At 43.0% G+C, this 67,925-nt stretch overlaps 2 protein-coding genes across 2 annotated transcripts; both read left to right on the top strand.

The window, feature by feature from the left end:
• The first annotated feature begins 29,751 nt into the window (after positions 1-29,751).
• On the top strand, positions 29,752-36,594 carry tor2a (torsin family 2, member A). The gene is made up of 5 exons (XM_060066049.1): positions 29,752-29,927; positions 30,155-30,420; positions 32,710-32,885; positions 33,015-33,142; positions 35,163-36,594. Exons 1-5 carry the CDS (start codon positions 29,807-29,809, stop codon positions 35,405-35,407), a joined length of 936 nt encoding a protein of 311 aa, XP_059922032.1. The 5' UTR covers positions 29,752-29,806; the 3' UTR covers positions 35,408-36,594.
• An 11,786-nt stretch (positions 36,595-48,380) lies between these two features.
• Positions 48,381-50,630, top strand: LOC132467575 (coiled-coil domain-containing protein 106-like). The gene is made up of 3 exons (XM_060064934.1): positions 48,381-49,006; positions 49,371-49,628; positions 49,949-50,630. The coding sequence occupies exons 1-3, from the start codon at positions 48,763-48,765 to the stop codon at positions 50,263-50,265; spliced, it is 819 nt and encodes a 272-aa protein (XP_059920917.1). The 5' UTR covers positions 48,381-48,762; the 3' UTR covers positions 50,266-50,630.
• The last annotated feature ends 17,295 nt before the right edge of the window (positions 50,631-67,925 follow it).

The raw sequence follows: 67,925 nt of genomic DNA, 5'->3' as shown, positions 1-67,925 counted from the left end.
TTCACGGGGCACGCGGGAGACGCGGGAGTGCCGTGGCCCGGGCCGCGGTGCCCACGGTTCCCGGGCCATTCATTCATTCGTTCGCGGGGCACGGCGGGAGTCGGGGGAGACGCTAGCTACGCTCTAGCTGACAGCCTACCATGGTTAACAAATCACAATAATTTAATAACAATTTATTTCCCTTAGCACCTCACCATGGGGCAGGACCGCAATAACCGTTGCCAAATCAACTCCCTGCATTTAACATGTGGAGAGTTACTCAAAAGCTGTGTTCGAAATCGTTCCCTATCATGGATGTAGTGCACTAAATAGGGTGCACGCCATTTTGTAGGGTGTTCGAATTCTCAGTGGTCCACTATATAGTGGACTTAAAATAGGGTACATACGATGTACCCTACATGTTACTCCCGTATACCACAATGCAATGCGGTCGTGTTTTTCCGGAGGAGAAGAAGAAGCTGAATAACGGCGAAAACGAATACATTTAATGATGGAGTCTCCGGCTTTCGTATAGAAATGTCAACAATTTATTTGGGATTTAACATAGAAAATATAACATTCAAAATTAGTTAAAAAAAACTTGAACAAGGAAATGTAACATTCAACATTATACAACCTCCAGCTTTCCTCGTGAGTGCCCGGTTTGTTTACATGATGTGGGCGCATCTGTCTGCGTCACACAAATACCCGGCGCATTTACTGACGCAAATGACGTTTAGAAATGTTCAGCGTAGTGTCCGAATTCTCGTTCCCTATTCCCTATATAGTGCACTATATCATGTACACTATATAGGGAATAGGGAACGAGTGTATAGGGAACGATTTCGAACACAGCTAAGGTAAGGACTGAACTCTGAAATATTAGTGAATAGAACGGTCCCATGTGTATTATCAGTCATGATTAACAGATGACTGATTTAATACAATTCTTTCCCCCTCTCACACACCGCATGCCATCCTCCACTATGGGCCAGGAACGGCAGTCCCTCCTCATCTCCCTCCACCCCCGACTGAACCTGCGGCCAACAGAGGAGCCTTCTTCAAGCCCCGCCATCAGACCAACATGACGAGGGGGAAGAATTACTGAGTCCATTCCCTGCTCTGGTAAGCAATTACTGACAAATACTGGGGGGTCATTCTATGCTACAGATTTTGGAAGAAATTACGACAACTCGCTTACAAAGCCAGATTTGCTTTGTAAGCCAGAGGTTATCGGATCGAGTCCATCGTTTGTCAGATTCTCACGCTTTTATGATCGCAATGCTTTTTAGTCAGCAAGCCAGACCTCCTGCGTAACAAGTTTCAAATTCGGTGTCAAATCAGTTCAGCACAGATCAAAGGCTCCATGGCTATAATAATTTAAATATAATTAACTTATAAAGCGTGTAACAAGACACCGAGAGGATCTGGCTGGCTGACTAAAAAGGCACTGAATTTGGAAGTTATAAGACAGGAGGTCTGGCTTGCTGACTAAAAAGCATTGCGATCATAAAAGCCGGACCATTTGACAAAAGCGCCAATCTGAAATAAATGGCTTCGATCTGACAACCAACTCTGGCCTACAGTGCAAACTTCCACATCAACCTTTAGTAGACTGAACCGCACGCTGCCTGCCGCTGGCTGCCCGCTGCCGGGCGATGGTGCCTCGCGACCTGCGTGAAGTTGGCACCCCATGTGTAAAAAAAACATGTAAAACTATTTCAGATCGTTTGTGCTTCGTTTGTGCACGTTTGTACACGACAAATGAAAATTTGTGCTCATACCGTTTTTGAGATATCAAACATTACATTTTGTAAACATATGACGTCACTCAGCACCCCAATATTGTCTGAATCGGTTCAAATGTGTCTCAATCATTTGTGCATCGTTTGTGCACGTTTGTGCACGACAAATAAACATTTGTGCTCTTTTAATTTTTAAGTTATTAAGGTTTCATTTTATTCACTCAGCACCCCAATAATGTCAGAATTAGTTCAAATTGGTCTCATTCGTTTGTGCATCGTTTGTGCACGTTTGTGCACGACAAATAAACATTTGTGCTCTTTTAATTTTTAAGTTATTAAGGTTTCATTTTTTTCACTCAGCACCCCAATAATGTCAGAATTGGTTCAAATTGGTCTCATTCGTTTGTGCACGACAAATGAACATTTATGCTCATACCGTTTTTGAGATATCAAACATTACATTTTGTAAACATATGACGTCACTCAGCACCCCAATATTGTCAGAATCGGTTCAAATGTGTCTCAATCATTTGTGCATCGTTTGTGCACGTTTGTGCACGACAAATAAACATTTGTGCTCTTTTAATTTTTAAGTTATTAAGGTTTCATTTTTTTCACTCAGCACCCCAATAATGTCAGAATTGGTTCAAATTGGTCTCATTCGTTTGTGCATCGTTTGTGCACGACAAATGAACATTTATGCTCATACCGTTTTTGAGATATCAAACATTACATTTTGTAAACATATGACGTCACTCAGCACCCCAATATTGTCAGAATCGGTTCAAATGTGTCTCAATCATTTGTGCATCGTTTGTGCATCGTTTGTGCACGTTTGTGCACGACAAATAAACATTTGTGCTCTTTTAATTTTTAAGTTATTAAGGTTTCATTTTTTTCACTCAGCACCCCAATAATGTCAGAATTGGTTCAAATTGGTCTCATTCGTTTGTGCATCGTTTGTGCACGTTTGTGCACGACAAATAAACTTTTGTGCTCTTTTAATTTTTAAGTTATTAAGGTTTCATTTTTTTCACTCAGCACCCCAATAATGTCAGAATTGGTTCAAATTGGTCTCATTCGTTTGTGCATCGTTTGTGCACGTTTGTGCACGACAAATAAACATTTGTGCTCTTTTAATTTTTAAGTTATTAAGGTTTAATTTTTTTCACTCAGCACCCCAATAATGTCAGAATTGGTTCAAATTGGTCTCATTCGTTTGTGCATCGTTTGTGCACGTTTGTGCACGACAAATTAACATTTGTGCTCTTTCAAATGTCCGAATCGGTCCAAATCGGTCTCATTCCTTTGTGCTTCGTTTGTGCACGTTTATGCACGACAAATGAACGACAAATGAACATTTGTGCTCATACCACCTTTGAGATATTAAACATAACATTTTGTAAACAAATCACGTCACTCAACTTCCGAAGCTGGCGCCCCAAAGGTGAAACAAATATATAAAACTTCTTCTGATCGTTTGTGCTCGACGCATGAATATTCCTGCTTTTATTGTTTAACAAGTGACGCAGTTGGTCACGCGGCGTAGTTGTGCTGCAGAAGAGAACCGCGGGAAGATGTGAAGGCTTCGACTCAAACGTCTCCTGTGCGTGCTAACACCGGTTTTTGTCTTCTGAGAGGTGAGTAAAGTCGTAGCGTACATGTATCAAAGATGTGTCAGTTTGTTATTCCAGAGACTTATATCGCCTACGTTGTTGAAAGCAGTTGTCATAATTCAGGTAAGACACGCTGAAGCACGCTTTACTTACGTTAGGATGAAGTGAGTTGAAGGTCAAGTGCAGATGGCAACATGGCCAACGGAGGAAGATGGCAACATGGCCAACGGAGGAAGATGGCATGTCTTAGTTTGTGATTGTCATATGTTAAGAAAGTTTAAGTTAAAAAACTAACCAAATTCATTGTATTTAGTAACAAACTTGGTCAATTAAAGCAGATGCAGATTGTGGTTCTGATTATGTTAGATTTAAGAGAAGAATCAATGAAGAATGTTTAGTTGTAAGATGTCCCTCATCATCCTCATCGTCATCCGCTTATCCGGGGTCGGGTCGCGGGGGGAGCAGCTCAAGCAGGGGGCCCCAGACTTCCCTTTCCCGGGCCACATTGACCAGCTCTGACGGGGGGATCCCGAGGCGTTCCCAGGCCAGTGTTGAGATATAATCTCTCCACCTAGTCCTGGGTCTTCCCCGAGGTCTCCTCCCCACTGGACGTGCCTGAAACACCTCCCAAAGAAGGCGCCCAGTGGGCATCCTTACCAGATGCCCGAACCACCTCAGCTGACTCCTTTCTAAGTAAAGGAGCAGCGGCTCTAATCCGAGTTCCTCACGGATGGCTGAGCTTCTCACCCTATCCCTAAGGGAGACGCCAGCCACCCTTCTGAGAAAACTCATCTCGGCCGCTTGTACCCGCAATCTCGTCCTTTCGGTCATCACCCAGCCCTCATGACCATAGGTGAGGATAGGAACGAAGATCGACCGGTAGATCGAGAGCTTTGCCTTGCGGCTCAGCTCTCTTTTCGTTACAACGGTGCGGTAAAGTGAACGCAATACCGCCCCCGCTGCTCCGATTCTCCGGCCAATCTCACGCTCCATAGTACCCTCACTCGCGAACAAGACCCCGAGGTACTTGAACTCCTTCACTTGGGCTAAGGACTCATTTCCTACCCGGAGTAAGCAATCCACCGGTTTCCTGCTAAGAGTCATGGCCTCAGATTTAGCGGTGCTGATCCTCATCCCAGCCGATTCACACTCGGCCGCCAGCCGATCCAGTGAGTGCTGAAGGTCACAGGCCGATGATCCAATGAGGACCACATCATCTGCAAAAAGCAGTGACGAGATCCTCAGACCACCGAACTGCAACCCCTCCCCACCACGACTACGCCTCGACATCCTGTCCATGTATATCACAAACAGGATTGGTGACAAGGCGCAGCCCTGGCGGAGACCAGCACCCACTGAGAACGAAACTGACTGGCTGCCGAGAACACGAACACAGCTCTCGCTTTGGGAGTACAAAGATTGGATGGCCCTGAGGATAGACCCCCTTACCCCATACTCCCGCAGCACCTCCCACAGTTTCTCCCGGGGGACCCGGTCATACGCCTTCTCCAGATCCACAAAACACATGTAGACCGGATGGGCATACTCCCAGGCCCCCTCCAGGATCCTTGCGAGAGTGAAGAGCTGGTCCGTAGTTCCACGTCCGGGGCGAAAACCACATTGTTCCTCTTCAATCTGAGGTTCGACGATCGTTGTAAGATGTGTGATGGCAAAACAGAGATGAAAGAAATGAAAACCTGAACCACAGAGAAAATTGTATTTACTGAACAATGAACACATGTATGGAAGAGAACTGAACTACATATTAGGTTTTCTGAAGGAAACACAAGTTTAGGTTCTGCACACAGTATCATGTAATCATTGTTATTCAGTTGCTGGTCATGTAGAAAGTGTTTTTCATGAATATGCTTACAAGTTGGGCAATAAGAAGTTGAGTCCATTCCCTCTGTTTTTTGATAGATGCCAAGACCGTCAGCTTGGGACAAGGAGGAGAGTAATAAATGTACTCAAGGCTGCTAAACACAGTGTGGTAACTGAGCATGGCATTGCAGGTCCTACAAATACAGTGTGGAAACAGCTTAGTGACTTACTCAGAGGGGAAATGTCACCCAAAAACATGTACACATTTGTGAAGCTAAATAGGCACAACTGTTGGGAAACCCTAGAGATAAAAAATGAAGAGAGTGAAGAACCTGATTGCACTGATACTGAGCCAGAATACATCAGTGATGACCCTGATGAAAACCCACATAACACGGATTTTCAAATGACCATATCCTATGACGAGTGGGCTACTGTATGGAAAGAAGAAGTTGAATACAGTAATACAAGTGGACAAACTAGACAGTACACAATATTAAAGCGTGGAACATGGACTCATTTATTGAATCAAAAGATATGGGAGAGCACTAAATCCCCATGCACTATAACATTCAAAAGAGCCAAAGTGTACCCAAATAGTCTGTCAAAGCCCATCGATATTACTGGGTACTGCACTGAATGCAATGCAAGATTATCCATTGTGAGTGAGAGCATGCCAGAAGAGGGCAAACCAGTGCTGCTACAATGTCAAATTCAGAATGTCGATGACAATCTACACACTGGGAAAAGGAAGAGGAGATTAACTGGGGCACGGCGAGAAATTGTGTCAGAGGAGCTGTGTAAGGGCAAACAACTTCCACATGTATGGCGAGTGACAGAGGCTCACAACATTATGAATTTAGGTGATCCAGAGCCTAGCCACCTGCCAAATCTAGCTACCCTTAGAAAAGCAAAACAAGAAAAAAAGAGCACGGAGCTAGGTAACCAAGACACCATTTTGTCGCTGCAGGTGATAAAACACAGTGTGCCTCACAGTGGAAGCATCCATGATATTGGCCTTGACAAATTTTTTGGTCACTACTGGACCCCCTCTCAAATGCATGTGTACAAGGCAATGTCAAAGATACCAGGCTCCACTGTTAGTTTTGATGCCACAGGCACAGTGGTGAAAAAACTAAAACGACCCACTGGAACATCAGGACATATCTTCCTTTATCAAGGGGTTTTGTCCTCACCTGGAGTTCACATTCCAGTGGTTCAGATGCTCTCTGAACGTCATGACATCCAAGCGATACAAAACTGGTTGTCTGAATGGCGACGAGCAGGTGCCGCTGTCCCAAAAGAAGTTGTGTGCGACTTCTCCCTCGCACTCCTGGGAGGAGTTGTTAAGGCCTTCACTCTTCAACCAGACCTCAAAACTTACATTGATCAGTGTTTCGGGGTACTGATGGGCAGAGTACTCCACATTACCTCCATGCTTTGTCAGGGTGGATGTCGCTCATTGCATAAAAATAATCAGTCGATGGGACTGTCTCAGGAAGAAAGGGAACAGGGTAAGGGAGTTCTACCTGAGAGCCATGGCACAGCTCTTGCAGTCTGTCACAATGGACCAGGCAAAAGAGTTGATTGCTCCATTGTTGTTGTGGCCCTCAGCGAATCAGAAGGGAGTGATGCAAAGGGAACACCGGTCTTCTCTGAAATATGCAAGACTAACCTGAAGAAAGCCATCGCTGAACAGTGGGAACCTCTCACAGAAGATGTGCCACAGAGGACTGATGACACACTACAAGCCTGCAGAAGCGATGTCCAAAGGTGGGTTAGTGACATATGTGAGGAGAGCAGGTCTCTTGCTGCCGATGATGGTGACCGGGACAATTTGCATTTTTTACCCGAGCTCGTCCCACATCTCATTCGACTGTCCTCCTACCTTCCTCTATGGACTGGGATTATGGTAACGGCCTTCAAAAGCCAAAACATTACTGCCAGTTCTGCTCACGTTGAGGCAGAGTTTAAAAATGTGAAGAAGGGCCTCTTCAAACATGAACATTTGCCCATACGGGTGGATTGCTTTGTAGCACAACATCTTGCTATGACCGAGTGAAGTATGAAGCTGTCCGCTGCTACCATAAAGAACCACAACAAAATGGAAGACAACACAATGGAAGACAATGACGATAGAGGACAACAAAATGGACGACAAGACAATGAAACACTGTTGGACACAGACAAAAATGAGCCGATTGAAAACTGGCGAGGCCTTGGTGTGCCCCCCAAAAAGAGGAAGTCATATTTGACACCATGTCCAGAGTGGCTTCACAAAGATTCTGCCCCGCACCAAAAAATATCCATTGGATTAATGAAAAATGGCAACCACCTTGCCAGTCACCCTATAAAACTGGGGAAAATGCATGTAGCCGTAAAAAATACATGTGCATTTGACTCTTTCCTCCAGTGCCTGTGCTCTGCCTTCTGCGACAGCAACAGCTTCAGCAGGTACATCCAACAGAGCAAGAGTTCATTATTCAATTTGGTCCACTTCATCGTAACAAAAGGGGTAGACAAAGATGCGTACAAGCAAAGGGCAAAAATCCTGGTTGAAGCTTTTAGCTGTGAACCGTTGGTGTCAGGCGTAAATGAAGTCAATGCTGCATGCAATGTTGCAAACATAATAACGTCAACAATGAAGGAGGCCCCATCTGTTGTGCTCCAAGCCTTGTGCTCCTCTCCTTACTGCAGCTACAGCCTGAAACAGACAAGAGATGTTCCTCTAGTTCAAGTTCATGTGCACACACTGCATACAGAGGGAATGGGAGCACTTCAAGCGTCAGTTGAGGGGGGATTAAATCTACCCCCTTCAAAATGTTTTCGACCACTTCAGTCCCCCGGAAATTGTCCTAGCCCCCTAAAAACAGAGGACCCTTCAACTGGCATTGTTAGGTGCACAGGTGTGGTTACACACACATATAACACTGGAGCGGAACTGTACATCGAAACAGGCACAGAGAGGTTCTTTGCACTGGAGGAATTCCCCGCCAACATCACCTTACACAACGAGCCATTTACACTTCGAGGCATTGTGGCATATCTTCCAGGGCCGACCAGGATGTCTCTTGGACACTACGTGGCCTTCTGCAGGAGATCGTCTGTTCTCTGTGAGCGATGTGATGACCTCGCCAACAAAGTCACAACTTCACCTGCCAAAACAAAAATACAACCACATGTCATCATTTATACAAAGGAGTGAAAAAATAGCCCGTTTTTTCAGCCATCCATCCTCTCCAATCAATCTTAATTGACTTTTATGTTCCTGCCTCTTGGCCACCTTTCCGCCAACAACCATCACATCACATCATATAGGCTGCCCTGGGCCCTGTCCTTCTGTCAGCAGAGGCTTTTTTGAGACCGTTTTTTGTTGCACTGACAGACTTCAACTTACTGCAATTAATTTCCCACCATCAGTTTATTTTAGGGCTTACAAGCACACAGTAACATTTCTTTTTTTTTTTTCCAGTATGACACATTTTCTACATGACCAGCAACTGAATAACAATGATTACATGATACTGTGTGCAGAACCTAAACTTGTGTTTCCTTCAGAAAACCTAATATGTAGTTCAGTTCTCTTCCATACATGTGTTCATTGTTCAGTAAATACAATTTTCTCTGTGGTTCAGGTTTTCATTTCTTTCATCTGTTTTGCCATCACACATCTTACAACTAAACATTCTTCATTGATTCTTCTCTTAAATCTAACATAATCAGAACCAGTGATGTTGATAGGTTTTCAATGTAGTGAGTCCCCGGGACCCACAGGTGGCGAGTTGGGTGGGTCCCTGAGAAATTCAATGGGTCCCGACTCCCCAGTTTAAAAAATGTGTTTATTTTTTATTATTATTCTATTTCTTAAATTAAATTAATAGTGTTAGTGTTGTTTGTTATAACTAGTGCAAATGTCACAATACATGAAATTGTCATCTGAAAAGCGCAGCCATTTGTATGTGGTGAGCCACTGCTTCAGAAAAGTTCACTTTTTTTGGGAGGAACATGTAGAAGGTTGAGGCACTTCTTCTGCAGTGGGCTCATCAGGCTCAGTAGAGGGGGAAGGCAGAAGTAGGTACAGGCAATGTTGAGGTACTCTCTCTAGGCTGATCAGAGTCAGGGAGGTGTGCAGAGGTAGTGGGGACAGAAAATGTTTGCTGACCTGCAATAGGTTTCATGTCGCGATACTTTGTACAGGGGATCACGTCTGCGCCGAGTAGATGCGCAGAGGGTTGAAACAGCGCTTGTCCGGTCTGCTCACAAGAAGGTTTCTTTGGCCAGTTACTGTGATTAAACACGAGTTGTTTAATGTTCACAATGTATCGTTTTTCATGGGGAAAATGAGATGCGTCCCCGGGATGCATGGATAGTGAGTTTAGTGCTCCTTTCAGATTTTAATGCGTCAGGGACGCAGGACGCGTACCTAGCAACCCCTTCGTCTTCTCCTTGGCCGCCTACAGCGCAGGAGAAGAAGGGCAGCCCCCCTCTGTCTGGCAACAGTTATTTATTCTGTTGAAATAAAACAAACTCAATAAAATGTAAAAGAGCTTGCTCAATTAAAATAGATAACTACTGGCTGCATACATGTAAATGTGTGGCTATGTTAAGGCTATATAGATGGATAGATAGATAGATACTGTATTGGTCCCAATGGGATCAATAAAGCCATCCAGGAGCTCAATACAATAAATACACACAATAACAATTGGCCTTCAAAGGTGACTGCACTATATACTAAAAAGGCTTAATAGAAGGTCCTGCAGTTATTGAGATTGTTGATGCAGTAGATGAATAATGGCAAAATATAAAATAAATAAGAAATGACAAACGATAAAACTATAAAGTGCCCTACAAACTAATTTGATCTGATGCTTGAAAAACTACTTTCACTTTGCAGATTATACATTTTTCAAATTATTCAGCCAAAAATATGGAAAATAAATAAACTAGGCTACAATAGGCTACTCACCCATTGCGTTTTGACTCTTTGCTGCGGTTGATTGACAGGTGACTTCCTGATTTTATACTGCAGCGCGGCCGTCGCGCCGCCTCCTGTTGGTGCTAGGGGCGTGCTTTTGACGCGCGTAAAATGCGCGCCGCGCCGCTGCGGCGCCGGTGTGTGGAGGCCTTGATAGCGCTGCGGTGCGGCGTGCCGTTCCTGGGACGCTGCTGAGACGTTCCGCAGCGCACCCGGTGGAAATATTTTATAGCACTTATTTATTATCATAAAGCGTATCTTCATTAAATATCTGTCAGCAAACATGAACTTGAAAACTGAAAACTTGAAATGTGCAACTGTAAAAGGAAAAACAAAAAAACACCTCTACATACATACATGTCTGTGTTTATCATTTATATTTCAGACCATCCTATGATGGTGTGATGGTGATGATCCTATGAGGTGTGTATAGCATGGCCAGAAAGATAGGGGAGCTGTTCATTTTTTTAACAGTAAACGGTAGCGCCTCTACTTCATTTTTGCGAAGCTGTCGATCAATTGTGACTGGCTTAATTTGGAGAGTTCTCCTCGCTCAACCGACATGATGGCAAGATGATGAAGCCTATCTTGCCCCATTGTGCTCCTCAACCAAGTGTGAAGGCGTCTCAGTACGCTGAATGTCCTTTCATAACTGCAGCTGGACACAGGAATAGTCAGACATATTTTAATGACCTGTGACAGTGTAGGGAACATGACATTATCGAGTAAACCGAAAAGACATTGCATGTCAGTAATTGGCAGGCTCTCCTGCTTTCTGTCCAGGTAATGTTTCGCTACCCACACCTCCTCTTGTTTAAGGTCAACATTGTAGTGATCTGCGAGACCTCTGAGGTCCTCCTCTTTGAGAAAGGTGCTCGAGCCTGGGTTACAGGCCTGAGCACCCTTCAGAACAACGCTGTTCAGAGATGAAAAGCGTTGCTCCAGCTCCGCAATCATCCTGTCTAGGCAAGGTAGGTAGACATTTGTTCTCAATTTTTCAGCATTGCCTAGGTCACTCGCTGCCCCACAACTAGACTCGACTATGTACTCCTCCAGGCGTCTTTGCTTTTGCCTTTGTCTTGGAACACATGACTCAGGGATTTGGTGCGTTTCGCACAAGGCCTTTGCACGGTCATATACCTCCGTCGCTTTGGGGTCAGTGCGCATTTCTTTTAGAGTGGCACACACAGTGCATTTAAACTCCTCTGCTTTTGCCAGGTCCACAGTTTCACTTTGCAGGTATTTGTGAAGACTTTCTGTCACAGACAAAAAAGTCTTGAAGACCATCAACAGATAAATTGTGGTGAACCTGGCAAGGTTGGCATGCAAACCCACAGCCGTGGGGTTGCTGATGTTGGACAGGCACGTGAGAACTGCGGGGAAATTCTCTATCATAGCGTTGATTGACCTCAGCTGGCACGACCATCGGGTCTTGGACAGCTGTACCAGCTCAGAAGGCTGTAAGCCAAGCTGTTTCTGGGTCTCCTTAAACTTGTCGTGGTTAACAAGGGAGCCTGAAAAGAATGTATACACATTCTGCAGGAGGTCAAATAAATTCCTGGCCTCTGGTATGGCTTGACATGTGCAACACAGCACTAAATTCAATTGATGTGCATAGCAATGCACATAAATGGCCATGGGATGGTTCTCTCTGAACTTAGCTTGGACCCCTCCAACAGTCCCACTCATGACTGAGGCGCCATCATAAGCCTGTGCAACCACCTTCACATGATCTATGCCATTCAATCCAGAGCATGTGAGCGGAGCGGAGCGTGGAGCGGGTGGTGGAGCGGAGCGGAAGAAATAGGTTGGAGCGGGTTGGAGCGCAGAGCGGTTTTAAATACAAAGGCCGGAGCGGGGATTTCACTCCGCTCCAGTCCGCTCCGATTTGAACTGCTTCTAGCGGCTTACATGTAGGTGGTTCACGTAGAATAGAATGGGTTTCAATGGGAGCATCCAAGCAACCTGATTGGATAAAACGCGTCACGTGAGACCCTTCCACCCCCCCCCCGCAACACTGGCTCGTGTGCCCGCGAGAGTAGCAAGATGGAGTTTGGGAAGTACAAAAGTAAAAATTTGAGCGGAGCGTGGAGCGATTTCGCCGGAGCGGCAGGAAATTTAAGATGAGCGCGGAGCGGTTTTGAGCGGAGCGCCCTGGCACAACGTTGAGCGGCAGAGCGAATGAGCGGACATCCTCCTGAGCGGGGAGCGGGAATTGCGCGGCGCTCCGCTCCGCTCACATGCTCTAATTCAATCTTAGCTGATCTTCAATTGCAGTGGCAATGGACTCTGCGTCAAACCTGGTTTGCTCCATTGGCCTCCACATCCACAATATCTCCAGCACTGACCTCTCCATATCTGACCACCTGGCCATCACACTTGTCGTTGACATTCCCGCCCCCCAACTCAAACCGGTCCGCACAATAACTTTCCGCAACATTAAATCCATCTGCCCAGTCTCTCTCTCCACCTGCATATCAAACACTCTTTCAAGCCTCACCTTTCCTGCAAGTCCAACCCCCATGGACCTCGTCAACATCTACAACAGCACACTGTCTTCATCCCTCAACAAACTGGCCCCCCTAAAAACCAAAACTGTCACCTTTACTCACTCGGCTCCCTGGTTCACCCCGGAACTTCACAAATTAAAAAAACAACTGCGACAACTAGAACGACTCCACAAGAAAACCGGTCTCACAGTACACGCCCTCGCATACAAAGAGCACACAAACCTCTACAAATCAGCACTAAACAAAGCCCGTTCAGTATACTACTCTGGCATCATTCACTCTGGATCCTCCAACCCACGAACCCTGTTTTCCACCATAAATAAACTCCTCAAGCCCCCCGACAACATTTCATCCTCATTCACCCCGGAGAAATGCAACAATCTCATTTCATTTTTCAACTCCAAAATAGAAAACATCCACAACCAGCTTGCAACCTCCTCTGCCTCCACCCCGGTCCCCGAACCCACACCTCCTTCATCCTCAGACCACCGGCTCTCTACCTTCTCACCGATAACCACTGCTGACCTCTCCAAAATACTCTCCACCATGAAATCATCCACCTCCCCCCTGGACCCCATGCCCTCTCAACTCGTCAAAGCCTGTTTTACCTCTCTCGCCCCACTGATCACTGACATCATCAACTCCTCCCTTACCTCTGGCACTGTCCCCCCACCTCTTAAACTTGCTGCCATCACCCCTCTCCTTAAAAAACCTGGTCTTGACTCTGACGACCCCAAAAATTTCAGACCCATCTCCAACCTCACATTCATCTCAAAATTACTGGAAAGAGCCATCGCAACTCAACTCAAGACTTACCTCCTCTCCAATAACCTATATGAAACATTCCAATCCGGCTTTAGAACCCACCACAGCACTGAAACAGCACTAATCAAAGTCACAAACGATCTCCTACTCTCCTCTGATTCCGGCTCCCTCACCATTCTCCTCCTCCTGGACCTCAGTGCTGCCTTCGACACCGTCAACCACTCCATCCTCCTCAGCCGCCTGAAATCCTTAGGCATCACCGACTCCGCCCTCTCCTGGTTCAACTCATACCTGTCAGAAAGATTTCACTATATCGCCATAAACAACCACAAATCCCACACCACCCCTGTCTCACACGGAGTCCCCCAAGGCTCAGTGCTTGGCCCCATCATCTTCATCCTCTATATGCTCCCACTTGGCCACATCATCCGCCGCCATGGACTTCAGTTTCACTGCTATGCCGATGACACTCAACTCTTCATCACCACCAAAACCATCACTCCAGCTATTCTCTCCACCCTCACCAACTGCCTCACCGACATAAAAACCTGGATGAACCACAATTTCCTCAAACTCAACAGCAATAAAACTGAAATTATAATCTTTGGCCCAAAATCCACACTCCCCACCTCCCAGAACTACTCACTCTGCATTGATGGTCACTCTGTCACTCCCTCCGCCCTGGTCAGAAACCTTGGCATCTACATGGACCCTGCACTCTCCTTCAAGTCACACATAAACCACGTCACTAAAATATCCTTCTTCCACCTCCGGAACATAGCACGCCTTCGACCCACTCTCTCCTTCTCAGCTGCTGAAACACTAATTCATGCCTTCATCACCTCCAGACTCGACTACTGCAATAGCATCCTGTATGGTCTCCCCTCCACTGTTCTTCAAAAACTGCAATATGTTCAAAACTCCGCTGCTAGACTGCTCACCCACACTCCCTCCAGAGAACACATCACGCCCGTCCTACGTCAACTTCATTGGCTTCCAGTAAAACAACGCATACATTTCAAGATCCTCCTCACCACCTACAAAGCCCTAAACAACCTTGCCCCCTCATACCTGACAGATCTCCTCCAACGCCCCATTGACCCACACCGAACACGCTCCACTGTTGCCAACACCCTCATCCCCATCACCAGGACCAAATACCGCACCATAGGGGACAGAGCCTTTGCCATCGCCGCCCCTACCCTCTGGAACTCCATCCCCCTGGCCATCCGTAACTCTGATTCACTGCAGTCTTTCAAAAGTCAACTCAAAACACATCTCTTCAACATCACTTACAACACCTGACAATTTTTTTTCACTCTCTCTCTTTCTCATTGTCCTATCTTTCTCTGTATTGTTGTTTTGGGAATATTTGTATGTATGCATGGATGTACTGTACTGTTCATTTGTATCCTTTTTGTTTTGTGTTTTTTTTGTAAAGCGTCTTTGGGTACCGAGAAAAGCGCTATATAAAACCAATGTATTATTATTATTATTATTAAACCCTTTCAAATCTGTCATGGCTAGCAAATGCTCTTTCACACTCCCCCCAGCAACATAACGAACACACACAGCTAGCTGCTCAGTGGTGCCATCTCTCGCTTCATCTGCCATTACTGAAAACATTCCAGCCTCCTTTATTTCTTGACTGATAGCTTTTACTATCTCTTGGGCACAGCATTGAATGACCTCATTTTGGGATGAAGGTGATAAGTATGTACTGTGAGATGGTGGTGAATATGCCTGAAGAAAAGGATCAAACTCTTTCAAGAGGTTCATACACTCCAGAAAGTTTCCCTGGTTGTCGCTGGACATGCCCTCATCATGGCCACGGAATGGGATATTTTGTTTACCCAAAAACTTGGTAACAGCCACAACCCGGCTGAGGTACTCGCGTCTCTCTTTGATTTCACGCTCTCACTTGCAGAATCCAACTGCTCGACAACACTGCCATGAGCCGCACTGGCTTTATAACTACACCAAGACTCCATGCTTGCCTTATGGGCTGGTGATTTCTCATGCTCTCTATAGACATCCAGAGCTTTTTTCCAATTTTGAAAGCCAGTGTTTACAAAGGTGTCATTCTTCAAATGTTTCCCAAATATTCTACAGGGAAAACAAAAGGCTGCATCTTTAGACTTGGAATATTCCAGCCATGTAAAGCTTTCAAACCAGTTGGCGTTAAAGGATCGATTCTTGGCACCAAAGTTGTGCTGGGGATATTTTGACAACTTAACTTGGTTTGGGCCAGACTCCTTTCCCCCAAGATCACTTGTATGTCCCTCAACATTGTGGACACTGCTTTTTTCTCTTGCCCCCAGTCTAATGTTCTCTGCCACTGTGGCAACTGTTTTCTCAGTCTCATATCTGGGGTGTGATCTCTCTGGCCTGTCTGTCTCCTGTTGTCCTTCCTTCTCTCTCTGCATTTCCCCTGCCTCAACCAGCTCATTCTCTTCTGCCCTCTGATTCTCCTGTCTGGTGCAACATACAAAAAATCATATGATCAATGGTTACCTCAGATAACCATTAAAAGTTCAAATAAAATTAATCAAATCTAAGCTGAGTCTCACCTGTCAGTGTCATCTCTCAATGCCAACTCTACCTGCGTCCCTTCAATCTGCTCCTCTCCTCCTCTGCACTCTGCTGCACTGAGTCTTGAAGCAACAAGAACATATTACAGTCTCCTGTCTGCATTTTCACTATCTAGATTTTTATATATGCATATGTAAAGTTACTTGTGTATAACCTGTTTGCAGTTATTCCTAATTAATATGAAAGTAATAGTCATATCACCTCTGCTCGTGCTCATCAACATCCCTCTCTCCTTCACCTTTTCCTTCAACTCCTCCGTCACCTCCTCCGGCACTCTGCTGCTCCTCTTTGTCTGGACAGATATGTAACTGTTAGGCTTGGGCTAGTGACCAGTGGTCAACTCAACTGGGTTGTTACCTAAAAGTGGTTTGCATTGCCTTGTTACCTAGCGTACCTCTCTCATTTCTCCTTGCTGCTTTATCCCTGCTCCGAGCGAATAACTTTCTGATGTCCATCTACAAGAACAATGTTGTTTGAGTTGAATTGAGATCAAAATCATAACTAATACAGTAGGCTGTTATCTAGTTCCGGTCACTGAGATAACAAATAATTCAATGCCAGCAAAAGATCATAAAATAACATAGCCTACTAGTACAACATACTTCTTCCATAACTCTCTACATACCTGACACACCAAAAAAACGAATAGTAAAAACAGGACATTCGTCTATATGCATGCTATGAATGATACCTATCAATTGTTTTTTTTTTCTACATTATGTTTCTACTGTCTTGAAAGTAACCACCTGTATGTCATCATGCCCCCTTAATGTCTGTGCTTTTGTCTGTAGGCCTACTCGAGCAGAAAACACCAGAATGAGAATAATTTCAGAATCATTCATTTTCAACTTTGAGACCAACGTATGCTTGAGCTGCTTAAGCCAGCCTGCTTATTTAAGCATGCACTGGGCTATTTTTAAAAGCAATAGCGTACAAAACAGCTTCCACCTCCGAGTGTTGTATTCTGTTATAAATTTGCGCTAGTATAACATCGGTGCCATTGGTTCCAGGCAACTTGAGAAGATGTCTTATACAGTATGCCGATAGCTAGCTAACTAAGCTGACAAGACAACTTGGATACCCCATCACGGGATCATCACCCCCTGAAAACACGAACGTAAAGAATCGAGAAACACCATAAGATGGCATGTAGTGTGAACCCGACATTTGTGATCTTTCTCCGATCAACAGGTCCAGCTTAAACAGTTATCGCTACAGTTTAATATATTAGCGAACTGTCTGGCTACTATAGCATAACGACAGACGTGACCACATTAGCTAATAACACCACTTCAGAGACGCCCCTTCACCTTATTTGATGAAAGGCATACACATTTGTTAGACATTCTATGCTTCCAGAGGATAAAAATGTAACGCTTACTGTTTACTTCACTTCACGCCGGCCGGAGTGAATGGTCGCTGACGCTGTACTGGACAGGTTCAAAAAGTCGATATCAAGGAGAATGATTCTCTCCTCAGTGTGTGCATTCGTCACGTACATTTCATTGCAGCGGCCGGCCAATGAGGGGGGCACCATGCATTCTATTGACGTAATTCAAATAGTAAATTTCTTCAGGGTGTCAAATTTTGTACAATCAATGTTTTAGAGTGTCTTTACTAGGAGGACTAGTACCGTGTTTCTTAAAGATAGCCTAAGATATGACGAACTCCTGGCTCTGTGTTACAGGCAACTCTCCGGCTGCAACATGCTCCGAGTGGCCGCAAGTGGATTCTAATTACTCTGTCCGTATGTCGGACTTAAATTCTAACGAAAGTGGTAGTCTATAGGCCTATTTTAAGAAAAAAAAATGCAAGCATGCATTCTGTAGATTGCCAGATGAGTCAGACTTAAATAAAAAAAAATTAAAGGTCTAAATAAATAAATTACTAAAAAAATCAGTGCCCCAGGCATACCCAGGCACCGCAGATCCACAACGGGGCACGTGCCCCGGTGAAAAGGGTCTGCCGACGCCGCTGCCTATGACGCAGGGGGAGACGCAGGAATGTCGCAGGAAAATGGTGTTAAAAAGGGTTAAAATATCTCCCCATCAAGGCCAACTGCAGAGTAGCCGACGAAAAGAATAGAGTGCAATAATATGATTGCTAAAGATATTAAAACACAATTGATTAGGCCTGGGCCGACATATATATCAGTCCTAATCCTGAACACACCGTGCATACATTTATACACGGCATTCCCCCCCTGAAATAATTCCATATTACAAAAATCTAAAATAGCTTGTGTGACAACTATACATTTATCATAATGTGCTGATTTCTGAAACATACTTTGCGCAGCAAGAGAGCCGACTTTATCTGACTCCGCATAAGGTTTTATTGATTGGCTCTCTAGTATAGAATATTTGTAGACATTAAAAATGCAACGTTCCATTCATTCATTATCATTCAAACATGGCTATTGCTGACCCGATTAGGAGAACTTGGTCTAGATCCTGCCCATATTGTTGGGCAGTCGCAGCTTGGCACGCCCGTTGATTACACCATCTTATCTCAAGTTTCCTGTGTAAAACCAAGGGGGTCAAATCCCCCAAGTTCATCACCCGCGGGGTATCTTGGTTCACTGGGGAAGGCGGGGCTGTGCACGGAGTCTCTGACCCCTTTAGAATAATTGTATTATTGCATACTCCCGAATGTTTTAATTTTTTTTATGAATGAAGACACCCGCATGCAATAATGAGTTCACTCTGAGTGTAGACTACAAACGCGATTAACTATGGTCAGGGATGTTCGTTACTGCCTAGAGTAGACAGATTCCAATAAATAGTGAACTTCACCACACCCTCCCCGAAGCGCCTGCAGTGCTTAATGCAAACAATCGCAACAAAAAACGCCTGCAGAAATTCTCCGACACCTGCTGGGCTCAGCATGATGCATGTCCAGTAGCCTATGCCTTCTGTCAGTGATCAATATGAGGACATTATAACCACGATGGTTGAATTAAAATCAGAGGGAGACAGCAAGTGCAGCTCGAAAGCGACCTCCCACACAAGAGCAATGGAATCATTTGATTTTATTTGTGACGTGGCGTTTGATCGGTACATTTCGGCTGCGCATGTATTTTTGTAATTTTTAATTGCTGCAATAAATTATGTTGTTGTTGACTTCTAACATGTCTCTATCTTTGCTGTTTAAATCTAACAGCACAATTATGCCGCCCGGGGCGGCATATTTGTGGGGGGCGCCAAGTCACATGGGGCGCCACGAGCAGTAAAAAAAAAAACGCGCTGCGTAGCGGTTATCAATGAAGTACTACATAACATTGTGTTGGGATTAGGTATCTCTGGCTGAAGGCGCACACCTGCTCGTTGAGAAGGTGCCGTGCGCAGACGGAATGAAACCCCCCAATGAAGTCCGTAGGTTCACGATACAAACAAAAAAACTAACTCTAGTGCAATTAAACGATGAACATACAAACAAAATGCCTTGAACATAGCAGTCAGGCTACTGCTTCTTTGTTTTGAGCCAAAGAAGAAAATCAACGCCGCTAAAATTGGTTTGCGTTAACGCCGTTAATAACGCGTTGAACTGACAGCACTAGTGTTTTCAAAATCTGCTGGCATTTCGCAAATCCCATACCCAACCTTTGAAATAAATAAATAAAGTTCTTATGCTCCTTGACCTTTAGACCTCAAGTTGTCAAACCAACTGCATAACAAAGATAATAATAACCCCCATGTGCCACAAGACCTGTTTTTAAAATATATAATTTCAGCAAAGTTTTACAATTAATGTAAAATAAATTAATAAACTCATTATGCTCCTTGACCTTTTGACCTCAAGATGTCAAACCAACTGTATAACACGGATAATAATAACCCACATGTGCCACAAGACTTATTTTTCAAAAATATATTTTCGGCAATTTTTCTAAATTAAAATTAATAAATAAACTTCTTATGCTCCTTGACCTTTTGACCTCAAGTTGTCAAACCAACTGCATAACACAGATAATAATAACCCCCTTGTGCCACAAGGCTTATTTTTCAAACATATAATTTCAGCAATTTTTTACAATTAATATAAAATGAATGAATAAACTCATTATGCTCCTTGACCTTTTGACCTCCAAATGTCAAACCAACAGTGTAACACAGATAATAATAACCCCCATGTGCCAGTACAGTAAAAAAAAGGGCATAATAGGGCCCCTTTAACTTATTATGCTCCTCGACCTTGTGACATCAAGATATCAAACCAACTGCATAATACAGACAATAAAAAAAAGGCTTATTCTCAAATATATCTTTTCGGCAATTTTCCACAATTAAAATAAATAAATAAACTCATTATGCTCCTTGACCTTTTGACCTCAAGTTGTCAAACCAATTGTGCAACATACAGATTCATTATTTTCATATATTTTTTTACATTACATACATTTTAATTCCACTGATTTTGTAAAATTGATATTGTGAAATTGTGAATTTTCTTGGAGTGTGGATGGCACCTTTCTAAACACTCCATCACTCTTTGTTACTTGCTGATACGTGACTGTCAGACTATTATGTCTCTGACTTTTCATCTGTGTCCTGCTACACAACAAATCGATGGGTGTATCAGAATTGTCATTTTTAAGTGACAGTTGAATTGTTAACAGTCTCTGCATCCACCTCCTTTTGGTTTATATGATGGTAAGATTGAAATATTGTTACGTTTTGCAGAGTTTGTTTGGTGGTTTGCTGGTGTTGCATGGTCTACGAGCGTCGTACAGTTTTCACAACGTTTCCCGAAACCACCAAAGTGGTCAAAGCACAATGAAAACAGTTCATACTTCAAGGCACACTGGGCGCAGCCATCTTGAATTCTGTCTCGGAATTTTGCTCGGTCACCACTGAGTTCAACCGAGATGGCGAGTTCGCCGTCCGAGGAAAAGGGGCGTGTTTGTGCGTGTCACTAATCAACGTCCTCGGACCTCCGAGACGGATGGATAATAATAATAATAATAATAATTATACATAGGTTTTATATTGCGCTTTTCTCGGTACCCAAAGACACTTTACAAAAAACACAAAACAAAAAGGATACAAATGAACAGTACAGTACATACATGCATACTAGGGATGGGCATAATTAATCGATGCTCGATAATTGATCGTTAAGAAATGCGTCGATCAATTTATATTGTTATCGATTAAAAGGACGTTGTGTTGCATACTGTGAGTCTTGAAGCATTTAATTGAATATAACCCTGCCGACTGGTGGAAAGTGAATGGAAGAAGGTTCCCCAGGCTGTCAAAGTTAGCGCGACAATACCTCTGCATCCCCGCAACTTCGGTCCCGTCAGAGCGGGTGTTTTCTGCTGCTGGACTGACAGTTACAAGGCTGCGTTCGCGTCTGACCCCCGAGCATGTTAACATGCTTATATTCCTAAACAAAAATATGTAGGCTGGAGTTACTGTATGCTATGGACGACAGTCACCACCGTATGTGAGTCGCTCTTTTCTTTCTTAATGTGTTGACTCTCGCTCCGCTTGGTGCCTCTTGGAGTCGTTACATTTTGCCAAAACTGTGATATTTTAGCAACAAGTCCAGCCTTATATATGTTCAATAAGGTATTGCTTTTAGATAGACTAGTTCATGCAATTGTTTGTAAATGGGTGGCTCATCTTTTTGTTGCGAGCCTTTTCCGCGCGCCGGCTGCAGGCATTATATGTCGGCCTTTCCCCCCCCTTTTTTTTCATAACAGTTATACAGTTTAATGCCCACTGCCTTTGTTTGATTATTGTTGTCCGATAAGTTCGCTACTTATTGTAATTGGAATAGGCTACAGATTTAGTCTTGTTGAATCGTTTCCAAACCTTTAAGAGCGCCTGTAGGCGCATTGTTCGGACTTTACGAGCGCCGCATAGGCCTATAACCTATAATGCCTGTATTTATTATTTTAAAACTGTTAAACAGTTGTAGGTCTTCAAGTTAACTGTATTGTATTAATTTTGGCCCATACATTATTGTTGGAATAAAGATTTCATTGATAAAAACATTAGAAAAAAAACATAGAAAAAAGTTAATGATTAATCGATAATTGATCGATAACTCTAGCGATGCTCGATCAAGAAAATTTCTTCAAATGCCCATCCCTAATGCATACATACAAATACTTCAAAAACAACAATACAGAGAAAGATAGGACAGTGAGAAAGAGAGAGGGTGGACATTTTTTGTCAGGTGTTGTAAGTGATGTTGAAGAGATGTGTTTTGAGATGAATTTTGAAAGACTGCAGTGAATCAGAGTTACGGATGGCCAGGGGGATGGAGTTCCAGAGGGTAGGGGCGGCGATGGCAAAGGCTCTGTCCCCTATGGTGCGGTATTTGGTCCTGGTGATGGGGATGAGGGTGTTGGCAACAGTGGAGCGTGTTCGGTGTGGTTCAATGGGGCGTTGGAGGAGATCTGTCAGGTATGAGGGGGCAAGGTTGTTAAGGGCTTTGTAGGTGGTGAGGAGGATCTTGAAATGTATGCGTTGTTTTACTGGAAGCCAATGAAGTTGACGTAGGACGGGCGTGATGTGTTCTCTGGAGGGAGTGTGGGTGAGCAGTCTAGCAGCGGAGTTTTGAACATATTGCAGTTTTTGAAGAACAGTGGAGGGGAGACCATACAGGATGCTATTGCAGTAGTCGAGTCTGGAGGTGATGAAGGCATGAATTAGTGTTTCAGCAGCTGAGAAGGAGAGAGTGGGTCGAAGGCGTGCTATGTTCCGGAGGTGGAAGAAGGATATTTTAGTGACGTGGTTTATGTGTGACTTGAAGGAGAGTGCAGGGTCCATGTAGATGCCAAGGTTTCTGACCAGGGCGGAGGGAGTGACAGAGTGACCATCAATGCAGAGTGAGTAGTTCTGGGAGGTGGGGAGTTTGGATTTTGGGCCAAAGATTATAATTTCAGTTTTATTGCTGTTGAGTTTGAGGAAGTTGTGGTTCATCCAGGTTTTTATGTCGGTGAGGCAGGCATTTGTGGTTGTTTATGGCGATATAGTGAAATCTTTCTGACAGGTATGAGTTGAACCAGGAGAGGGCGGAGTCGGTGATGCCTAAGGATTTCAGGCGGCTGAGGAGGATGGAGTGGTTGACGGTGTCGAAGGCAGCACTGAGGTCCAGGAGGAGGAGAATGGTGAGGGAGCCGGAATCAGAGTAGGAGATCGTTTGTGACTTTGATTAGTGCTGTTTCAGTGCTGTGGTGGGTTCTAAAGCCGTATTGGAATGTTTCATATAGGTTATTGGAGAGGAGGTAAGTCTTGAGTTGAGTTGCGATGGCTCTTTCCAGTAATTTTGAGATGAATGTGAGGTTGGAGATGGGTCTGAAATTGTTGGGGTCGTCAGAGTCAAGACCAGGTTTTTTAAGGAGAGGGGTGATGGCAGCAAGTTTAAGAGGTGGGGGGACAGTGCCAGAGGTAAGGGAGGAGTTGATGGTGTCAGTGATCAGTGGGGCGAGAGAGGTAAAACAGGCTTTGACGAGTTCAGAGGGCATGGGGTCCAGGGGGGAGGTGGATGATTTCATGGTGGAGAGTATTTTGGAGAGGTCAGCAGTGGTTATCGGTGAGAAGGTAGAGAGCCGGTGGTCTGAGGATGAAGGAGGTGTGGGTTCGGGGACCGGGGTGGAGGCAGAGGAGGTTGCAAGCTGGTTGTGGATGTTTTCTATTTTGGAGTTGAAAAATGAAATGAGGTTGTTGCATTTCTCCGGGGTGAATGAGGATGAAATGTTGTCGGGGGGCTTGAGGAGTTTATTTATGGTGGAAAACAGGGTGCGTGGGTTGGAGGATCCAGAGTGAATGATGCCAGAGTAGTATACTGAACGGGCTTTGTTTAGTGCTGATTTGTAGAGGTTTGTGTGCTCTTTGTATGCGAGGGCGTGTACTGTGAGACGGTTTTCTTGTGGAGACGTTCTAGTTGTCGCAGTTGTTTTTTTAATTTGTGAAGTTCCGGGGTGAACCAGGGAGCCGAGTGAGTAAAGGTGACAGTTTTGGTTTTTAGGGGGGCCAGTTTGTTGAGGGATGAAGACAGTGTGCTGTTGTAGATGTTGACGAGGTCCATGGGGGTTGGACTTGCAGGAAAGGTGAGGCTTGAAAGAGTGTTTGATATGCAGGTGGAGAGAGAGACTGGGCAGATGGATTTAATGTTGCGGAAAGTGATTGTGCGGACCGGTTTGAGTTGGGGGGCGGGAATGTCAACGACAAGTGTGATGGCCAGGTGGTTAGATATGGAGAGGTCAGCGCTGGAGATATTGTGGATGTGGAGGCCAATGGAGCAAACCAGGTCCAAGATGTGTCCACGGTTGTGGGTGGGAAAGTTGATGTGTTGTGTGAAGCCGAGGCAGTTGATAAGGTCCAGAAAGTCCATGGCATTTTTACAGTCCGGGGAGTCAATGTGTAGGTTGAAATCACCGAGAAGTAAAACAGATGGTGAGATTGAGGAGAGTGCGGTGATGAATTCAGAGAGTTCTGGTAGAAATGATGGATTGGGTTTGGGGGGGCGGTAGATGATTGCAATGATGAGAGGTTTTGGGCCAGGTAATTTAAAAGCCAGGTGTTCAAAAGATGGAGCAGCAGGGATGGTGAGAGGGCGAGGTTGGAGGTCTTGTTGGTAGATGGCAGCAATGCCCCATCCTCTGCCCTCAGAGCGTGGGTTGTCCAGGTAGGAATATCCAGCAGAGGTGGTTTGGTTTACGAGGGGTGGGGCGATGACGTCATGGTTTACGGTTTTAGTCGGTTTCAGGCGTCCACACAAATCCAAAACGAAACCGGGTAGATTTAAAACCACCTCCGAGGGTGGTTTCAGAAGTTTACAGTTTCGGTCAGCGGATTCGCCGGCTTCGTGTGGACGGAAGGCCGAACCGTACAAGACCTTTGCAGTTTCGCCAAGAAATCAGCCTCTTGTGGACGGGGCCTAAGGCTAAGTGATCGTTTCTTTTGGCCTTCAATGTACACTGAGGTATTGCAAAGCATGCCCAGAGTGCCAAAAAACCTGTGCTGTCCGTAAATCAGACCGTGCACCACTCCAAGCTATGCCATTGCCATGTCATTACCACCCCCTTCAAACGAATTGCAATGGACATTGTGGGTCCCCTGGAAAAGAGCTCAGCAGGATATCAGTACATTCTTGTTATATGTGACTATGCCACTCGCTATCCAGAAGCGTTTCCCCACCAGTCGATAAACACTCCAAAACTGATAAGTGCTCTTGTCCAGCTGTATTCTCGTGTAGGTATCCCGGAGGAGATCCTGACCAACCAGGGAACCAACTTTACATCCCGTCTTATGGGTCAGCTACATAAGGAGTTGGGCATAACTGCCAACAGGACGTCTCCTTATCACCCTGAGACAGATGACCTGGTAGAGAGGTTTAATCAAACCCTCAAGAGGATGCTCAGGAAGTTTGTATGTGACACGGGGAAGGATTGGGATAAGTGGTAACAATTTCTTCTCTTTACATACAGGGAAGTGCCTCAAGCCTCTACAGGATTCTCCCCCTTCGAGCTCCTCTATGGCTGGCCAGTGCAGGGACCTCTCGATCTGCTGGAACAAAATTGGGAGAAGAAGGTAACCACTGACGGTGAGAAGGGCCAAGTTGTTGTCCAGTTTGTCCTCCAGATGAGAGACCGGTTGGAGAAGTACCGAGAGGAGGCCAAACTCAACCTCAACCCGTCGACGCCATTTTGTTTTTAAGACTCGATAAGTATGGCGAACACAGAGCTTGCGTGTTGCTGACGGTTGTCAAAATCTCTGTGTTCGTCAATCTACCTATCGAGTCTTGAAAACAAAATGGCGTCGACGGGTGATCTACTGATGGTATTGTGTGTATAAAATGTCATTTTTAATAAACAATCTGGCTACTTTTAGCCTTTTAAGTGGTTTAAAATAGCAATTAAGTTTTTACCATAACCACTTCCTCATTGTTCCAAGTTTATAGCGTTTTGATAGAATCAGCTAACAACAGCCAACTGAAGAAAGCGTCTATATGCGTTTTTTGTGCTCCAAAATGAACGTTTCAACTCGTTATCATACAAAACATATCCCAAATCCATTTTACACCGGAATTACCCTTTAAGGCCCCCCTCCCGAGTAGCCTAGTCTGCTGTGATTGGTCGAACGCTTAGCGCATGCATCTGCAATTTCACACCGCCAAGTTGTAAACATTGGGGTAGCCCGGAGGCGCGACTTCTGCACTTCAGCACTAGGGGTGTAACGGTACATGTATTTGTATTGAACCGTGAATCGGTGCGGAGGCGTACCGAACGAGTTTCCATACGGACATATTAAGTAGAGGACCGCATGTGTGGAACATGCTGCGGCCGCACATGGACAGTTGCGCACACCGTAGCTGTGTTCGAAATCGTTCCGTATTAACTCACTCAATCACTATTCCATATATAGTGTTCATAGTGCACTATTTCGGGAACGAACAAACGAGAATTCGGACACTACGCTGAACATTTCTAAACGTAATTTGCGCCAGTAAATGCGCTGGGTATTTGTGTGACGCAGACAGATGCGCCCACATCTTGTAAACAAACCGGGCACTCACGAGGAAAGCTGGAGGGTGTATTGATGTTGAATGTTACATTTCCTTGTTCAAGTTTTTTTTTTAATAATTTTGAATGTTAAATATTCTATTTAACATTGACGCAGACAGATGCGCCCACATCTGTGTTAAATCCCAAATAAATTGTTGACATTTCTAAACGAAAGCCGGAGACTTAAATATATTCGTTTTCGCGGTTATTCAGCTTCTTCTTCTCCTCCGGAAAAACACGACTGCATTGCATTGTGGTATACGGGAGTAACATGTAGGGTACATCGTACGTACAATACACTCAAATTTTGGGTATTATTATCCTGCAGATAATGTGGATAAGGAGATTTTTCTGGCAAAAAACATAAAGATGTGAGTGAAAGTCATCAGGGCTAAAGATTGGGGGGTGGGGGGGGGGGAGTAAAAATTAATCTGAGCAACAACTTGAAACTGTTTAGTGTTGCAATTGTTCATTGTTGCACATTAGATTGAGAAAAGATTTGTTTTTAAAAAAACAGTCTGAGCCAATGTTATTTATTTGTGTTTCTACATTTCAGAATCTTTATATTTTTTAGCAGAATTCTAGCTTTGTATTGTCTAATGTTCCTATTGTAAAAAGCACAAAAGTGTGTTATGAACAACATGAAGCACATTTATATTTAGCATTTTGATTTTTTACTGTACCGAAAATGAACCGAACCGTGACCTCAAAACCGAGGTACGTACCGAACCGAGATTTTTGTGTACCGTTACACCCCTATTCAGCACTGAACGTCACCATATTACGGAAGTAAAGTTTGAGCGCAAACTAGCTGTTTCATGCACTTATTGGGGGGCATTCTCAGTGATTCTTGTGAATACTCCCCCTGGCACGGACTTAGATTTTCTAGCTTAGCAGACGTAAAACAATATACATTTGGAAAATAATGAAAAGTCAAAAAAGCATGATGTCTTAACTAGTGGTGGATTCAATGATTAGTTTCCGTGACCCAGTTCGCGTGATTCAGTTCGCCACGAGGAGTCGTTCGCGAATCGTTCGTTCGTTCGTTCAGTCGAGTTTCCGGTAGCACTAACTCCACTGAGTCTGACTGACTCAGCTGAGAACCGTGTAATGGGGTCCATTCCATGATGCGATTTACTGCTACCGGAAACCAGGCTGAACGAACATACGATTCGTGAACGACTCCTCCCAGTTCAGTCGAGTTTCCGAGGAATCGATTCACCGGAAACTCGACTGAACGTGGAGGAGTCGTTCGCGATTCAGCCTAGTTTCCGGCAACGGAGAATCGCATCATGGAATGCACGGCATTGCACGGTTCTCAGTTGAGTCAGTCAGACTCAGTGGAGTTAGTGCTACCGGAAACTCGTTTGTTCGTTCAGTCGAGTTTCCGGTGAATCGAATGGTGAACGAGACGACCGAACGAACGAGAGAGACAAACCGGTTCAGTTCGTTCGTCCTAAAGACTCGGTCATTCGAACCGGTTCGCGAACGAACGAGCCAACACTAGTCTTAACAGTTGAACATTCTGTGAGTGCTTGTGTTTGTACGCGGGAGACGGTGATTGAGAGTACAAACCTTAAAGGGGACATATTATACCACCAGGAGTGAGTGTAATTAGCTTTACAAGCCGTTTCGAAAATCTGCCCAATTTGACATCACTAGTGGGCGTGTCCACCTAGATCTGTGCATGATAGATGAGCAATGTTTACTTCAGTCCACTGGGTAGGCTTGTAGACCGATCTATCAAGTACAGATCTAGGTGGAAACGCCCACGGGATATGGGGCCGATTTTCGAAATGGATTGTAAGGCTAATCACACTCACACTGGTGGTATAATATGTCCCCTTTAACTGTGATAAAGAACTATCTGTAATGGTAAGGTGTTGGTCGTGTCCGGTTTTGGCTGTATGATGCATTGTTTGAGTTCATACCAGTTTAATTATGTCATTATCAGACGTTCTGACAAATTAAAACGTAGCTTAATGCTTACGTCAGCAACTCGGGTTGATGCAAAACACAACTTTTATTGGATTAGGAATATATGTTACTTTTATCATATATTTTAAGGATATTATGTTCTTAAACGCAGTTACTCAGCTGAGTAAGCAGTATATGGATCGTCATGGGTCCATTTCACACCGGCTCAATGACTTTGTTCATGGTTCTTTCTGAAAGCACGAGTGCCAAAGCTAACATCACTAGCATATCATGGCCGCTGTCCACTGTATAGGTTCAGGCTAAACTTTAGGCTAAACAAAAACAGTTTAAAGGCACCTTTCGAGGCTTAAAAATAAACATTAAATTTCTAGTCTTTTTTACACGTAGTAAGTTTCAATAACTCCATACCATTACATACCGACATTCAAGCAGCAAAGATGAGACATCGTTGTGTGGTGAGAACTGATAGAAAATCGATAAAAACAAAAATGCCGCCATTTTCTTTAATTTTTGTAACCTACAATAAATAAAGCAGGCTTCCAGTCAATGGAAAAATGGCTTCTCCCCACCGGCGATTGTTGTTGTTTACGATTTTCTATCAGTTCTCACCACACAACGACGTCTCATCTTTGCTCCTTGAATGTCGATATGAAATGGTATGGAGTTATTGAAACTTACTACGTGTAAAAAAGACTAGAAATTGAACGTTTATTTTTCATTGAATGTTTACATAAAGTTGCACTGGGTGCCTTTAACTTAAATCTCAAGATAAAAAATTATACCTTAGCCGCTAAAGTCAAAAATGTTAATTGAGATTTTGCAATTGAGATTTGCTTTGTAAAATATCACTCCAATGTCAACTCCCGGGCTCCGTAGTTTTAACCCCCAATTAACTTTTATTTAACTCAATTTGTATTAGCTTTAGTTTGTGATACCGTGACATATAGTAGGCTACATTTGGAATGTTATATACAAACCCTAAATAACATAACTTCTTGTTCTAACAGAAAGTCAACAGTAAACAGTTTATTATTGAAGTATTGTGATTATTTTTATTAAGCATCAAATTGATTATATTATTAATATTATTTGAAGTAGTTGTAGTAGTAGTAGTAGTAGTAGTAGTAGTATTAGTATTAGTAGTAGTAGTAGTATATTAATTGTTTGTACCACAGTATCTGAACTGTGACCTTCCAACGTGCTCGGCGGAAGCTACGCTCTGCGTCAGCCAAATGTCCCAATATAGCTGGAATATGTAGTCTTTCTTTGTTCCGCTCTTCGTTTTTAACCATTCAACCATAACATTCCAAAACTACAAATGGTCGCGAGTGCTTGTCGAAATGTTGCTCGTCTGGGCTGTATTTTATTTACTGTTTTTTAACACAGTTCAATGCGTATTTAAAGAGCTATATTGCACCATAGCAGATACATGTGAATGCGACTTTAAGCCAAATATACGAGGTAAGACAATACGCAATTTAACTAGATTCCTGTTTGACCAGACGAAACAATCTGGCTTCATCTCTGATACGTTTTCTAGCAGTGGTTTAGCAGTACTTTTGTGTGATAATTTAGTCAAACTACGGAGAACCCACCCAGTTCACCTCGTTATAATAATTCTAATGATAACCATACTGTTGTTAAAATGGTATTTCAGTCGCAAAACCCTCTTCGTTTACCCCAACCAGACTTGGAATGGGACCTATACACCAATCTCTACGGACAACATCTAGCTCAGGACATCGTGTCCGAAGAGGTGAAGAACTTTCTGGCCAACAATAATCCCGACCGGCCGCTGGTACTGTCTCTCCACGGGGGTTCCGGTACCGGGAAGACCCTCCTCAGCTCCATGCTGGCCTCCCACCTGTACACTTCTGCGATGAGCAGCAGCTACGTCCACCACTTCATCCCCACCCTCCACTTCCCCGCCCATGAGAGAGTCAATATGTACCGGGTACGTTATATCCACTATTTACCCCCAGGTGTGTTGTTGATAAGCCATTACAAGCCGTTTCACAATCGACCCTTTAGTGACAACACACGTCTGAGTGTCCGCCCAGATGTATTATGGATAGATCCGCATACCGTTAGCCTTGGTTCAATCTACATTAGGGTATGCTGGCAGCTTGATCTGTGGTCAAGGTGACACCTGGTGGTAAAGTAGGGGCTCTGTGTTGATGTAGGTAAGAGATCTACTAGAAGTGTTGCATTTAATGCACCTGTGATTGAGGGAAAACTTGGAGTCCCTGAACCAATCAGGGAAGAGATACCTGATTGGTTATAAATGAGCCAGGACTGGACTAAAATCCTCATACTGAGGGAGGCCAGTCAACTAGTTAAATATATTCTCACACAGCATTTCTATCACTAATAGCTGATGAATTGCTCGGCATTTCTAACAAATAACATTCAGATAATGCCTCTAAAAGTGTACCTACAGCACCTTTTAAGCATAAAACCACAAGTGATTATTGCGGGCTTCTAGCTGACCTACTCAGACATTTCCTAAGTAAACGCTTAGACATCTAGCATCTTCACCGGTGCCAGCCAGGGCCCCATGGCAAACACTCGTGAGCAAGTCACGAACAGGTTGAGCTAACCTGATGCGTATCATCTTTAATTCAGGTGTGTTTGATGCTGAAAAACTTTGTGTCTTAAAGCATGATATAACTGTAATGAAGGATGAGTGTTCTAATGAGGGTGTAGACCATCTCCTTCTGCCTATTAAGGATGAGTGTTAATTATGAGGGTGTAGACCATCTCCTCTATCCTAATGAAGGATGAGTGTTATAATGAGGGTGTAGAGACCATCTCCTCTATCCTAAAGAAGGATGAGTATTCTAATGAGGGTGTCGACTAGGGATGGGCAAAATGATTCTTTTCCGGGAACTAGTTCTTTCAGTTCAGTTCACTATAACGATTCGTTTGTTTGATTCGTTCGTTACGTCATTTGGTGTGTGCCCCCCCCCGCGCGAGACGGCCGTGAGCATAATTTAAACGACTTCTAGGCTCTAACCCCCGTGAAAATCGAGAAGATATATATAGTATAACCGAACGTTCCACCAATATTTATACCACTTGCTTACTCTCTGTATTTCATTCATGGTTTTACATTTCTAATTTTATTTTACTTTACATTTAATTCTTCATTATTCAGGTATTACAGAACTTTCATGGTTATAAATAAAAAGTACGAACTGCAGTTTAATTTCTTTGTTTGTTCTTAAATTGACGTAGAATGGAGCACTCCTGGGATTGGGAAATGCGTTTATCCAATAAACAGATTGAGGTCAAGTCTATTTTCGAAAATATTTAGGGGGATATATGAGTGGCCCCACGTCGAATGGTATGACCCAAGATACGTCAGACAGAGAAAGCGCGCATATTCGACGGTACCGCCTTGTCATTTGTTTACCCAGGTGCCATTGCAACACCATTGCTACCTCTCATTGGCTGAATCTTTGAGAACGTTGTAGACTCAATCAATATAACTCGCAGGGAGACGAAGCTCTGTCGTTTGTATATTTTATTTACGTGACCATATTTTTGGTTTATGTTAAAAAAAAGAATCAAAGCACCAGTTCTTCTTGTTTTGGGGAACCAGTTCTTGTCGTTCACGTTCGGGATTCGTTCGTTGTGAACGAATCGGTCGCGACCGACTCATCCCTAGTGTAGACCATCTCCTCTGTCCTAATGAAGGATGAGTATTCTAATGGGGGTGTAGTCCATCTCTTCTATCCTAATGAAGGATAAGTATTCTAATAAGGGTGTAGACCATCTCCTCTATCCTAATGAAGGATGTGTTATAATGAGGGTGTAGACCATCTCCTCTATCTTAATGAAGGATGAGTATTCTAATGAGGGTGTAGACCATCTCCTCTATCCTAATGAAAGATGAATATTCTAATGAGGGTGTAGACCATCTCCTCTATCCTAATGAAAGATGAATATTCTAATGAGGGTGTAGACCATCTCCTCAGACTATGCAGGATGAGTATTCTAATGAGGGTGTAGACAATGTCCTCTATCCTAATGAAGAATGAGTATTCTAATGAGGGTGTACAGAACTTCTCCTCTATCTTAATGAAGGATGAGTGTTATAATGAGGGTGTATAACATCTCCTCTATCCTTATGAAGGATGAGTATTCTAATAAGGGTGTACCATCTCCTCTATCCTAATGAAGGATGAGTATTTTAATGAGGGTGCAGACCTGCGTGTTGACGCCCTCCTGCTGGCTGTAGGCGGAGCTGAAGGCGTGGGTGGAGGGTAACCTGACGGCGTGCGCCCGCTCCGTCTTCATCTTTGACGAGATGGAGCGGATGCCCTCCGGGGTGCTGGGGGTGCTGGAGCCCTTCCTGGGGCCGTCCCACGTGCTGTTCCAGACCAACTACCGCAAAGCGCTCTATCTCTTCATCAGGTGGGTGACTTACTGTGTATGCTGAGTGAGGTGTTGTATGTATTTCTTACTTTGTGTATGTGGGTCTGACCCTGTCGGTTTTTTTTATCCTGTGTGTATGTATTTGTTTCTATGTGTGTGTGTGTCCAGTACGACGGGGGAGGAGGTGATCAACAGGATGGCTTTGGAATACAGACAGGAGGGCAGGGACCGAGAGGAGATCCGGGCTTCGGACCTCCAGGACGCCATCGCCGAGGCCGTCTCCAAAACCAACTCTAGTGAGTATAGAATGTAGCTGTGATAAAGTACGGACTACATGTGACAAAAGACCAACTGCAACGGGGATAAAGGACAAACAATATATGAAGAAACACATACTGGAGCTGTGTAAAAGGACAGACTAACTGAGATGAAGGACAGACTGTACCTGAGATAGACAGACTGTGGCTGTGATAAAGGAAAGATTGTAGCTGAGGTGAAGGACAGACTGTAGCTGTGATGAAGGACAGACTGTAGCTGTGATGAAGGACAGACTGTAGCTGAGATGAAGGACAGACTGTAGCTGTGGTTAAGGAAAGACTGTAGCCTAGATTAAGGACAGACTTTAGCTGAGATGGACGGATTGTAGCTGTGTTGATGGACAGACTGTAGCTGAGATAAAGGACAAACCTTGTGTGATAAAGAACAATCTGTATCTGTAACTGTAAGGTGTTGGTCATGTCCGGTTTTGGCTTTAGGGTGCATTGTTTGAGCTTATACCTGTTTAATTATGTCATTATGAAACGTTCTGGCAAATTGAAACATAGTTTAATGCTTATATTGGCAACTAGGGTTGATGCCAAACATAATTTTTATTGGATTAGGATTATATGATACTTTTATCATATATATTATATTAATGATATTATGTTCTTAAATGCAGTTACTCAGCTGAGGGAGCAGGGTATGGATTGTCATGTGGGAAAGATGATTGACAATTCGGGCCACGATGCAAAAGTGGGAGTCTAACTCATGCAGCAACATCTAGAGTCCATTTTCACACTGTCTCAATGTCTTGGTTCATGGTTCTTTCTGAAAATGCGAGTGCTAAAGCTAACATCACAAGCACATCATGGCCGTTGTCGACTTTGTAGGTTCAAGCTAAAGTCAAATTCTTTATCTTGAGATTGCAATTGAGATTGGCGAAAGTTTCAGGTTTGAATCCGGACTGGTGATGTTAGAATTGGTGTGTTAGCATTAGGGCTGTCAAAATTGCTCAAAAATGACATTCGAATGTTCGTTTGGAAAAAAAATCACGAATTCGAACTATTCGAATATCTGGTTGCCTATTTTACGCAGTTGCCGTCAATATGTCAATAATGCGACAAAACCATGGTTCAAATTAGTGGGATATATATATATATATATATATATATACGTCTCGTTGAGAGTGCTGGTGGGCGGCGGCTTCCTGCTGGGCATTTCCTTACTTTAAAACGAGGGACATCGCGAACAGACAGAGGCTCATTCACAAAGCAGTTAGGCGCTTGTACCGCGGGAGTGTTTTTTCACATTTGAATATTATGAGGGACATCGCGAACAGACAGAGGCTCACTCACAAAGCAGATAGGTGCTTGTGTAACCGAGCGTTGGCACTTAGATATTTATATGACAAGAATGACACAAGCGTGGAAGGGAAAATAGTCTAGTTTACTTAGTACATATCAGAAGTCACCCAGTCACAGCGTGTGAGCTGGAATACCTATATCCAAGTACGGAAACCCCGAGGTGATAAAATACATTCGCTCTTCACAATACTAGTCTGTTACACTTGTACCGCGGGAGTGTTTTTTCACATTCGAATATTATGAGGGACATCGCGAACAGACAGGCTCATTCACAAAGCAGATAGAGGCGCTTGTACCGCGGGAGTGTTTTTTCACATTCGAATATTAATTTTCACGTTCGAATTCGCGTTTTTGGATACATTTCGAACGAACATTCGAACTTCGAATATTCGTTGACAGCCCTAGTTAGCATACAAATGTTTTCCGTCCACACACAAAAGGTTTACATTTTATATTAATCCTTTTTCTAAACATCTGATGTGCCAGACACACATATTATTATGTTCCACCTTTTAGCAGCTGGGTTGTGGACGAGTGGCACACCATCTGGTGGGAAAGATTACGATATGATTTGGTGTTTGACTCATTATCTAACCAGTTTGAAACATGCTGCACAGGCTTCGACTGTGATGAAGCACATAATGTAGCTGTGATGAAGGACGGACTAACTGGTATCCTCCCCCCCCCCCAGGTGGATTCTCCGGGTCAAGTATCATCGAGGACGGTCTGGTGACTCGCTTCGTCCCCTTCCTGCCGCTGTGTCGACGCCACGTGGAACGCTGCACCCGCCAACAGCTGTGCCAGCAGGGGATGTGTGGGCGCAGTGACGTGGTGGAGGCAGTAGGGGGCGACATGCACTACACTCCATTGCAGGAACAGTACTTCTCCATCAGCGGGTGCAAGGCTGTCCCTGCCAAAATAAACCTCTTCCTGTGACCCATTGAGAGGTGCGCTTGGTGTCTGGACTGATAGGGGAGGGGCAGGTGGCCGGGACCTGTGCCCAACCTGGGACCCAGGGCAGCAGAGCCAAAACTGTTTCGTGGGTTGTTGGTTGAGACTCTATTCCCCACCTCAAATCAACCGTTGATGGTTGAATCAAGAATTTCCCGATGAAACCTTGAACTGATGAGAGGATCAATGTGTTGTACACTAAGAGGATTTAACTTCCACTAGGATGTTCGGCTCCAGAGCAGCCCTGTTTCATACACTTCCAACCTGCAGTAGTAATGTAGTTAAACTTCTCACATTACTTTGGCATGATTCATAATGCTAGCATTATTACTTTGCCTTACAGAGTGATTTATTGCTATGAATAAGGTATGGAAACGACATGTCTTTCATGCCACTAGGGGTCAATCAAGACTCAATGCATCTATATATTGACCTGTGAGGGCTTTTGTTTACTTTTCCGTTCCTTTGATTATTTATTGTTTAACTGTATATTTAAATTTTACAGTCTTGGCTTGATTTGTCATTGAACATAAAGTTTCCAGTCCAAGGTAACTTAAAGGGAACATTACCGCTCACTCATGAGATTCAGATATATAAGTATTGACATTCACCTGCATCTGTCTTAATCTCAGCTTCTCTGTACTCCATTTTTATTATCTATATCACTGGCGTTGCAATGGTTTAATAATGACAAAACAACATAATTTTTTTCTTGATTCGTCTCTGCTTCGCACTCCATTGATCCGGTGTGTGTGATGACACACTCCAGCGATAGGAGGCTACCATTTCCTGGTTGGATTCCGACCTCTCACCCAGATGCAGGGCTAATGCCTTGTTCTATGAATAGGGGTACAACATCTTTGCCGTATTTTAATTGGTCCACTTGTGCCTTATTATAGTGCACTATTTAGGGCATCACCATTTTGTAGTGTTGAATTTGTCTAGTTGATACCATAATATACTGTCAAGCAAGTGTGCAACTGATTCAACCCATCACTTGTTACCTAAATAGTGTACTACATAGTGCAAATAGGAAATGAGGGAATAAGTGAGCCAAAACGAACATAGCCATTGTGTTATAGGAAGGTATTACTGCACCATCAACATGTTTAGGACAAATAGGATGAATGCTATCATGAATAAAGTCCTAATTGGTCCTACTAATTTATAAATGCTGTGTTTTTCATTGTTTATATTCTACTTTTACGACATTAGACATGTTACCATAGTAATAGCATTAAAATCACCATTTAGAAAAGGCATTCAAACACAATTATCAGTGACTGCACCATGTAATAGTAACAACAAAAAAAAAGCATGGCCATAGTGTAAAGCAGGTGGGAGTAATCATGTGTTAATTTACCAACAACCCAGACGCTGAAACTAAAGTAAGATCTTCTGAAGGTTTTCAGAACAACCGGTGTTATAGGGACTTTCTGTCATTACTGGATTACTCCATTTGGATTTATATCTTTAGACCAGTACTATTAACATCTACTTATGGAGCTGTGTTGCTTCAATATAAAAAATTCTGTTCAGTTAATCAAGTAAATCAAAAGTGCTGAATCTATCACTGTATTTCTACACTAGTTTCCTTTGAATGCATTCTAAAGGACTTCCAAAAAAAACATCCCCTAAGTAAGGAGACAAAACAAATGTATTAAACATAGGCTTACAACTAAATAGAACAGGGCCTCCTGATACTGACCTGTAGAGTAGAATGACGTTAGCGTTAGTTATGTTTTCCTTTCCCTCAAAACCAGAAGAGCAGAAAGTGATCAAGATTGGCTTCTTAAGAGTGCCCCCTACACACACACACACACATGCCCCCCCCCCCCCCCCCCCCCCCGTTCCTCCTCCTCTCTGAGAGGTGCTCTATTAGGCCATCAATCCACATCCACTTTGACGTTTGAATGCGACCGGTGATCCTCCAGGTGGAGCTCTTTGTCCAGCGGCCGGGGTCAGGGCGGAAGAGGTGGGGCTGATGATACAATGAGGGGAGAGGAGAGGAGCGCAGAAGGGACTGCCGAATTATTTCGAGAGTATGCGTGGGGGGGAGGGGTTGTTTGAGGGCCGGTCCCCAGAGCCAGCCCTTATATCTCCTCTCTCGTCCTCACTGCTCTTTTCTCCTCCTACTTGGTAGATGTTATGTTGTGAGCACTACGGCTAGATTGTGAAGGGGCCCTCTCTCTCATACATACTCTGACCTGGTGTAAGTTTGTGTTGGTATAGGGCACTCCCCCCTGACCCTCTAATGTCCGCCACTGGTATTCCCAAGACCTGACACCAGCTGTCCAGTGTATGTTTGTGTGTGTGTGTGTGTGTTTGTGTGTTATAAGTACTATTTAGTCGTATAGCACTAGTCATAGAACTAAGATACATTTCCTTAAGGAGCAGATAGGGTTAGATCTTAATCTAGGATGCCTACAGGTAGACTAGACATTGTCAACCCAGAACCTTTCATCTGGGAGTCAAACCCCCTAACCCTATTTCAATCCTCTTCACAGTATAGGAAGAATGTAGGATACAATAGACCTCTCTGGCCGCCCTCTGTGTTAGCATTGTGGTAGACGTCTATGTTAGTGGTACTTTGTTAGTACTGTAGTAGTTAGTAGGACGTTAAGTCTGCAAGAGCTCCTGTTTCTGCATGTGGGTTGGGATGGACTGAGAATTACACAAACTCCCTCACATAAGAGTTATGTTCTCTCCCATCGTACAGGGAACAACATGAAAGTTTTTATCTTAAGTTATTTTTGATTATAGTGTCACTGAATGATGAGGATGTTGCAGTGACAATCTAATGCTGGGAGCTTTGAAAAAATATCAGATAATATCTAAAGAACAGCAAATATAATTGTATTATTTGTATCTAACCAATGAATAGAAACCAGATATATTACCTTGTTATTCTAAATGAAAAAACGATTATCCAAACTATGACCACATAGCGCTATACTAGCACTATTTAATGATATTGGCTAAATGACATCATCAGATATTAATAAAATGTTGATCATTTATAAATACATACATAAGCCTACATTCATAAATGTTTTACAGTGCGGCACACCTACGCCGTCAGCCAGGGACATGCCCCTTCAGCACCATGGACAGCGCCGTCCCCGCGGACAGGTAGTGGACGGGAGGTATGCACCCAGTGTGCGAAATAACCGTCAATATTCGGGGGGGTCCATCCCCCGACTGTTGCGCAATACCGATCTAAATTTTCTCAATATGCAGTAGCCCTATAACATTACATTCTTTCATGGATGCAAGCAATCAGTCTATAGGCTACATGACAACACACACACGCACACCATTTTTGTCCCCCGTATTTCGCACACTGTATAGGCCTACACCCTTCCGCAGAGCTGCGCTAGATTGTCTATCAGGAGGGCCCAAGCACTCACGGGGATTGGGGGCACCTGTGGGGGAGAGGGCCAGGGCAAGGAACTGGAGACGGGAGGGAACAGGAGAGTGGGTCAAAAGCGGAAGATTAGGGCGGCGAAGGAACGCCGCTCGTAGCACTCAAACGTACAAGCCTTTTCTGAGTGAGCCGGGCGAGACGTGAGGCCGTGCACCCGCCGACACCGATGATGGCCCTAGCCAGGATCGTCCCCTACCCAGTATTCCCCGTAGAGGAGGGATTTAAGTTATTACCTTTTTTTCGTCTTTTCCTCTGCTGTAGCAATAAAGCCATGATTTAGCAACGTGAGCCTGTCTGCGCGTTTTTCATTTAAGAACTCATTTAAGAATTCATTTAAGTTAAGTGGGGTTAACGGGTTTGGAGTCTTTGTTGTTTGTGTGTTGTTTATTGAGTGTAGTGTTGCCGCCACCGTTCCCGAGACTTGCATGTCCGTTGGTTGGTTGTGCGGTGCGCTGTGTGTTAAATAAAGGCAACTCTCGGGGTCGTGCGGTGTATCGAGGCACGAGTGTTGCGTCAACGTTTAGTGGGCTCCGGTCTCGTCCTTCCCGCACTGCTCGCCACATTGGTGTCAGAAGTGGGATGTGGATTGCGCACGCGCAGAGGGACTTGAGCTTCACGGTCGAGCCCATGGACAACGACGCACCCTGCGCTATGGGAGCGCAGCGCCCCCCTGTGGACACGACCGGAAGGGCCGGAGAACCAGCAGCCGCCCACCGCCCCCTTGTGGCAAGGACAGCGGTTCGGCTACCGAAGTTCTCCGGGGTAACGCTGCTGGAGCCATACCTGGCCCAGTTCCGGCTGGCGGCGTGGCACAACGGCTGGGGTACCGAGGAGGCGGTTGTCCACCTTGCTCTGGCGTTGGAGGAGACGTGGACCAAGCGGACCAGCAAGTCCTTCAGGCCCTGATCCGAGCACTGGAGAGGGGGTTGGGTGAACGGGTCTCCCGCAATGAGAGCAAGCAGTTGCTGGCTTCTCACCGCCGCAGGGAGGAGGAGAGCCTGGGGGTCTACGCTGCGGACGTCCAGCTCTTGACCCGACGCGGCTACCCGGAATTCTCCGCGGCTACACGGGAGGCCCTGGCGCTCCACGTCTTCTTGCGGGGACTGCAGCCGGTGTGTCTGGGGCAGCATGTCCGCCACACCGAGCCCCAGACCCTCGATGCGGCTCTGGACCAGGCCGAACGGGCTGAGGTGGAGCTCTGCTGCCATTGCGGTGGTGCATCCATGGACGCGGCTGGGGCAGCCCTCCCCCCGGCACCAAGAACGTGGGGGTCAAGTCCAGGCAGCTGAAGGGCCGGATCCGGACGGCCACCCTTCCCGCCACCGAGACGGCTGAGGCTTCCCGTGCGCAGTGTCGGCAGCTGGGGCTGGTCGAGGACTGCGGGTGGACGGGGCAGCGTGCCACTCATCCTCGTCGCAGCCGTCGGCTGGGCCGTCGGAAGGCCAGACGTAGGAGGGCGGGGGAGGATGGGGTGCCCGAACGGCGCTCCAGAGGCCCCCTACAGCGGAACCTGGTGGGGGCCCCGATGGAGGTGGTCCCCGACCACACCCCCAGGACCTCTACAGACTGTTGGAGTCAGGCGTCCCAACCAGCGAGGAAGGCTGCGTCGTAACGGGGCCGCTACTGGCAGGGGCCAAGACGGCGGTGCCGCCCCCCTGAACACTTGGGGCTGTGCAGTGGGTGTTGGGGTCGTCGGGACGTCTGACCCCTAAGGTGGGGGCTGTGTGGTGACTCCTACCCCCCGGGGAGTCTGGGTATTCGTGATGCCGGTTGGGAAAAGGTGGTTTATTGCCTTTTGTCAATTTGTTACTGTTGAGTTAAGTGGGGTTACAGGTTTGGGGTCTTTGTTGTTTGTGTGTTGTTTATTGAGTGTAGTGTTGCCGCCACCGTTACCGAGACTTGCATGTCCGTTGGTTGGGTGTGCACGTGCGCTGTGTGTTGTGGGTGTGTGTTAAATAAAGGCAGCTCTCGGGGTCATGCGGTGTATCGAGGCACGAGAGTTGCGTCAACGTTTAACTTGGGCTCCCTTCTCGTCCTTCCCGCACTGCTCGCCATAGTATTGATCAGTACAGGATGATAAACCCTTGAGGAAACAGGAGAGAGGAAAGAAAACGAGTTTTGGACCTTAAGATCTTTTTAATCCTTTATTGTTCACCCATGGTGTAATTCACCTTTTATGAAGAAATGGGTTGGAAAGGTCAAGGTTTGTTAAAATAAAATAATAGAATTCTTTCAAATTATGCTAATTAAATCCAAAAACACGAAGTCCAAAAAATAAGCAGCAGGGGCCGGGCAGAAAGAGGTGACTTTATTTCGCTGCTCATCTACCTGGAAATTATTTGTGTTCGTTTCATCAACTAATACAAAATATCAGCTTATCTTAAAAGTAACAAAAAAATACACACTCCACTCTGTTAATTTTGAATTCAAAAATCATTAAATTGATAAAATATCTGACATAAGAAGGACACGAAAATTAATGATATCGATACAAGGTGGCCTTTAATAGCTTTGTTTGCCACATTCAATCTAGATAGTGCATAGGATTTTATATCATTATATTCCCAGCAAAGTAAGACGTTATCTGGACAGCTAACTGTGTGTTCACACCAAACGCGACGGGGCGACAGGATCCCATACAAAGTGAACGTATAGACGCGTTTCGGGCAAATTTTTCGGGAGAGAAAACGGGCGACAAGTTTTGATTCGTCCCGCCACACTTTTGCCCTGCACAGGTGAGCGCGTTCACGAGAATTTGTCACGCGAAAAATTCGCTCAAGTTTAAGTATTTGAACTTTGACGCAAATTTCGCGTGATGACAGCCAATCAGCGTTCAACAGCGTGGCCACTGAGTCACATGTGTAACGTAACAGCCAATCAGCGTTCAACCGTCAAACTCAGTGCAGTGCAGTCCGGGGTGAACTGCAGCATGGAGGAGAAAGTGAATGTTGCCGTTTGCGACTCCCGGAGCTCTATATATAATATAAATATTACAATATTATGAATATACTGCGTCGGGTCCTCCTACGTCTCACCCTCTTCCACAAAAGGTAAAGACATGTAATGGTGGTTATCTTGTTGTGGCGCGACAAATTCGACAAAGCTTGCACAGCGACAGATTATGATGTGTGGCGCGACAAAACTTCGGCGACAACGCGAACGGGCGAAAAATTTCGCGTTTGGTGTGAACACACAGTAACACCCAGTGTTGGGAAAGTTCACTTTCTACGTGAACTAGTTAATGTTCAGTTCACAAATTTTCAAATGAACTAGTTCAGTTAAACGTTCATGATTCAACATTTTGAACTAAGTTCACAGTTCCAAAAAATGAACTAGTTCAAGTTCTTTTTTTCAATATGTTGCTGTGAGCTATTCGTGCAAGACCTAGTGCTTCAGAATGTTGTGGAACAACAGTTTTTGAGATAGGAAGGTTCTACCGCCCTGAAATTTGAATACCTTATTCTAGGGCCTAACTGGGACCCCCGCACCGAAACTTGGCCCGGTCGGACCCCGAGGGCAGGAATTCTAGGGCCTAACTGGGACCCCCGCACCGAAACTTGGCCCGGTCGGACTCCGAGGGCAGGAAGGGGGAGCCTGCCCTCGGGGTCTGGGCCAAGTTTCGGTGCGGGGGTCCCAGTTAGGCCCTAGAATAAGGTATTCAAATTTCAGGGCGGTAGAACCTTCCTATCAAAAAAAGTTTTTCCACCACATTCTGAACCACTAGGTCTTGCAGGCAACACTTCTGAGGGGCTTTATCCAAATAACAGTCCATTTGGGGAAACTTTTTTTCCCCAAGGGCTAGAACTCCAAATCTCGGATATGTCATTCTCGGGACCCCGGGAAATGTGTGTAAACATTTAAGCATCCCTAGCTATCTCGAAAAGGAAAAGGGTCGTGACCTCCAACAGTAGAGTAAATGTACGTAAGACAGAGGTTAGTTTCTAGTCCCCATTTTTTGTTGGATGGAGGTGTACATTTGTGGCTTAAGGTGTCCAGACACAGCTGGCCTGTGGCCACGTTTTTGAAGTCTGGGGTCAAAAGGTCAAAAGGAGCCGGCACCACGCCGCTTATGAGATAACAAAAAGTTAATGTGTATTTCTCTCATTACTTTTTTTCATTATTAAAGAGAGGCCTGAATCTCAGATATGCATGTTGGATGGCTAGGGTGTAGGTCTTGGAAGAACTTCAGGCCAAAAGGTTGATTCGTATGCGTCCTTTGAGACCCCCTTTGATATATAAGAGACCCCAGTCACCTATTGCATCACTTCCTTTAGGGCGTTGGCCTCCTAATTGATCATTGTAGCATAATTGAATGCCCTCTTTCATAATTGATAGCACCACCACTAGGACGTGGCAACAATTCTCCAAATCCATATGGGGAGGGGGGGGAGTGCTTGTGGACAGTAGGGGTGTACACTAGACATAAACAGGGAGCACACTCAAGAGGAGTCTAAACTGCGGAAAATAACATATACCAAGGTGCCTTTTGAAGGAAACCTTGGAATATCTGTCTATTTCCTAACCAGCGGACCCTAGTTCATGTGACACTGAGTCATGTGACGTTGACGCAGGCCCATTGAAAAGAAAAAGCCAAAACAGTCATGTCACATGTTTAAAGCTGTTATTGTATTTGATTAATTCAATATTATATATTATATATAGATATAGAAATATACAATTATTTAGTTATAATATTATTAGTAGACCATAGCTTTTATTCAATTATCGTTATAACAAGATCTGTATCCTGACGATTGACCAGCCTGAATGAAATTCATATTGACGGTTTGGCACTATATCCCTATTCTCGCACACCCATCTTGAATTTAATAGACCATTCTCGTTGCTTTGAGGAAGTCTGGTGGTCTCCGTAGCCTATATAATAAATAAATAAATAAATATCCTAAAAACGATCCAATAGGAAAGATGCTCAGCGTCTTAGAGCTGTAGTCGTGTTAATAGGCCTACAGGAGTGAATTGACTGCTGGAGCACCCGCTCTGAACGTCAAACATCGCCGTGGATGGCATAACATTTTAGTGAATTGAACCCCCTCTACGTCTGCAGACGACGCCGAAGGGTACCTTTCCTGTCAGCGACTGACGCTAACGTGAGTCTTCCGAAAAAGACTCAAGACTCACCTGTTCAGAGTCCACCTCAACTCGGCATAGCCACCCTCCCCCTTCTGGCTACCATTGTACATTGTATTGTGTTGTATTGTATTATAGTACTTAACTATGTAGCAACTGCAGTAGCTTCTATCATTGCTGTAACACGGGGAATTGGTTAGCCTAGCGATTATTGTACTTGCACTTGGTTCTATGAACATCCTTACTGTACCGGCAGTGATGCACTTCTTATGACAAATGTACTTATTGTAAGTCGCTTTGGATAAAAACGTCTGCTAAATGCCCTAAATGTAAATGTGTTGTCATTACACACCCAGTACACAGGAGGAATGACCTCTCACACATGATAACTTAATGAATTATTTCAAATAACCCTGCCTCGTGTCTGTGCACTATGGAGGCATATATGTAGCAAAATTCAAATAGCAATGCAATTTGCAATTCAATAAGTCATTACGTTATGCAATTGACAATTCATTTTGCAATTTTTATAATGTAATTTGGTATCACTTTAAATTAAGATACACATATTAATCATAAACTAGCTGCTTACTAACATGGATATTAGCAGTACATTAGCCCTTTATTATCCATTATAAATGATTAATTGGTAACACTTTATAATAACTATCCGTTATAACTAGTTAATAGATCATAAGTAAACTGTTAATTAATGAGTTATTAATGACTTGTTAAGTGTTGGTTAATAGTTTATATATGTTATTGGGACGTTATTCTAAAGTTGCAACTATTCATCATTTCTTAACTGTTAGTAAATGAGGAATAGTTGCAACTTTAGAATAACGTCCCAATAACATATATAAAGTATCAGTTAATAGTTTATGTATGTTATTGGGACGTTATTCTAAAGTTGCAACTATTCCTCATTTATTAACTATTAGTAAATGAGGAATAGTTGCAACTTTAGAATAACGTCCCAATAACCTACATAAGCTATTAACTAATACTTAACTAATATATTAACTCACACTTTACAGATCAGTTGTTAATAGTTTGTTAACCATCTACTAATACCAGTGAAACTTTGTAGAACAGCAAATGGGTGGAACAAGTTCAAGGTACAGAAATTTGATGTGATATTTAAAATATCTAATTTTTGTACCTCAACCTTGTTCCACCCATAGGCTTTTCTGTGTACTGTATTTGACCAAAGAAACACCACAGATGAAATGTTGAACATTGTGTTTAATGTATAGAAACACACATACTGAGCCATCACATGGCAGAACAGCAGTATACAACAGCATACAAACACATGAGGTTTCTGCACTTTTTGTGCTAAACACTGGAAAAACAGAATTTCAGAGGGACATCTAATGTCCATACATCACAGCAATGTCATGGATTATCCGTCCTAACGGCCCTTTGCGATGCTTTCGGGCAAGCCACTCATGCCATTCAATAACTCTGAGATGGTCTACCAGTAACTCCTCTGTACGATTCCCCCTGAGTCTCCACACATTTTCCTTAACCGTTCTCCAGGCCCTCTCTATGTGCTGAGTATGTGCACCTGTTTGGGCATCGACATATGACACACTGTGATTGACAGTGAAATGGGTATAACCTAGCTGAGTTAAAGCATTGCGATAAGCCCGCCACTCATCACTTATTATTGTAGATCCCACTTTAACATGGTGAGCTAAAAGTGGCACCAGATCTCTCCTTCTTCTTCTCTCAACTAAGCGAAGAACAGGCTTTGCATGTCTTCTCCCTCTCCTGTTCACACCTAGCATACCAAACACCCACTTCTTCCTCTTCCAGCCACCAGCCATTCGTCCCCGTCCGTACTGATGAAAAAACATAAAATATTAGGAATTCTTCTTCTTTAAACAAAATGAAGTCATTCAATGGTAATTTGCATTACTATCTTGATAATATACTATCCTGCTTGCCTTTCTTTTGTGTCTGAAGTGGCTCTCATCAATGGTGACAAACTGCCCCAATGTGCTGGCCTCTTGCTTGCTGATATCTGTCCATCGCAGTAGTGCACACATCTCGCAGCTTTTGAGCCATCTTGGACAGGGTTGCTGAGCTTCCAGAAATGTCATCATTGATCATGTCCACTTGACGTAGACGCAGGCCTTGTGCAAATCTGATGGAACAAGGCAAATAATTATTATACCACAGTTCTTTTGATATTTTTGGTTTGATACACAAAGTTTGCATCTACTGCACCCCGGGATATGAAAATATGTCCACTACGGTGTAGACAAAAACAGCAATAATGATGGAAAATATGTTTTGTGGTATTTTCTACAGAGCTCTGTCAATATATTTGGAACTAATAATTCTGTAGGATATTTGTAAAATCCTATTTCTAATATTAATTGCCAGAGCCTATAGATAGAGAGAGCCAATTGCCATTGAGCTTCAAGAGGCAGGGTCAGACAGTCATGTTGCTCCACCAGGCCTAATGCTGACCAACACAGCATCCCCTAAGTAACAGCAATTAAACATATTTCGATAATTGTTAAACTGTTAAGAATTCAAGCTGTGAATTACACTTTTTAGCTAAATAAATCACGAAAGTGAAATAACTTCAAGCACCTGTTATCATCATGAGCCTAGAGATGCTCCATAACATAATAATCACAAACTTTACTACATAGTCTCCAGTTATTGTTTATGACAGCATAGTTATACAGTATTTATATTGAAATAAACACCTTTCATCATAGACAGACAGGCTAAAATCATATACCTATGCCATAGCGTACCTGTACACAAAGCGCATCCAGTTGAAGAGGGAGACCTTTGAATTGCTGAATATAGATTTGTGTCTAATTGACCTCTTCAGTTTCCTCCCTCTGTGGTTATGGTGTTTGCAAACCCTGAAGATATATACAAATAAAGATAAGAATGACACAGGCCAGGGTAGAGGCTAGAGCAGTAATTCTCAAACATTTGCATGTCAAGGACCCCCGAAGTAATGTGTATTTGGCCATGGACCCCATCTGGAAATATTTTGTGCCAGGACCCCATAAAATGTGTGTAAATATGTTTAAAAAAAGTTTAACCCAATTTTTCAGTATTTCTGTCTGAAAATAGCAGATCTATGAGCTCACAACGTTTTGACGTGTTGGGATCTTGTAGATTAGTATTAAGTAGTGTAGTGTATAGTAATGTATTTCTAGAAATTAATGTTAACATGAATTAAGAAGATATATTGTGCACTCTTATCAGCTCACAATTAAATAGATTTCATTTTCACTAAAATTCAGAACCAAAATTTATACCATTTATTGGTGGTGGTTAGTGAGGTCCCCCCTTCACTTTAGGCGTCTTTGAGTGTTATTAATTCTTCTTCTTCTTCATGTTTAACCTCTGTTTTCCTTTTATTCCTAGTCTGTTTTACATAGTTTTGAATGATGACTATATGCTCTGTAAGGTGACCTTGGGTGTCTTGAAAGGCGCCTCTAAATTAAATGTATTATTATTATTATTATTATAAAATACCCATGCATGGGTAAAAAATAAATAAACTTACCATGCATAGTTGTCCACACAAACTGATTCCTTGAATTTCATCTTGTGTTTGCATTTTTGGCATCTCATCCATCTTCTTAGAAGCCTTTTCTTCTGCATCCATTTGATTATTTGTCTATGTCTTCTTTTAGATTTAGTTCTGCCTTCAATAAGCTCTCTTAGCTCAGTGGCTAAACCAGGCATTATTTGGCTACGATGTGACTAGCTCCCGCCAGATTACGTTTGAATTGTATTATAGGTCGGGGTGACGACAAGGGTGAAACAAGCCAATCATAAATGCATTCATAGGCTGAAGGAGAAGCCATCCGGCCTCCTCCATCATATTGACTGGTTGTCAACTTGTCAATCACCTCGCATCACCGCTGTACTTTGATGAGTGACAACCGGTGACTGACAACCTAGACAGACACGCTCACTCAGCAAGCCTGCATTGGCATTGATTTTAAGGAATGAATACACGGTCTGGTAAAATGTCCGATACCAGTGTTCCCAGCGGCGATGCGCAAAATACCGAGATAAACCCAGGTAGGCCTACTGTCGGGAGAAAGAGAAAGAAGTCAACAGCGGGTACTTCCAGTAAAAAGAAAACTACACCTGTGGACCATGCTGTTCACATTGACACCAACGGTGACGGTAAGCAAGACTGCGTGTTATCTTTTCATTAAAGATGTTTGATCAGGATAACACGGACTGATAGATTTGTGCTACATAAATCAACCAGATTGGTAGGGATGGGAATCGAGAACCGGTTCTTGTTCAGAACCGGTTCCCAGTGAACCAATTCCTTGGAATCGTTAGCATGCCTGCTTAACGATTCCAAACTCGGAACTTTGAATCATATTCGAAGTTTGTTTGTTTATTAATATTAATATTCGAATATTTATTAATAATATTTTGACCATTAAATGCCTTCAGCAAGACCTATATGGTATAAAGCTCGGCCAAAAGCCGAGCTCCGAGGGTTTGTTTACCAGCGTTGCTACGGTTACCGTATCACACCAAAAACTGGTGTGATTGTTTGCATCAAAACTTTAATTCAAGGCTTACTGTATGTTCACACCGCACATTGAAACGTGTCGCACGGCGACACGAGCCAATCAGTGTTCACTCCCTGTGGGTAACGTGGGTGAAGTAACGTAAAACAGCCAATCACCGACCAACCGGCTGGGCCAACCGTTCCCTGCACTCCGAGTGAACTGCAGCTTGGAGGAGAAAGTGATTGTTGCCGTTTGCGACTCCCGATGCTCTAAATATAATATAATATGTTATAATATATATAATGCTCATGGCTCAGCTGCTCATTATTTTATTTTACCTTCACCTTGCTTTTATGATTAGAGCTTTTTTAATTCTCTACCCTATCATTCCAGATACTGCGGGAACTGTAGCTCCAACAGCATTTTTACATATCAGGAAGATGCAGCTTAAGCTCCGTGAGGCCAAGAAGAAGCTGCACACAGTCACAGAAAAAATCAGTGACCTGACTAAGGAGAGAGACTCCCTCCGCCAACAAGTTGGTCAAAGTAAGTAGGCCTAACACTTTCTTGGGAAAACATGTTTGCACACCTGACAATGATACTGGGGTGCTTTGTAAAATATATATACAATTGAGTGGAAGAAAGGCCAACATTTCACGGTGACAAGACCATCAGAGCATGAGCGTGTTATTACCCAAACAATACACATGTACAGTTAATACCTGGAAGATAATATCTGTAGCATTGATTGACAGCAGACACATCTGTCCAACGGATGAGATCACGATTTGATGAATCAGTGAAACTGAAAGTCTTAATAAATGTAAATGTTGATAAAAATGTATGTGAGTTCAATTGTATCATCATAGTTAGTAATGCATTTTTTATTGTATTTTGTATTATGTTGTAGATACAGATGACGGTGGGACAATTGACACATCTTCCTCAGCAAACTCGTCTCCTGGTGCATCTTCTCTCTCTTCATCCTCCAGTCCATCCAACTCCTCTTCATCCTCTTCATCCAGCTCCTCATCCTCAACTGATTCTTCAGATTCAGACAATAAGAAAAGACGCAACAAGAAAAAGAAGCACCACCACCAGAGTCACAAGAAAAGAGACAAGAGGAAGAAAAAAGAGAAGAAAAAAAGGCAACATGGCAAGCAGAGAGGTAAGTGTAAAGAGAGGAAGGCAATAAGGCAGCTCCCCTCATGTGTGTCAGGCATGTAGACATCACAACGTCTCTCTCTCTCTCTCTCTCTCTCTCTCTCTCTCTCTCTCTCTCTCTCTCTCTCTCTCTCTCTCATTTTCCAAAATGAACTTCCTGGTGGGTATATTATCTTGGACCCTCCAATAATTGCTCTGTGCCCATGTAATCTTCATTACTTTTTGCAACCACACTTTGCATCTATGTGTGTGTTTCCCTGTGTCGATTCAGTACTTCACTACTCCTATGTTTGTTATACTTAACTACATTTCTATCTGTTTCAGCACGTCATCCTGAGGAGGTCATCAAGAGATACAGGAAAGTCCTTAAAGCGTACAAGAAAGGAAGAAAGCTGAGTGTGGCATATCGAAAGGTCGGTGTCGACCGAAACACTGTCGTCGCCAATGCCCTGATCTGTGAGCTGGCTGTTGTGGCCCCCAAGAAATACAAGGAGTTGCTGGTTACTTATACACCACAGCAACGACTGCAGGACTTTGCAAAAAAATGTCTGGAAGTGTTGATTAATGATCCAAACCTTTTGAGGGATGTTGAGCATCAAAAGAAAAAGGGAAAACTGATTCCACTGTCTAAGAAAGCTTAGGTGTTTGTGTCACTGTGGGATGGGGCCCTAGAGCAGTTCGGTTGTAGCTCAGGTCTGGTTCACTAAGTATAGAGGCTCCAAGTTGTGCTCCAAGTTCATATCAATAATGCCAATGGCTTGATTTTGATTTATTTTGTTTTCTGCCATGTTTTCTGCCATGTGATGGCTCAGTATGTGTGTTTCTATACATTAAACACAATGTTCAACATTTCATCTGTGGTGTTTCTTTGGTCAAATACAGTACACAGAAAAGCCTATGGGTGGAACAAGGTTGAGGTACAAAAATTAGATATTTTAAATTTCACATCAAATTTCTATACCTTGAACTTGTTCCACCCATTTGCTGTTCTACAAAGTTTCACTGGTATTAGTAGATGGTTAACAAACTATTAACAACTGATCTGTAAAGTGTGAGATAATATATTAGTTAAGTATTAGTTAATAGCTTATGTATGTTATTGGGACGTTATTCTAAAGTTGCAACTATTCCTCATTTACTAACAGTTAATAAATGACGAATAGTTGCAACTTTAGAATAACGTCCCAATAACATATATAAACTATTAACTGATACTTAACAAGTCATTTATAACTCATTAACTAACAGTTTATTAATGATATATTAACTATCTACAAGGCATCATTATAAATCCAACTGTTAATAAACACTTAACAAGTCATTAATAACTCATTAATTAACAGTTTACTTATGATCTATTAACTAGTTATAACGGATAGTTATTATAAAGTGTTACCGATTAATTCATACTTTACTCAACATGACCATATTCTGCCATTAACAGACCACTTGCTACAAGTTTCTCTGATGTAACCCCCTAATTACTTGATAATTGATGGTAAATAAGGACCTTGTTGACCATGAATTATGATCTGAAAAGACAAAAGTTTAGTAAGGGCCTTATTAAGTGTCAGCATCTCATGAATAGTTATAAACCCTTTACAACACATCATTATTATGGTCTGTTCTTGTGGAATAAAATGCATAACTACAAGTGTTAATATTGCCCATATACCTATATATTAAGCCATTGTAGGTCGGAATATGTTCCCTCTTCTAAAGTTGCCCCCTCTTCACACTTTGTAAACCATAATTACTGCACACGATAACAGATGAGCAGATTGATAGCCAGCAATTATTTTATTAATGAAGAACTTTCATTAACATTTTAAATAAAAGAAAATCATCCACTAGGACACAGTAACAAAACATAATATGTACGCTTAAAAAGGCGCAAAGAGAACAGAACAAATCTTCAAATTCAACATAAGGGGTGTAACTTTACAGCTTCCGGCTGGTAGAGAGGGAGAGACAAGCGCATGGACGGGAATGAGAGAGAAAGGTAGAGGGGAGAGAGAAGAGAGAGGGGGAGAGAAGACCCAGTGGGAAAAAGGCCATGTGATGTGACCCCTGGAACGACCTTATCTTGTGGTGTGTGTGTGTGTGTGTGTGTGTGTGTGTGTGTGTGTGTGTGTGTGTGTGTGTGTGTGTGTTTGCGTGTCTGTGTGTGACCTAGGTTGTGAGTTGTGCGTGAGTGAGCAGTTTGTTTCCTGGAGAGCACAGATGGTAAACACAAACATACATTTAACATGGATATTTTTTTCGAATGTCATACAAGAGCATTCCAAGTGGTCCATATTTGTGATGATTTCCATGCCAGTAAGTCCATTCAATTACGTCCTCGCAACAAATTTTGAGTGTGGTTGCCTCTCAGTCTCCATATTGTGGACTTGCAAACACCCCAAAGACGCTCCACATTGTGTGTGTGTGCACCTGTGATGGGGTCAACAAAACATTCTTGGTGGTTGACAGTCTGGTGATTGAAACCCTCGTCCTGAAGATGGTGGTAAGACCTCCACCCATCTGAAATTATTGAGCTTCCACGCCGAACGTGTTTCTTGATAAGGGGCATTAGATGACTGACCGTACGGCGACTCACAATCTTCAAAATAGGCCTCCTTCTGTCATCCTTGATGCCTAGCATTCCGAACACCCAGGAACTTCTGTTGCTTGCTCGTCCCCTGTTGTACTGAAATTCACATATTCAGACGATTCAAATTAAATCTATGAACATCTATGAAAAGCATAATGTTTCTGTAATCATTGTAGAAAGAGAAAAAAACAAGAGTGTTTTGGTCTATATACATTTGACAAACACTAGAATGCAGGCTAATATTTAGGTCTTTGACAATGAATAGTTTAGTTGATATTGTATCCTTACAACCAGCACAATTAATCCCTGGTGATAGAGACACACATGTAAGTTCCCCTGCATGTGTGTTTCAAAGCACTGTGATGTGGAATGGCTTAAAAAAAGGGGTACTTAAATTAAGTCTGCGGGCCTGACATTGATGTACATTAACCATATTTCACTTAAAAAAATTCTAAATTCAGTCTAACTAAAACTAGAATGTTATCCGGCTAGTCAACTGACAACCAGTCTAAAATAAATCACAATCAATTCACTGCACAGGCCTACACCTTTTAGACAGACCTGATTATAATCTTTGTGTGTAAATAATTAGCATACCTTTCTTTCATGGCCAAATTTGCTTTCATCGATCAGAACGATTTCTCTTCTTCCGCCAATAGTCTGTTGGCCTCTCTGTCTCGTTCTCTTCATTGCAGATTTGCAAACCCTTTGCAGCTTGTTTGCAAGTTTAGTTTGAGTTGCAGAACTCAGAGTAATCCCTTCCTGAAGCATGTCCACTTGTCGCAGTCGAAGGCCTTGGGAAAATCTGTAACCAAATAAATATCAATTTAATTCAGTGTTTTGAATTTTTGTTTAATTCAGCAGCCTATATTATTTCCAATGCGGTTCATTCAGGCATAGAATGACACAGATACATATGCTGCAGGTCTGTATTTGTATAATCTAACACCATGCAATTCAAAGTGTATTGAAGAGGAGTGGTGATGCTTGTTTATAAAAACGTTATAAACAAGCATCAAAATATGCTCCCCATATTCTTACAGTGTGCATAGGGTGAGTAGTGGTGTAAAATAATGTGATTCTGCAGTGGGAGAATTATTTGATAGGCAATTGGTCTATCCACATACTGTTCCCCTGAAATCTTCAATAAAGACGTTATAAACCAGCATCAAAAGATGCTCCCCATATTCTTACAGTGTTCATAGGGTGAGTAGTGGTGTAAAATAACGTGATTATGCAGTGGGAGCATTATTTGATAAAGGCGATTGTTCTACAGATCAAATACGCTTGTGACGTAAGTTAGCATTTTTTGATGGGTACCATGATTTGATAGACTTCGCTATCGAGTCGTACTACGGTAGCAAAATCTGACAAGGGAGCAGAAATGGAAAGAACACCCACTAACAGCATGATGAGAACAAAACAAAGTCTACCTTTGAATTGTGTCTATGCCAGTTAGCTAGGTTAGCCTCTCACCTGTAAATGAAGTGCATCCAGGTTTGCAGTTTAACGTGAGAATTTGCAAACATTGAGCCACTTCGGATGGACCTGGCGAACGTTTTCCCTCTGTGACACCTAGTATGTGCCTATTCATTTTAGTCCGCCGCTGCAGTAGCCTCCTTCCAACTCCAAGGTTAATCTTATTGTATATTAGTATATGCTAGACGTGAACCTCCTAAAATGGCGCAATTTGTTTAATTCGGGATATTGTGAAATTATTCTTAGTCTGATTTAGGCCACTACAACTGTATATAAACAATATAAGTATATCAACTATATTTCAATCATCATGGTATTATATGATTAGGCATATTATTTTTATTTTTTTTGCAGTTATTTATAAATTTGTTTTCCTTCCGTGTAGCTTTATGGAGTTATTGAAACTTACTACGTGTAAAAAAGACTAGAAATTGAATGTTTATTTTTCATTGAATGTTTACATAAAGTTGCACTGGGTGCCTTTAAGTTAAGGCTGCAGTTGCACTTTTATTTAATGATTGATTATATTCATGAGAACTTCAGAGCTTTAGAGAGCTGCAGGAATATGTTACAAACTCTTTGTTTACATACCAGCTTAAAGAGCCTAGACTGAGCATTAAAACTGGATTTTTCATTAATTTTATGTTAAGGTTATTGGAGAATTGCATCATTTTATTTGTATGTTTCATACTGACAGCTAAAACTGTTGTGTTTAATTCGTTACTAATTAAACTTATGTTCGTTCTGTCAAGCAATCCGTTTTTTCACCATAACTATGAACCGAACCGTCCTGTACCGTACCGTGACTTCAAAACCGAGGTACGTACCGAACCGTGACTGTTGTGTACCGTTACACCCCTACTATGTAGATAGATCTACAGGTAAAAGCTTTTTCACTGAATATATTAAAATTCTTAATTCATGTATTCATTGTTGTATTCTGTCTATGTCCTGAAGATATTGAAAGTCATCAGGTTGCAGCAGCAATAGCAGTGGATTAGGTAATGGTTGTCATTCTCTACCATCATGTTATTGCATACTGTAAATCATTGGCTTTGTCATAATTATGTTTAATATATATTTTTTATTTGTGGTAATGTTTTATTAAAGATCAGTGTCGGTTGTTGACTTTCTCGAAGCAAAGATCCAGTGGCAAGAAAAAACAATTAAAGAGCTTGATAAAGAGCGCAACTTTCTTCGCTCACAAATCCTGAAGAAGAAATCAAGTGAGTAATATTGGAGCAACTTACCATGGAAATCCAGGGGAAGCGTGAGAAAATTAGTTTTTTTCAATGAAGAAAGCTCATTCCAATCAGAGCCTCCACAAGCCAAGCCTAGAGCTACACAATGTGTCATTAATGTCAGCATTATTTATTTCTTATTTGTAGAACCCCCCACCACCAAAAATGTGGACAGAGTCAAGGGGAAACACTGATGAGCTCTCTTTTTAGACCATGCATGTGTTTGCATCCCTGTATAAACATAAACAAAATAAGTTTTATAGAGGTGGGGAACATTGTTCTGATCACAAACTGTTCTTGTGTCCTCTTCTGTCCTTTAAAGACTACACTGTGGAAGATGAGGAGGATGATGACATGGACGAAGGTGACCTTCTGGTGTCTTCTCCAAACATCAGCAACTCCTCAGAGAGAGATGCCAGCCCAGAAGCCAAAAACGCCATCGTCAATCTCGGTCACCCAAACGGACATCATCTCGGGCTCTGTCTGGGCGAGCTCACATGAGAGGTAAGAATTGTTCTACTCAAACCCCTACCAAGTGAGTGACTATCTGCTATTAAAAGTATGATGATAAGCAATGGGTGAATGAAAGTATGCTATATGTAAAATATGCTCATTAAAATAAGAGTAACATTGCAGTTTCATTCTTCTTTTTTTTTGTGGTCAGTCAAAGGGCCATAAAAATGACTGCTCCAATCGCGGAACTAAAGATTGCAGACCCTGACACGTTCCTGACCTTAAAGTACAACCCTGAGAGCAAAACATTGGCTCAGTTCGCCAAGAAGTGTGCATTCCACATCAAAACAGAAAAAAAGGCTATCGTCGAGGACATGAAGTCCAAGGGAAAACTCCTTCCTTTGTTTATTCAATATTAACGTGCTTAGAATTAGTAATTACTTGCATACTGTACTCACTCACTCACTCACTACCTAGCTAGGACACACACACACACACACACACACACACACACACACACACACACACACACACACACACACACACACACACACACACACACACACCACAAGATAAGGTCGTTCCAGGGGTTACTTCACATGGCCTTTTTCCCACTTGGTCTTTCCCCCTCTCTCTCTCCCCCTCACTCTTCTCTCCATATACCATTCTCTCTCATTCTCACTCTTCTCTCTCATTCTTCCCCTCGCTCTTCTCTCTCCCTCTCTCCCAGCTGGAAGCTGTAAAGTTACACCCCTTATGTTGAATTTGAAGATTGTGTTGTTCTATTTACGCCTTTTTAAGCATATATATTATGTTTTGTTACTGTGTCCTAGTGGATGATTTTCTTTTATTTAAAATGTTAATGAAAGTTCTTCATTAATAAAATAATTGCTGGCTATCAATCTGCTTATCTGCTATCGCAACCCAGTCGCCAAGAAAAAACGTCGACGGTGTACGTTTCCATGAACACTGGAGACGTACTATTACAACGTAAAAACAGCGTGTTATACCTACAGTATCCACGCGTGCCGCTGTGGAGGCGGGTTTCGGGGTTTGGGTTTCACGGCTTTCGCGGCAAATTGTGGACACGATTGTTTAGGGGGGGGGGGGGGGGAGGTAGACTGTTGTTGACCGGGGAGGGGGGGGGGAGACACGTTTGTTGAGGGGGGGACGACGACACGATTGTAGGGGGGTGGGGGAACACGTTAGTTGAAGGGGGACGACGACGACGACACGTTTGTTGAGGGGGGGGAGACACGTTTGTAGGGGGGGGGGGGGGGGGCACGCTCGACAACGAGAGTTGGTTTTTATTGAACGCTCGACAACGAGAGTTGGTTTTTATTGAACGAGACTTCAACACGGAACAGCTGCACGAAACGATGGTCACGTCACTCTCGGTGACGGTGTCGACAACAATGAACACACGAACAATGTTAATAGAACAACACACAACCACATAACATCCCGAACCCATCAACCCCACTTAATCCTAACAACAAAACAAGTTAACAAAAGCCCCATTTGTCAACTGACAACCCCAATTCCCAGAATCCCCCGCGGCTCCGGAACACGGCGTAGTTTATATTAATCTTTATTATCCGAATGGGAAATGCAATATTTTAGGACAGATACACCATTAAACACGTTTCTAATGACATTTCTAGCGAGAAATGTACATTTCCCTTACATAATCTTCAGTCAGTGAATGTGTATGATCTTTATTAATCTTTATTATCTGAATGGGAAATGCAATATTTTAGGACCGATTCACTGTTAAACGTGTTTCTAATAACATTTCTAGCGAGAAATATACTTTTTACTTGCATAATCTTCAGTCAGTGATTGTGTCTGATCTTTAGTTTTATAGTTATTAGGATTTGATCGGATCGCTCGCATGTTTCAACGTCAGGTTGTTAGGCTGCTTTCGCTAAACTTGCAGCTCACGTGCTTCCTGCGTTTGTGTTATTAAACTGTTACTTTATGTAACTTTTCATGATATCATCTTGTTAGAAACACGTATATCTGAGAGGCAACCCAGTCGCCAAAAGCATTCGTTGACAGTGTACGTTTCGTGAACACTGGATTACGTCGCATTTCAACATAAAATAGCGTGTTATACACACACACACACACACACACACACACACACACACACACACACACACACACACACACACACACACACACACACACACACACACACACACACACACACACACACACACACACCCGCCCACCCGCACGCACGCACGCACGCACTCACGCACGCACGCACGCACGCACGCACGCACGCACGCACGCACGCACGCACGCACGCACGCACGCACGCACAGACACACACAGACACACACACACACACGCACACGGTGCATTTCGCTGCTAAAACAACAACAACAAAATATTCCCTCAAATATTATTACTAAAGAACCGTTTTCCAAAGAACGAAATGTAAACCAATGCATTCTGAATGGGAGTGTTTCTCAGATTTTTCCATGCTACACAGAACGAAATGTAAACCCATGCAAATAAAGACTTCATTGTCATAATCATTTAAATATCATTAATCTCCGTGTGTTGGGTGGTATTCTATTTTTTTCAACGGGGCTGGTGCCGTCTCCTTTTGACCTTTTGACCCCAGACTTCTGGGGGAATAGCTGAATCAATTCATTAGTCAATCAGAAGCATGTAAATATCTTCCCGGTGGTGTAGGAGAACGAACAAGGTGTCCTTCAACATCTACACTTCCAGGCGATTGCAACGGTGCCACACATGAGCATATTCGAACATGTTTAATGGTAGTAATTAGCTGTCGAAATTGGAGGCCTTAATCAATAATGAGCAGCTATTGATTTGCTTCCCGATAAAAAATTGTGACAAATGACATGTTATTTAGCATCTACACGTTGAGGTGAGTCCAATGACACCAAGCATGACACTCTAGCTAATGGTAACATGTATTTTACATGGTACACCTAGGTCTAGGACATGATCTCGGTGTAGCAAGAGGGCGAGCTTGATCTCATTGGACTCAGCTTAACGTGTAGATGCTAATTAACATGTAATTTGTCAAAAATCTCCATCGGGAAGCAAATCTATAGCTGGTCATTATTGATAAAGGCCTCCAAAATCGACAGCTAATTACTACCCCGAAACATATTCAAATAGGACCATGTGTGGCACTGTTGCAATCGTCTCGAAACGTAGATGTCAAAGGACACCTTGTTTGCCCTGTTGCACGACCGGGAAGATATTTTCATACTTCTAATGGATTGATTCATATTTTAAGGTTCTCGGAGTGAGACTTTAAGCGGCTGCAGCAGAAGTGTTGAGACGAAAGATGATATCAAGACATTAATAGAATATTCCCATTCACATTATGATTCTTCGTCATAACATCCGACCAAACATCCTTTACATTCACCGAGCGAAGATTATGAAAGTCCAGGCCCCCCCTTCCTACACTCGGGGTCCGACCGGGCCAAGTTTCGGTGCGGGGGTCCCAGTTAGGCCCTAGAATATGGTATTCAAATTTCAGGGCGGTAGGACCTTCCTATCTCAAAAACTGTTTTTCCACCACATTCTGAACCATTAGGTCTCGCAGGCAACACTTCTGAAGGGGCTTTGTCCAAATGACAGTCCATTTGGGAAAACTTTTTTTCTCTATGGGCTAGAACTACAAATCTTGGATATGTCGTTCTCGGGGCCCCGGGAAATGTGTGTAAACATTTTAGCATCCCTAGCTATCTCGAAAAGGCCGGAAAAGGGGCGTGACCTCCAACAGTACAGTCAATGTACATAAGACAGAGGTTAGTTTCTAGGCCCCATTTTTTGCGGGATGGAGGTGTACATTTGTGGCTTAATGTGTGTAGACACAGCTGGCCTGTGGCCACGTCTTTGAAGTCTGGGGTCAAAAGGTCAAAAGGAGCCAGCACCACGCCGCTTATGAGATAACAAAAAGTGAATCTGTATTTCTCTCATAACATTTTGTCATTATTGAAGAGAGGCCTGATTCTCAGATATGCATGTTGGACTGTTATGGTATAGGTCTGGGAAGAACTTCAGGCCAAAATCTTGCAAGCGAGCCGCTGGGTGCAGGTGCAACGAGATGGAGCACTTGCTGAGTCATTTCCTGTAGGGCTGGAGCCACAGGTTGAAGCGTATGCGTCCTTTGAAACCCCCTTTGATATATAAGAGACCCCAAGGTACAGTTTACTTAAATGTTCTCGCCTCTATCATATGATACTTCCACCACTGGGACGTGGCAACAACTCTCCAAATCCATATGGGGAGGGGGGGGGGATGCTTTTGGACAGTAGGGGTGTAGGGGAGAGCCGGGTCGATTGAAACACGGGACGATTGAAACACAGCGATTTCCTCGAGAACCACGCAAGGCTTTCACGTCAAATTTCGTCACTACGTTCAGCACGCAAGACTGACCAACCCCACGAAATTTCATGTAATGACGTCCCACCGTTCAAATGTTATCCCCCAAACCTGTTTTAGAGACCGCTAACTAAAATCCTTCCTGCGGTAGTTTTTTTGTAATAAATAGTTGTGTTTTTTGTCTCATGCCATAATAATATGACTATACAACAGATGAATTAGTACTTAAACCTGTGTTAAAGTGTGCGATGTCAGAGTTTTGAAGTTTAGAGGTAAAAAAGGTTTAAGTGTCAGTAGTCGCTGTCGGGACGATTGAAACACTTGTTTCAAACGCAACAGGAGTCATGTTATCCGGTTGACGTGGTAGTTTTTGTTTGAATAAATAAAAGGATGTTCAACTGTGTATCCTTAAACATGACTTAGGACAGGGTAATAAGAAAATTTAATGCAAATTTTGTCGTCCAAAAGAAGAAAGGTGAGTTTTAATCGAAATGTGCATATTGACAATTACGCACAATTACGCACGGGCCAAAAATATATTTTAACCTATTTATATTATGCGGAATTATGTGAAATTTTAGCAATGACGAATACACTACTATGTTGTCCGGTATACTGCATAAAAACAAGAGTAAGTTCAATAGTTTATTTTTAAAATATGCTGTTTCATTCGTCCCGCATGTGTGTTTCAAACGTCCCGACTAGGCGGGGCGTTTGAAACAGATGTCAACTTACTTTCAAAGTTAAAAAACAGCTCGATCATCCAACATATGTATTAAATTACACTTGAAACTAAGATAACACACATGTGAGTTGTTGATCACATGTTGAAATTATTTGTATACGTAACGTCATCTTTGAAAAAGACGTTTAACTGAAAAGTGTTTCAATCGACCCGGCTCTCCCCTACACTAGACATAAATAGGAAGCAAACTCAGGAGAAGGAATGACCTCTCACAAATATTTATTGAATAAATTGTTTCAAATAACCCTGCCTCGTTAAATCAATGAACTTGGTGTTTTGCTTTAAAAAATAGGTTATAGAAGAAGTCTAAACTGCAGAAAATAAAAACATCCACGCTGCCTTTTAAGGATACCTCGGAATATCTGTCTATTTTTTAACCGTCGGACCCCAGTTTACGACAAAAACAACACAATTTACGGCAGCTCCTTTGCCGCGTGGTTTTTAGAGCCATGTAAGGATTAGAGGGGGCGGTCGATAGCAACCACCATAGCAGCATGACGGTCAAGTGACTGGATGCAGCCCCGTTGAAAAAAATAGAATACCACCCAACACACGGAGATTAATGATATTTAAATGATTATGACCATGAAGTCTTTATTTGCATGGGTTTACATTTCGTTCTGTGTAGCATGGAAAAATCGGAGAAACACTCCCATTCAGAATGCATTGGTTTACATTTCGTTCTTTGGAAAACGGTTCTTTAGTAATAATATTTGAGGGAATATTTTATTGTTGTTGTTTTAGCAGCGAAATGCACCGTGTGCGTGTGCGTGTGCGTGTGTGTGTGCGTGTGTGTGTGTATAACACGCTATTTTATGTTGAAATGCGACGTAATCCAGTGTTCATGAAACGTACACTGTCAACGAATGCTTTTGGCGACTGGGTTGCCTCTCAGATATACGTGTTTCTAACAAGATGATATCATTAAAAGTTACATAAAGTAACAGTTTAATAACACAAACGCAGGAAGCACGTGAGCTGCAAGTTTAGCGAAAGCAGCCTAACAACCTGACGTTGAAACATGCGAGCGATCCGATCAAATCCTAATAACTATAAAACTAAAGATCAGACACAATCACTGACTGAAGATTATGCAAGTAAAAAGTATATTTCTCGCTAGAAATGTTATTAGAAACACGTTTAACGGTGAATCGGTCCTAAAATATTGCATTTCCCATTCAGATAATAAAGATTAATAAAGATCATACACATTCACTGACTGAAGATTATGTAAGGAAAATATACATTTCTCGCTAGAAATGTCATTAGAAACGCGTTTAATGGTGTATCTGTCCTAAAATATTGCATTTCCCATTCGGATAATAAAGATTAATATAAACTACGCCGTGTTCCGGAGCCGCGGGGGATTCTGGGAATTGGGGTTGTCAGTTGACAAATGGGGCTTTTGTTAACTTGTTTTGTTGTTAGGATTAAGTGGGGTTGATGGGTTCGGGATGTTATGTGGTTGTGTGTTGTTCTATTAACATTGTTCGTGTGTTCATTGTTGTCGACACCGTCACGGAGAGTGACGTGACCATCGTTTCGTGCAGCTGTTCCGTGTTGAAGTCTCGTTCAATAAAAACCAACTCTCGTTGTCGAGCGTTCAATAAAAACCAACTCTCGTTGTCGAGCGTGCCCCCCCCCCTACAAACGTGTCTCCCCCCCCCTCAACAAACGTGTCGTCGTCCCCGTCCCCCTTCAACTAACGTGTTCCCCCCCCCCCCCTACAATCGTGTCGTCGTCCCCCCCTCAACAAACGTGTCTCCCCCCCCCCTCCCCGGTCAACAACAGTCTACCTCCCCCCCCCCCCCTAAACAATCGTGTCCACAATTTGCCGCGAAAGCCGTGAAACCCAAACCCCGAAACCCGCCTCCACAGCGGCACGCGTGGATACTGTAGGTATAACACGCTGTTTTTACGTTGTAATAGTACGTCTCCAGTGTTCATGGAAACGTACACCGTCTACGTTTTTTCTTGGCGACTGGGTTGGTTATCGTGTGCAGTAATTATGGTTTACTAAGTGTGAAGAGGGGGCAACTTTAGAATAGGGAACATGTGAGGGTTAATACTTGAAAAATTGTATTAACTTAAAAACTTAAAAATTGAATTACCCATGAATTAAATATGAACAACACCCCACTTTAGAAGAGGGAACATATTCTGAGCTACAATGGCTTAATATATAGGTATATGGAAAATATTAACACATGTAGTTATGCATTTTATTCCACAAGAACAGACCATAATAATGATGTGTTGTAAAGGGTTTATAACTATTCATGAGATGCTGACACTTAATAAGGCCCTTACTAAACTTTTGTCTGTTCAGATCATAATTCATGGTCAACAAGGTCCTTATTTACCATCAATTATCAAGTAATTAGGTGGTTACATCAGAGAAACTTGTAGTAAGTGGTCTGTTAATGGCAGAATATGGTCATGTTGAGTAAAGTATGAATTAATCATTTATAATAGATAATAAAGGGCTAATGTACTGCTAATATCCATTGTAGTAAGCAGCTAGTTTATGATTAATATGTGTGCCTTAATTTAAAGTGTTACCTGTAATTTGTAAATACGTTATTCAAAGTGTATTTTAATATGCAAAGTGACTATGCAATCCTCAATTAAATTTACAAAAGTTATAACAATAAAAAAAGAATAACATTTTGTCAAATTCTTTGAGTTCCTTTATTCAAATTGAAAAGCTATAGCGTCCCCGTGATTGCAATCCACTTCCCCACGCTCTGTGTGTTGCGATATTCAAATGACATTTCAATCAGCAAAACGCTTTGCAAAAGATTTGGCAAAACGGAATCCAAAACGTTTTCCAAAAAGTCAATATGCAAAGTGGCAAACGTATCAGCCAATCAGCGTCTGGGCGGGAACTACGTCACTTCCTATTGCCTCCAAGGGTATCTCCACGGTGGGTCTCCCGACCCTATGTTTCGCACCCAGTGCCTGCAGCACTTGGGAAATCTTTGTTTACCACACTGGCGTCAAAACGTACCAGTGAGGGTAAGTCGTCTATACTATCTCCCAGAACACACACTCTATCTACTGCATCTGTGTCTTCAACACGATTGTTCTCCACATCATCGGCCAAACTTCGGAGCGTATCAATAATCTCCTCCATTGGTGACCATGGACCTGACACATACAAACATATAGGAATGGCAGACACATAAAATACAGAAACAAAAAATACAAAATGCAGCATTAAATTAAATATAAATATTATAAAGAGCACACACACTAGGGGCCCTATTTTAACGGTCTGAAACGCAAGTGGGAAGCGCAAGTAGCTTTGTGGGCGGTTCTACAGCGCTATCGCTATTTTACAGGCGGATAAATGACACATGCGCCGCGGCGCAAGTGTCAAAAGGGTTGGTCTGAAGCAGCCTAATTACCCGTAGGTGTGGTTTGGGCGTAACTTGCAATGAACCAATCAGCGCGTTTTCTCGCATCCCCTTTAAGAGCGATTGGCGCTTGTTCCATGGCGGATTGCTATTATGATGGCGGATTTGCCAGGCGCATGCCAAGAAAGGTTCAGAGGAGTGAGAAAATAATTTTTTTTTTGGCTAAATCTCCTTCAAATCTTTGCAACTTTTCATTTTTCGTTTTGTATTATTTTTTTTCATTTACGCCTGCGAACATTTGGACAAGTCGAATAAAAAATGTTTCAAGGACATTCCGATGTTTTGGGCTCACTTTCTCTGAATCACAAGGTTATGAATGCATGGTAATAATTGTACAATGTAGCTAAACAATAGAGCGGAGATGTCATTAGTTTGCGTACCTCACTATATACGATGCAGCTCCTCTGACAGATGAGCTCTCCTCTCCCGTGCTGCTGCTGGGGCTTTTGGACGTAATGGCATCGGCACATGCAGTTCAGCATCACGTCTCCTTAAGTCCTCTAATCTATCCTCATTAATGTCATCGACACATCCATGATTCATGGCAATGTTGTGTAAAACACAACACGCCACAAAGAATGCTGCGACTTTTTGAGGACCATACTGTAAAGTACCACCTGACCTATCCAAACACCTGAAGCGCATTTTCAGTATTCCGAATGTACGTTCAATTACACTGCGTGTTTGTGTGTGTTTCCTGTTGAATACAATTTCACACTGTTGCTGGCATAAGAAATGGGGTCATGAGCCATGTCTTCAACGGATAGCCGTTGTCCCCTAACAGCCACCCATCCAAGGGAGGATTCCCCTCGAATATGGCAGGAATGGTCGAGTTTGCCAATATGAAAGAGTCATGGCTTGAGCCAGGGTAATAAGCAAAGACATGATTTATTCTACAATTAGCATCGGAAATGACTTGGATATTCATCGAATGAGTTCCCTACCGGTTTATGTATATGAGTGCGTTTACTGATGGGGCACGTAGCTGCACATGGGTGCAGTCTATCGCACCAATAAGGACGCCAGGGAACCCACTTGGTCCAAAACTCCTGCTTTGTTCTTTGCTGGCTGTCTGGTGTAACGGGGAATTTGATGTATTCCCCAGCATGTCGGACTAGACCTGACGTAACTGCATGTATAGCCGAACTTATTGCCGATTGTAAAATGCGTCCAATAGAAGGGGATGCTGGAACGACCCAGATGCATAGAAATGCAGTGCCTCTGTAACTTTCACTGCAACGGGGAGGGCATAGGGACAGCGTGCATCAGTCCCCAGCTCATCTGCCAGGAGATGGCAGATATCTGTGACAGCCTGACGGGTCAGGTGTAGCTTTCGCCTGCATTCCTCCTCACTCAGGGAGAGATAGGTGTGTCTGGGCCGGTAGACCCTCTCCCCCCGGCGTCTGATCCTCGGTCCCAAGACGTATTCCATTCCACTGTGCAATAGAAAAATTATGAGCAACCTCAACTTAACTGGTATGCAGAGTAAGGTTTTAAATGGACTTACAGAAGGTGATTTCGCAGTCTTCAGAATTGTGGTTCCTGATTCTTGACGGACAACCCACTTTGACAGGTGTCCTTATATAGCCTACATATGTCTCTTGCCACTATTGGTCAACCAGGTTAATTTGATCCGTCATTACGCCTGCTACAATTCGCGTGAATAATTTGGGTAAATGTGTACCCTAGATTTATGCCTATTTATTTTATCTTTATGGACACCACAATGATTTTCCTTGTGTGGTAATATTTTATTTTCCTTGTAATTATGTATGGTTTGCAAAAATGGGAACTGCTGTCCGTGTAGATGAGAGAAGCAAAGTGTATGCGCGAGGTGCACAAGCAATCTGTATGCATCGCATGCGCATGTATGCATGCGCCCTTAAAATAGCATCTGAACAACGCGCCACTGACTTTAAACCAGGTATTTCCTGGTCAGTAGCGCAATGGTATTCAGAAACGGCAAAATACTGTTTGCGCCAGAACACGCCTCCTCCTTCCGCCGAACCGCCCCTTGGGGCGCATGATCAATCCCTAATTTACCGGCGAGTGGCGGTGGTGGGAAAAGAACGCTCTGCGCCAGTTGTAAACTAGCAACGACGCATGCGCCAGTGACTAAGACACTTGCGCCGGATGCAAGATAGGGCCCTAGGTGTTTTAATAGCTTTCCCATTTCTAGAACATAGAATATTCCCCATGTATTGCCTGGTTTCTTTCTCAAACACAACAAAAAGCGGTTTCTGATTCGAGTATTTACATTTATGGATATGCCATTTAGCTAATAAAATAATACGTTTTATAATGAAATATTGGTTTGCTTGACTAGAGGTGTAATTGAAGAAACCAAACAATACATGTTCAATACAACAAACAATACATGTTCAATACAACAAACAATACATGTTCAATACAAAAACAATACATGTTCAAGACACATACGAACATAGACATCTTATAGCATAGACGGAGCATTGGCTGCTGGGACGCGAGAAATACGGCCGCCATCTTGGAGTGGTCAACCGGGAGCAGCAACAGCAGCAGAAACAGGATGCCGGGCTGTTGTTCAGCGTATTCCTGCTCAAATCGGCGGACCATCCACAATAGGAATCGGGGGATTACTTTTCACAAGTAAGATTTAACATTACCATACTATTGGTATAATTGGTATTGAGTAATAAAACACGCCAAACCATGTGGCCTTTATAGCTACACGTATGACAAAAAACCGCATGAAAATCTGTGGTATTCAGTGAGGTATGATTAATTAAATGCGCTGACAGTTAATTGCTCCAGCCAAACGGATTACACTGAGTGGAATGGATGACCACTCCAAGATGGCGGCCCCGCGTCTCGTCAGCGCCAGTAGGCGGTAGCATTCGATGCTCCGTCCATCATATACGATGTCTATGTATACGAACGTGAACAAGGAAATTACGAGCAAGTGACATAGTTCCCGCCCAGACGCTGATTGCCTGATACGTTTGCCACTTTGCATATTGACTTTTTGGAAAACGTTTTGGATTACGTTTTGGAAAACGTTTTGCAAAACGTTTTGCCAAATCGTTTGCAAAGCGTTTTGCGGATTGAAATGTCATTTGAATATCGCAACACACGGAGCGTGGCGAAGTGGATTGCAATCACGGGGACGCTATAGCTTTTCAATTTGAACAAAGGAACAAGAATTTGACAAATTGTTAATCTATTTTTATTGTTATAACTTTTGCAAATTTAATTGAGGATTGCATTGTCCCTTTGCATATTAAAATACACTTTGAATAACGTATTTACAAATTACATTATAAAATTGCATAATGAATTGTCAATTGCATAATGTAATTGCAAATTGCATTGCCATTTGAATTTTGCTACGTATATGCTTCCATAGTGCACGTATCTCAGAGTGATGTTATAGCCTACTAGCCACAAGACAGTGATAAAAAAAAGAGTCTAAACTGTAGGAAATAGAACGATATGGGGGCGATATAGAGCGTGCACTGCGCCGCCCTTCTGAAGTCAAAAATAATCTCCAGATTGAAATGCATTGGTTTAATATTGAATGAATTAAATATTAAAATATATATTATACAGGCCTATATATTTTTTTATATAAAATTATTTAGTTATAATATTATAAGTAGACATGTAGCTTTTATTCAATTATCGTAATAACAAGATGATGCTAGAGTGTGCACTGCGCAGCCCGCCCCCCTTCTAAAGTCGAAAAAAATCTCCCGATTGAAATGCATTGGTTTAATATTGAAATAATTTAATATTAAAATATAGATATTATATATATAAGTATGGAATTATTTAGTTAGCCTATAATATTTAGACCATGTAGCTTTTATTCAATTATCGTTATAACAAGATAGCCTAAGATGTAGCCTAACTGACCGTTGAAAATCCACGTGGTTCAGGTATACCAGACAATATTAAAATATTAATTTTAAGGTCAAATTAAGGTTATTGGCCGAAATCGGTTAAAATT

The sequence above is a fragment of the Gadus macrocephalus genome, chromosome 11 (genome assembly GCF_031168955.1).
Source record: "Gadus macrocephalus chromosome 11, ASM3116895v1".
In the NCBI taxonomy this organism is placed as follows: Eukaryota; Metazoa; Chordata; class Actinopteri; order Gadiformes; family Gadidae; genus Gadus; species Gadus macrocephalus.
The sequence above is the reverse complement of the archived record's forward strand: the minus strand, read 5'-3'. Positions and strand labels throughout refer to the sequence as shown.

Coding starts and splice junctions, on each gene's coding strand:
- tor2a (XM_060066049.1), top strand. CDS start 29,807: ATGTTGCTCGTCTGGGCTGTATTTTATTTACTGTTTTTTAACACAGTT. Junction 29,928..30,154: donor CTTTAAGCCAAATATACGAG/GTAAGACAATAC, acceptor TACCCCAACCAG/ACTTGGAATGGGACCTATAC. Junction 32,886..33,014: donor GCGCTCTATCTCTTCATCAG/GTGGGTGACTTA, acceptor GTGTGTGTCCAG/TACGACGGGGGAGGAGGTGA.
- LOC132467575 (XM_060064934.1), top strand. CDS start 48,763: ATGCTCATGGCTCAGCTGCTCATTATTTTATTTTACCTTCACCTTGCT. Junction 49,007..49,370: donor CCGCCAACAAGTTGGTCAAA/GTAAGTAGGCCT, acceptor ATTATGTTGTAG/ATACAGATGACGGTGGGACA. Junction 49,629..49,948: donor GCAACATGGCAAGCAGAGAG/GTAAGTGTAAAG, acceptor TATCTGTTTCAG/CACGTCATCCTGAGGAGGTC.